Genomic DNA, 72,089 nt, shown 5'->3' with positions numbered 1-72,089 from the left:
ATAATTTTGAGGATGAGCTTGATAGGGATAACCATTCTCTAGATGAACCAAAAGAGGATGATGAGACTAGTGAGGCTCTTATTAAGGCCTTTAGTCCTCATAATGATCAGGCCTTAGAGGAGGAGATTCAACAGGTAGCACAAAGTAAATGCTTATCCCCAAGAGGGTTCCTAGATGACGATTTCCATTTCATGAAACAAGATGTTAAAACTGTCACTTCTGGCAGACCTAACACCAGGATCTTTTCCTCCAGATCTTTCGAATGATTTGTACAATCATTTGGAATGTGAGGGGGATCAACAACCAAGGGGTGTTGGAGAGGACAATGAAGCTCAAAAAGCTTCACCAACTATCTATTATCACTATTTTGGAACCTTTCTCTAATAGTGTGCATGTTCAAAGCATTAATGCTCAATTAAACATGAAAAATGCTGCTAGTAATTATAATGGTAAAATATGGGTTTTCTTGAGCAGTGATACTGACTGTAATATTCTTGATGAAGTTGAACAAGAAATCACTTGCAACATGAAACACAATGAATTACAATATTAATTTACTAGTACCTTTGTCTATGCTAAATGCAAAGATCACCTCAGAAAACCTCTTTGGGACAAAATGATTCAGCAAGCTACTTTGAATGATAACCTTGGTGTGTTGTTTATGATTTTAATGTTATAACTTTTGTGGAGGAAAACCTTTGAGGGGTGCCTTACAACATGAGGGAAAGTATGGGTTTTATTGTTGTCATTGAAGCCTGTGACCTGTTGGACAATGGCTTTAGTGGTCATAAATTCACTTGGTCCAACAAGAGAGATATTAATCACAGAATCTGGAAGAGGCGTGATATGGCTATGATAAATGATTCTTGGTTGGAAAAGATGCCTCAAACCACTACAACTCACTTGTAATCTACTGGGTCTGATCAATGTCCTCTTTTTATGCAAATGGTTTCACCATCTATTGATCACATCAAGTAATTCAAATTTCTAAATTGTTGGGTGGACAACCCTCAATTCATGGAAACAGTAAAAAGCTGCTGGGAGAAGTGGTAGGTAGAGGTATGTGGAAATTTCACCAAAAAATGAAAAGGTTGTCAAATACTCTTAGTGGTTGGTCTAAGAAAGAATTTAGTGATATTTTTCAAAAGTTTAGAATGTATGAGGAGCAGGTGCACAATTCTGAAGAAAACTATATCATTGACCAAAGTGACTCAAATAGAAGTATCCTCCATGAAATTAATAAGTTTCTCAAATTTAAAGACAGTATTTTGAAACAAAAAACACAGCTTCAATTGCTAAAGGAAAGTGATAGTAACTCTAAATACTTCCATTCTGTGATAAGGGGAATAAGAAGGAAGTTATTTATTCATAAATATGTCAATGAAAATGGAGACTCGATACAAGGTGATGACAACATTGCTTATGTGGCTTGTGAACACTTCAAAGATATAATTAATGGTGAAGAAAATCTTAATAATGAGCATACATTGGAATGTATTCCAAGGATGATTAGTCAAGACCAAAATACTCCGCTTACCAATATTCCTAGTATGGATGAACTTAAAGAGGTTGTTTTTTCTATGAATCCTAATTCTGCAGCTGGCTCGATGGTATGAATGTGTATTTCTTTCAAATGTGTTGGCATATAATCAAGAATGATCTAATGGGGGTTATACAGGCCATTTTTAAGTGGACAAATGATTCCTAAATACTTCTCTCATTCTTGAATCGTCCTTCTCCCTTAATTTAAAAATCCAAACAAGATGCCTGAGTATAGGCCTATAAGTTTGTTTAACTTTACTAGCAAGATCATATCTAAGCAAATGAGCAACAGACTTAGTCCTATCCTCCCTACCTTAATCTCTACTAACCAATCCGGGTTTGTTAAAGGTAGAAGTATTTTCAGAGAACATCATGCTAGCTTAGGAAATCATTCACCAAATAAAAAACCCAATATTGGTATCAATATCATCATTAAACTAAATATGGCAAAAGCTTATGATAGGGTTTCATGGTCATATATTTGCCTTGTTCTAAGAAAGATGGGGTTTGATGAGGTTTATATTGATATGGTGCGGAGAATTATGGCTAACAACTGGTACTCAATCATTGTTAATGGTAAGAGGTATGCTTTCTTTTACCCATGTAGAGGTCTCATGCACGGTGATCCTCTTTCCCTGCCCTATAAATTTTAAGTGTAGAGCTTTTTTCAAGATCTCTTAACAGGATTTACAACCATCCGGATTATCATGGATTCTTCATGGAACTGATAGGGCCTCAAGTGAATCATTTGAGTTTTGCTGATGACATAATTTTATTCACATCTGGAAAATGCAAGAATCTAAAAATCCTAATGGCTACTCTAAAGGAATATGAAGATACTTCTGGGCAACTCATCAATGGGGAAAAATCCACTCTATGCTACACTCTAATGCTTTCAATAACACTAGAGATAGAATTAAGAGGCTGACAAGTTTGAAACAAAAGAAGGTCCTATTAATTACCTAGGCTGCCTAGGAATATATATTTATTGGTTGGTAGGCCTAGGAATATATATTTCTGTGATCTTGTTAACAGTATTGTTTGCAGGATTAACGTTGGCAAAACAAAAAATTATGCTACGGAGGCAAGGCAATTCTTTCAAAACAAGTTCTACAGGCTCTCCCTATCCACCTTCTATCTTGAGAGATACCTCCAGCCACAGTACTTAGGCAAATCCAAGGGCTTATAGCTAACTTTTTTTGGGGATGGAAGAGTGATATAAAGAAGTATCACTGGGCTTCATGGAAAAATCTAAGCTACCTGTATGATAAAGGGTGGGATAGGAATGAGAAACATACAACATATCTGCAAATCCTTCCAATTCAAACAGTGGTGGATCTTCAGAACTAAACAAACTTTGTGGGGAGATTTTTTGAAGGCAAAATATTGTGAAAGATCAAACCCTGTAAGAAACAAATGGGATACTGGAGACTCATTGGCTTGAAATCATACGTTAATGAATAGACAACATGTTGAGCAGCACATCCATTGGAAACTTCAAGCTAGAAATTGTTCCTTTTGGTGGGATAATTGGCTTGGAAGTGGGCCACTGACTCATCACACCACCAATAGCAACAGATTTAACAACACAGTAGTGGCTGAATTCAGGGAAGAGGGGAAGTGGAGTTGGAGTAAACTGATAGAACAGGCCCCTGCAAATCAATTCTTAATCATTTTGGTTGTAGAGGTTTCTCCAAACCATCATTTTCCTGACAAAGCTGTTTGGAATCTCAATAACCATGGCAACTTCAGTTGTTCTTAATCATGGGAGGAAATCAGGAACAAAAATGCTAAGAACCAATTTAATTCAATGATATGGTATAAAAACATCCCCTTTAAATCATCTTTTCTTTTATGGAGAACCCTAAGAGGTAAGCTCCCTAATAATTAAAGGTTGACTAACATTTGCATTGAGCCATAACATTGTTTTAATTGTCTTGATAGAGCAGGTATGGACAACATATAACACACATTCAATCAGGACAATTTGCAGCCAAGGTTTTGAATTATATTGCAGGTAGTGTAGGCCTACAGCTGGACCACTCTTCACTGCAGTAGCTGCTAGAGCAATGGTGGACTGTCAAGTCCAAAAATGCAGCCCACAAGCTGATCCAATTTTCATTACTAAAATATGTTGAAGAACAAGTGTGCCTGCAAGTAAGGAGGTAAACCAACCAACATCATAAGGATGAAGTATCCACTCTACAAAGACAACTTCAAAATGCTAAACAGTGCATTTCCGAATCTCCAATGGCCTGCAAGGTGGTTTGATTTACTCCAAAAGAGTGAAAGGTGCATTCACGTCACAAAAGTGAAGATGGTAACATGGAATAAACAACCAGATAAATGGATTAAGACAAATACAAATGGAAGCGCATTCACCAACCCCGGCAAACTTGGGGCTGGAGGTATTCTAAGGGACAAAGAAGGCAAGCTGGTAATGGCCTTCACAACATCTCTTGGAGAGGGAACAAACAACAAAGCTTAAATTGAAGCTGCTATATTTGGTTTAACTTTGGCACTCGAACTTGGCTATATGAACTTTTTATTTAAACTTGATTCTCAATTGGTGGTCCATCGGATCTTACAGAAAGCAGCCCCACGGTGGAGTATCATCACTCAAATTTGAAGGTTGCAACACCTTATCACTAAAGCCAACAATTTCAAATGCATTCATGTATTTAGAGAAGAAAATTGTGTAGCAGATGCATTGTCAAAACACAGTAACAAGAATGCCACTCCTCAGGTATATTTGAACAGTCATCAACTACCTAAAGAAGCAAAGACCTACTATCAACTTGACTTATTGGAGATGCCTAACTTTAGAAGCAAGAAGACAAAGCATATTTTTGAGCCTCCTTGAGATTACTTCATCTTTTCAACTTAGCTATAATTATAAATAATAGCTTCTTTGAATAGGTTATTTTTAGTCTTCCTTTTGATTTGTAAAGGGAGAGTCTCCCTTATTATGCTTCCTAGATACTTTGTTATGAGAGGAGTCCTCTCCTTAGGTTCTTAGTTTTTTTGTTTCATCTTCTATTGCAAGGGGAGGAGTTGACCTTCTTTTGGAAAGTTGAATCTAAATCTTCGTAGGAATGGAGGTTAGTTTTGTGCCCCCCTCCTTATATTTTGTTTTTGTTATTTATGATAAGGTTTGGCGGTGCTTCTATGCCTCTACCCCTCCAAGGGTAATTCAACTAAAATAAAAGGTCCAAAAATATAATTTATGTCTAAAATATGAAAGCCCAAACATTAAAAGCTAAACCATATATTTTAAGCCTGATATCCTAAACAAAACCCTAAAACCTAAAAAAACCATATATAAACCCTACACCTAACCCAAACGCTAACACTAACTTTAACCCTAACCCTAAATCAAAATTGTTGACCCAGCACACAAAAGCCCAAAATATGAAAACCCAAACAATATAAATGAGACCATATATTTCATGTGTGCATATTTACAGAGAGGCTAACATTACAACAGACATATTATTCAAACATAGTTATAACCAGGACATTGTACAACATTATTATACCTATAATATATTACCACAGGCTGCAAAAGGAAGTAATATTTTGGAGAAAATTGGAGTACAAAACTTCAAAGGTAGGAAGATAAGGAAGATTAAACAACCTCCTTGACTGTTTCACATTATTAACATATAACATATATTATGTATTGTATAGATATAGATATGTTGTATCTTGTATGGTATATTTTGTTACAAGTAAAATAAGGAGGCTTAACAAAGGAAGGGAAAGATATAGACTTAGCAAAAGAAGGTGAAAACTACATAAAAGTTAGCAAATGAAGATGCCAAGGATCAGCAAAGGTGGATATTCACAAATCCAACAAATGTATATTCAACATTCTCATAGAATTTAGATTAGTATAGTTATGTGAATATGCCTTCTTTTATATGTGTAAAGTGAGAGTCTCCTAATTTATGTTTTCTTAGAAATTGCATAGTATTTTATAGATTATATCTCAATGTAAGCGGTTGAGTTAACTGAAATTAGTAGGTAAGTCAGCTTTATACTTACCATAGGACAGAAGGTAAGGTTTATGTCCCCCTTCTTTTAATTCTTTGATTTTATTATTGATAAATCATGGGGATGTTGCTCAGCCCCTGACCCACCACAAGGGTCGTCAAAAAAAACATTAAATACTAGACAATTAATTTTAAACAAAAAATCCAAAACCTAAAACCTATAAGAAACACCTAAACCCTAATTAAAATTCTATCCATAACACAAACCCTAACCCTCACCCCATCCTTAACCCTACACCTTTAACCCAAATCACAAACCCAAACCCCAAAATACCAAAACCCTAATATTAAATTGTAAACCATATATATTACAACTCAAATCCTTAACCCCAAACCCTAGAATCGAAAAAGTAGCCTAAACCCAAACCCTAAACCTACCCTAAACCCTAAACCCCATGCCCAAATACAAAAACACAGACATTAATCACTAATCCTTTGATATTAAGCCTCAAATACTAAAAATTAAGCCCAAAAACCTTAAATAAACAAAACTCTAACCCTAACCCTAACCCTAACCCTAACCTTAACCCTAAACCTAATCCAAAACCATAAACCCTAAGCCTAAAATACAAATCGCGCCTCATTTCCCCAATTTTTCTCTCTCTACAATTTTACTCTCTTCGCAGAACTCTTTCCAACGTATACTGTACACTCACCTACGCACGCTACTGCGCAGACGTGTGTTTCGTGGTAAGCCAAACACCGCCGTACCCAAGCCAACATAAGCGCCTTGACAATGGAAACAAACTCCATAGTAGTACGTTCCTTGATACATGTTAGAGCTCTTCGAAATCGCAGTTCAACAATGTGATGAACACTGTGTAGGAAGAAAAGCTTGACAAAGGAATTGAAAATATTTCCCAAGAAATTTCAGGGGGGAATCGACAAGAAATGATGTTGGCAATTAATTAATCACATCACGATCTACTACACACCCAAAAATCAGCTAATTCCACCTTTCTAATTGACCAGAATCGAAAGACAGAAGTTGAAGGAATAGCGACAGCGTCGCCTAAGTTGAAATCCCAAATTCGATCGACTTCCGGCATAATTCAAAAGAATTGACCACTGGGGTTTGTTCCCCCTGTGATGAGGTCCATCTCACCCAAATCTCATTTGAAATGGATGGTGGAATCGACGACGAGGAAAACTCCGGTGGCGTAAGAGATCGAATCGTCAGAATTTATGGAGTCGTGTCAAATGAGTCTGATTCTCAGGCTAAGAACATCCACCTAATGGCTATATCCAACAAATCAAAGGGAAAAACAACATTAAAAACAAATCAAAAACATTAAGTGAGCCTAATCCCAGATTACAACAGGAAAAACACGAAGGCAAAGGGGACACACCTGCTTTTGATCAAATGTCCATGTTAAACATCAATGTTGAGCCTTCCATGTCAATCAAAGTAAAAAAAATGGCAAATGAAAAAAAACACAACTAGAGGAAAAATCGATGGTGCAATAGGACAATAACAAAACCAATAGCAGGATACAAATGCAAACAGAAACTTCATCAAATGATACAAACTCTTCAAAATTTTCCTTTGGTAGAGTTGGTAATTCATCGTCTATAATTCCCTCGTTTATTGCAGGTACTGGGCAAAACAAACCTCAACAAGATGATCAAAGTGAGGAGAAATTTAATGGGCAGCTGCACAAACAAATACACACAAGCCAAAAATAGGACCAACCATCCAAAAAATTGCAGCATGGAGTAGAAGATCAAAGGAACTATGGAACCAGTAAAAAAGCCTCAGAACTGGTTCAAAGTATTGTTTGGAAGCATATTGATCAATCGAAAAAACACCAACAACAAAAAAGAAGGCAGCTCATCGAATTAGGCAGTTTTGGAGTATTACAACTGCTTCCCCAAAATATCAAATAACTACTCGAGGTACTATCCTAACTCTCAACCTAATAGACCTAACAAATAGGGTGTTAATGTGATTCAAACAATTTCTAGAGATCCCAATTCTCAACTGCAGTTCAGAATTCTAACAACAATGCTAAAAATGAAAAAAAAATCTGAGCCGGCACCATAAATTGTGGTACAATCCTTTACTTCAAGGTTGAGATACAATAAATCTAATAATGAAATCCCTATTGTCTTAAATGATCCTATACATACGACTAAGCAAGGGTTTCCAACAGTTATTCTTGAAGAGGATGACTATTATGTGAAATTGGCTGCGGATTGTAAATATACTCTTGTGGGGAAGTTTAAAAATACAATTCCTAAAATGAAATTGGTGAGAAAAAGTTTTATCTTACAAACTCAAGTAACATGAAGTGTAAAGATAACTCACTTCAATGCTAGACATGTGTATATCGATCATGATAATGCATTTCACTACCAAACAGTTTTGACGAAGCTTAGAATGAATTTTGAAGGCTAGTGAAGAGAATAAAAGCATGGACCCATGACTTTAGCCCGGAAGAGGAAATCCCCATTGTTCCTATTTGGGTGGCTATCCCTGGCCTACCATGGCATTGTTATAACAAATCTCGCTTAACGACTATTTTGGAATCTATTGGGAAGGTGTTATTTTTAGACTCACCCTCTTCCCAAAGAAAAAGAGGGAGTACCTTGACGGTAAATGTTAAAGTAGACATTACTAAAAATAGGCCCAATTATTTTTTGCTAGGATTCAAGAATTCTTATCCCAACAAAGGAAGGTGGTTAAAGGTGGAATATGAAGGCTTCACCTTATTTTTTGGCAGGCCTAGGAATGTCTATTTCTCTGACCTTGTTAATAAACTTGTTGGAAAGATTACAAGGTGGCAAACCAAACAACTTAGCTTTGGGGGCAAGGCAATTCTTACAAAACATGTGTTACAAACTCTTTCTATCCATCTACTTTCTGCAGTAACTCCACCTACTACTATTCTTAAGCAAATCCATAAGCTTATGGATGATTTTTTCTGGGGGTGGAATAGTGATAGGAAGAAATATCATTGGGCTTCTTGGAAGAACATAAGCTTTCCTTATGATGAGGGAGGACTAGGTATGAGAAATTTAAAAGATGTTTGCAAGGCATTCCAATTTAAACAATGGTGGATTTTCAGATTAAAGAAAACACTGGGGAGTGATTTCATGAATGCAAAATATTGGCAAAGGTCCAAACCAGTCAGCAAAAAAAGGGATACTAGGGTCTCATTAACTTGGAAAAACATGTTGATGAACAGGCCACAAGTTGAGAAACACATCCAATGGAAGCTGCAAGCTGGAAAGTTCTCATTTTTGTGGGATAATTAGCTATGCAGTGGACCATTAGTACCCCTTATTTCCAGCAGCAACAGGCTAAATAATTCCAAAGTTGCAGATTTTGGGGAAGAAGGGAGATGGAGTTGGAGCAGACTTTTGGAGCAGGCACTAGCAAATCAACTCTCCAACATCCTATCCACAGAACATTCACCCCTCCAGCACCTACTAGATCAGGCAGTGTGGAATCCCAACACCCATGGTGGCTTCAGTTGTTCATCCGCTTGGGAAGAGATTAGAGAAAAAACGGTTAAGAATCACTTCAACTATCTTCTAGGGCATAAGAACATTCCATTTAAATCTTCTTTTGTGTTATGGAGAGACCTTAGGGGTAAATTCCCTACTAATTATAAGCTTACTAATTTTGGCATTAAGCCATCAACTTGTGTTTGCTGTTTTGACAGGTCGGGAATGGATTCCATAGAGCATATCTTCAACACAGGAAAATTTGCAGCAGCAGTCTGGAGTTGTTTTGCTGCTACTGCAGGAATGCTGCTAGACTGCTCCTCCCTGCAGACCTTAATCCAGCAATGGTGGGCTGCCAGGCTAAGAAATGCAGCACACAAGACACTACTACAAGCCACACCTATATTCATTTGTTGGAACCTTTGGAAGAACAGATGTGCAGCCAAGTATGGAGGCAACAAAAACAACCTCAGCCGAGTAGAATATGAAATATACAAGGACAACTACATGTTTCTTAACACTGTCTTCCCTCAATTTAATTGGCCAGCAAAATGGACGGAATTACTCCGGATGAATGAGAGGTGTCTGCATGACATCAAGGTGAATATGGTGGCTTGAATAAAACTGGCAGACCAGTGGATTAAGGTGAACACTGATGGCAGTGCACTCTCCAATCGAGGTAGGCTGGGGGCTGGTGGCATTTTGAGAGACTAATCATGGAAGGGTTGTGATGGCTTTCAAAACACCAATTGGAGAAGGATATAATAATAAGGTTGAAATTGAGGCAACCATTTTTTGACTAAGTTGGGCAATTGAACTTGGATATAGAAACATCATTTTTGATCTTGATTCTCAACTAGTGGTGCATTGGATTTTAAAGAAGCCTACCCTCAATGGAACATCATCACACATCTGGGAAGAATACATTATCTCATCTCTCAAACTCAAAATTTAAATGCGTACATGTGTTTAGAGAAGCCAATTGTGTGGCAGATGAACTTTCCAAATTCAGCCACAAGACCAACATTCCTCAAATATACTTCAATAGGCAACAAGTCCCAAGGAAGCAATGTCATATTATCATCTTGATCTTTTGCAAATGCCGAAATTTAGAAGGAAGAAAACCAATAGAATTAAGAAACCTCCTTGAACCTTTTTATACCTTTTCAACTTTGCTATAATTAAAATTATCGCTACTTTGAATAGGTTAGTTAGTTATAGGCTTTCTTGTAAAGGGAGAGTCTCCCTAGTTTATGCTTTCTAGATGCTTCATATTGAGAGAAGTCCTCTCATTAATTACTTTGTATTTTGATTTTATCTTTAATTTTAAGGGGAAGAATTGACTTTATTTTTGGAAAGTTAACTCCGAACCATCTTATTTTGTTTTGTTAGTAACGATAAGGCCTTGGGGTGTCACTCAGCCTCTATCCCTCCCAAGGTTATTCAACTAAAAAAAAGCCCAAAATACAAAAACACAAACATTAAATACTAAACCATAGATTATAAACATCAAATACTAAACCAAAAACCCTACAACTTTTTTTATAAAAACTAAACCTTAACCATAAACTTAAATTCTAACCCTAACGCTGAACCATTAACCCAATATACCAAAACGCAATATTAATCAATAAACCATTGATTTAAAACCAAAAATCCAAAACCCTAAAACTGTAAACATTAAAAAAACTAAACCCTTACTCTAGCCATGTCCTTAACACGAACTGTAACGCTAGTCCTAAACCCAAAGCCCAAAATACCAAAACCGTAACATGAATAACTAAAACATAGCTATTACAACTCAAATCCTTAAACCCAAACCCTAAAACCAAATAAAAAATAAACCCTAAGCCAAGCCCAATTCCTAACCTTAACCCTACCGTAAACCCTAAACCCCAAGCCCAAAATACCAAAACCAAACATTAAGCAATTAACCATTGATATTAGACCTCAAATCCTAAACCCTAAACCTAAAAACCTAAAACAAACCAAAACTCTAACCCTAACCTTAACCTTAACCCTAACCCTAGACCAAATATTTTGAACCTCAAATGCTAAAACCTTAACCATAAAACCTAAAAAAAATACATCCTAACCCTAACCCTAATCCTGACCCTAACCTTAAACTGTAAACCCTTAAACCTAAGTCTGAAAAAAAACCCTAAGTACAAAACATGAAAACCCAAACATTAAACACTAAACATAGAATTTAAACCTTAAATCGTATACCACAAATACCAAAACCTAAAAAAAGCTAAACCCTTACCCAATACTTCACCCTAACCCTGACCGTAAACAATTTACTAGAAACGTTGAGCCCAAAATACCAGAACGCAAACATTAAACACTAAACCTTAGATTTGAAATAAAAAATTCTAAACACCAAACTTAAGCCTAAAATAATTTAAACACTTACCCTAAACTCGTCACTAACACAAACCACATTCCTAAACCCAAACACTAAACCCTAAAACTAAAGACCAAAATATAAAAATCCTTACATTAAACACTAAAGTATAGTTATTAAAACCTAAATCCATAACCCGAACACTAAAACCTAAAAAAACAAAATTTAACCATTATCATAACGTTAACCCTATGATAAACCCTAAATCCCAAGCCCTAAATACCAAAACAAAACATTATTAACTAAACCATTGATATTAAACCTCAAATACTAAACCCTAAACTTCAAGACCTAAAAAACCCCTAACTTTTACCTTAACCCAAACCCTAACCCTAAACCATAAACCATAAACCCTATGACAAATATACCAAAACCCAAAGATTAAATACAAATCCATACATTTTAAACCTCAAATGTTAAACTCTAAACCATAAAACCTACAAAAACAACACCCTTACCCTAATCCTTACACTAACCCTATCACTAAACCCCAAACTCTAAGTCTTAAAAAAAACCTAAGTCCAAATATGAAAACCCAAACATTAAGCACTAAACGATAGATTTTAAACCTCAAATCCTATACAACAAACCTTAAAACCTAAGAAAAAACCAAACACTTACCCCTACCCCTAACTTTAAGTGTAACCCTAAACCTAAACCTAAACCACAAATCCGAAACCCCAAGTCCAAAATACCAGAACACAAACATTAATATATAAACCATTGATTTTAAACCAAAAATTCTTAACCTCAAAACCTATAACCCAAAAAAACTAAACCCTAACCCTAATCCTATCCCTAACAGGAACGCTAACGCTAACTCTATCCTTAACCCTAATCCTTAACCCAAAACTCTAAATCTAAAGCACAATATAACAAAACATTAACATTGAACACTATATTATATATATATATATATATATATATATTACAACTTAAATCCTTAACCCCAAACCCTTAAACCTAAAAAAGAACTAAACCCTAACCCTTACCCGACCTTAAACCCTAAACCTCAAAACCTAAAACCTAAAAGAAAATACTAAACACTCACCCTAACAATGTCTCTAACATGACACGTAACCCTAACACTAAACCTTAAACCCAAAGCCCAAACTACAAAAACCTAATTGCGCCTTATAATATGGATTTTTTATCTCTCTACACTTTCTCTATCTTTGTAGGTGCTCTCTCTCCCAACGGCTAGAAACCCAGACACGCCATGTGCTGCGATGGTGCCTGGGCCACCGGTAGCCGTCAAATGGCCGTGAGACCAAACCCTAAAGAAGTTCCATGGAGAAGGCTCCTTACCCCAACATAACACTCTCCATAATCAATCTCAAAATGCCTTGAATTTCGAGGTCATAGATGTGATGAATTTTGTGAGTTTTGAAGGGGAGTTTAATAAAGATCGAGAAAATATTTCCCAAGGAATTTCTGGGTCGAATCGAGAATAACGGATTATGGAAATGAATTCCCCACATCAAGATCTATCACAGATCAAAAAATTAGAGAATTCCATTGTCCTACTCAGTCAAAATGAAGAGGCAACCTTTGGAGGAATCGCGACAGAATCGCCGAAGTCGCGTACTAAAATTTGATCAATTGGCAGTCAGATTCGAAAAGATTTGACAATTGGGGTTTGTTCCCCCAGTTATGAGGTACATCATACTCAAATTTTAGGCAAAATGGACAAGGGAATCGTCTGCGGGAGGAACTCCGGTGATGATAGAACTGAAATTGTCGGAACTTATGGAATCTCGTTGAAGGAGAATGATTCTCAGGGAAAGAATACTCATATTACAAATAATTCCAATAATCCTAATGGAGGAATCATCACAAACAACAAGCCAACTACTTCCAATGATCCTAAATCTACTACACATCATGATAAACATAAAAGTGAAGGAGAATCTTTAATTTCTGCTCGCAATGATGAACAAGCCATTAGTGTTGAAGTTCCTAGTTGATTGAAGCAGCAACATTGAGACAAAGAAGCGAATATCACCTGGGGCAGAATTCGAATCAGCAACTTGGCAACAGAAAGATACGCACAACAGTTTCATCAAATGAAACTCAAGCATCGACTTTTTCTTTTGGCATAGCATGTAATTCTTCCTATCTTACTCCTAATCTTAAATTAGGTGATTCGCAAAAGGCACATAACTAAGGTAAGGAAGATGGGAATGTGCAGTCTCAAAGATATGAACAACAAGGTAAAAAACATGATCACTCTAACAAGGAGGATCAGTAGAATGGAAAGGATCAAAGGAACACACAAAGAGGCAAACAAGTCTCAGAACGGGGCCAACAGAAGATTTACAACCAAAATGATCAACCTCGGAATAACCACAAGCAAGAGGGAAGCAATAAAGAGAATCAGATCAATCGAGAAAATTTGAAGTATCACAACATTTTCCAAAAATTTCCAGCAACTACTCGATGTATGAACCTAATGCTCAACCTGATAGAAATAACAAACAGGGTAGCCATGGTGCCCCTATTAATGTTAGGCAGCTAATAATGAATAGCAAATCAGCCCCCAATAGCAATGCCAAAAATGATAAAAACTCTGAGCCTGCTCCATACACTATTATACAGTTGTTTGCTGCCAGGTTGAGTTATAATCAGTCAAAAAATGAAATTCTTATTGTTTTTAATAATCTTGTCCATACTAGTAGACAAGGATTTCCTGCTCTGCTTTTTGATGAAACTGATTATTATGTGAAATTAGCGGAGATTTGTAAGTATAATCTAGTGGCTAAGTTCACGAATTCAATGCCTAGAATGGAGCTGATCATGAAAAGCTTCATTCTCAATACTCAACTTATGGGGGTGGGTGAAGATTTCACACTTCAACTCTAGGAAGGTTTACATTGACCTTGGACTCCAGATTTTACCCCTGAAGAGGAAACACCAATTGTTCCTATATGGGTGTCTGTGCCTGGCCTTCCTTGGCATTGCTACAAAAAGGCGTTGTTGTCAACTATTTTTGAATCTATGGGGAAGGTGCTATTCCTGGACTCACCAACCTCCCTAAGAACTAGAGGTAGCACCACTAGTGTGAAGGTCCAAATTGATCTCACTAAAGCAAGTCCATCTCATGTATGGTTGGGGTTCAAAAAATCAAATCCTAACAAAAGAAGATGGCTAAAGGTTGAGTATGAAGGAATTCCTAGTTACTGCTTTTACGGCAAGTATCAAGGTCACATGGATGAAGAATGCACAATCATGAGGAGAAATGAGGAGCTTAAAAAAAGAAGAAGAAGCTAGAAGTGGGAAAAAAACAATAAGGATCAAGGAAATTATAGGAATGGAGGAACTGAAAATGAAGAAGATCTAAACGAAGCAAAGACTCAGACGGCAGGCCAACAACAAAAGAAAAACACCTCAAAATAGAATGAACAAAGTTAGACAGTAGAGTTACAAGAAGAATAGTGTCAAACACAGAAGAAGAAACATCCACAAAATAAGAAACAAACTATCTCCAAAGTTGTTTGGATACCTACCTTGCCTCCGCAACAAAGAACCAATGACAACCACCAACAAGCACAGGGAACTGCAGGTATAACTAAACTTCCAATTCAAAATACATTTACTAACCTTGAAATGCAGAAACAACAAGAGATACAACACACTGGACAAGAAGAAGGCAGACTAACACCAGACTAGAATGACCGACCAAAAAATGGGAAAGTTATAGACTTAAATGAGAGCAACTACCTTAACACACATAAGGAACAAAACCAACCAGATACTACCAAAAACAAGTACAAAAGCACATGTATTGACTAAATGCTCCCAAGTCCTAAATCCCCCAATATTAGTAATGTTGTTGTTGGTTATTCATATAGGGGTGACAGGAGATAGCCTCTAACTTTAAGGATGGGGCTACCAAAGTGAGGAATTTGCCTCATGTTATGTATGAGGGGTTGGATATTGACAGTAGTACAGACCATAGAGACACTAATAGTACTAAGAAAAGACAACAACAAAGGGAACAACAACAAACTCAACAGTTGATACAGAACAGTAAAACCAACAAACAGACTGCAAAAAAAAATAAAGAGAAGCAGCAATCTGAAAAAAGAAATGATAAATATCAAAGGACACAAAGTGATACTCAAACTATGGACAGCACTCCTAAGAGTAAGAATAGTCCTAGCAAACAAAAAAGAGATGTTGCAAAAAAGAGGCAGAACAGGCAACAAGATAGGGACAGTGACCAGGAATAGGAAAAAAAGGGAAGAATCGTGTCACAAATTTGTAATGGTGGATGATAACCAAGGATTGGATATTCTTCCCTTACAAGCTTAGTATATGAGTCCTCCAACATCAGATCCTCCCGATAAGAAGAAACAAAAGACTAAGGTTAATATTGTGCATATTTTGGATGAATATGATATGGCTAATTCTGAAGATGAACTTGATGGGGATTTCAATCTCTAGAAGATCCTGATGATAATGATGAGAAAAGTGAGGCCCTTTTTAAGGCTTTTAGTCCTCATAAAGATCAGACCATAGAGAATGAGATCCTACAAGTAACTAAAAGTCAGTGTTTATCTCCAAGGGGATTTCAACATGACACATTCCACTTTAAAAAACAAGATACTAATAATGTCACTGCAAACGAACCTACTACAAAGTTCATTTTCTTGAGTTCTTCCCAATGATAAGTACAATCATATGGAATGTGAGAGGGATAAACACTCAAGGGGTGTTGGAGAGACTCAAAATTCTCAAAAAGCTTCACCATTTATCTGTTATTACCATTTTGAAACCTTTTGATGACAGTGTTAATGTTCAAAGCTTTAAAGTGCATTTAAACATAGAAAATGCTACATGTACTTTTAATGGTAGGATTTGAGTTTTCTGGAGAAGTGATATTGTATTCTTGATGAAGAAGAACAACAAATCACTTGTGACATGAAACACAATGAGCTAAAATACCAATTTACTAGTACATTTATATATGCAAAATGCAAAGATCATCTAAGGAGACCTCTTTGGGATAAAATACTTCATCATGCCTAAGTGAGTACCAAACCTTGGTGTGCAGTAGCAGATTACAATGTTATAACTGTTGTTGATGAAAAACTAGGAGGTTTACCATACAATATGAGGAAAGTATCGATTTGATTGCTGTCATTGAACGTTGTGGTCTTGTAAACATTGGATTCAGTGGACACAAATTCACTTGGTCAAATAAGAGGGGTATTAGCCACAGAATTTGGAAGAGACTTTATAGGGCCTTGGTTAATGATTTATGGTTAGAAAATATGCCTCAAATCACCATAACTCATTTGTAAGCTACGGGGTCAGATCATTGTCCTTTACTCATGGAAATGGTTTCCACAAAATCCTACCACATTAAGTATTTTAAATTCATTAATTGTTGGGTTGAGAATCCCAACTTCATGCTTATTATGAAAACTTGCGAGGATAGGTTTGTGGAGGGTAATGGTATGTGGAATTTCCACCAGAAAATGAAAAGGTTGTAAAATTCTCTTAGTGTTCGGTCAAGAAATGAATTTAGTGATATTTTTTGAATGGTTAGGATGTATGAGGAATAAGTGCACGAAGCTGAAGAAAAATACATCCTTGACCTAAGTGACTCTAATAGGAGTGCCCTCCATGAAGTCAATGCGCAATATATTAAATTCCTCAAGTTCGAGGATACTATCTTGAAACAGAAAACCCAGCCTTAATGGCATAAAGATGGTGACAGCAACTCCAGATATTTCAACTCTGTTATAAGGGGAAGAAGGAGGAATTTATTTGTTCACAAAATTGTCACTGAAAATGGGGATTGGATACTAGGTGAGGACAATATTGCTCAGGCCGCTTGTGAGCACTTCAAAACTATTTGCACAGGTGAAGATAAGCATATTAATAAACAAACCTTGGTTTGCATTAGAGGGATGATTAATCAAGATCAAAATACTTAGCTTACCAATATTCCTACTATGGAGGAGCTTAAGGAGGTAGTATTTTTTATGAATTCTAACTCTGCAGCTGGTCATGATTCTATGAATGGGTACTTCTTTGATAAGTGCTGGCACATTATCAAGAATTATTTTGTGGAGGTAGTTCATGCATTTTTCAGTGGCCATATGATTCCTAAGTACTTCTCCCTTTTATGTTGCTCCCTAAAGTGAACAATCCAAACAAGCTTACTGAGTTTAGTTTTATAAGACTGAGTAACTTCACTAGTAAGATTATATCTAAAATAGTAAGTAATAAACTTAGTCCTATCCTCCCTTCTTTAGTTTCAACTAATCCGTCCGAATTTGTGAAAGGGAGAAGTATTTTTGAAGATATTATGGTTGCTTAGGAAATCATTCACTAAATCATGCAACCCAACATTGGAATGTCATTATTAAGTTAGACATGGAAAAATCTTATGACAGGGTCTCATGGTCATATATATGCTTGATTCTAAGGAAAATGGGGTTTGATGAGGTGTTTATTGATATGGTTTGGATAATCATGGACACAATTGGTACTCAATCATTGTCAATGGCAACAGGTATGGGTTCTTAAACTCTACTAGAGGCCTCAAACAAGGTGATCCACTTTCCCTGACCATATTTATTTTAGGTGTTGAGGTTTTATCAAGATCTCGCAACAGGATTCATAATCACAAGAATTACCATGGTTTCTTTATGGAAAAGAGGGGGGGCCAAGTGAATCATTTGAGTTTTGCTGATTACATAATTCTTTTCACTTCATAAAGATACAAAACCTTAAAGCTTTTAGTGGCTACTTTAAAGGAGTATGAAGACACTTCTGGGCAACTCATCAATGGATATAAAAGCCATTTATTACTACATAATGTTTTCAATAGCACTAGGGATTGAATTAAGAGGTTGTCAAGTTTCAAACAAAAGAAGGGTCGTATCACTTATCTAGGTTGTCCTTTATTTGTTGGCAGGCCTAGAAATGTCTATTTTTCTCATCTTTTTAACAAGGTTGTTTATAGAATTACAGTTGGTAAACCAAACAACTTAGCTATTGAGGTAGGGCTGTACCCTCAAAACATGTCCTTCAGGCTTTACCTATACATACATCTTCTATCTGCAGTAACCCCTCCTATTACAATCATCACACATATCCAAATGATTATTGCATATTTTTTCTGGGGATGGAAAAGTGATAGGAATAAAAACCAATGGTCTTCATGAAAAAATATGAGCTACCCTTATGATGGGGGGGGGGGAGGGTTTGAGGAATCTACAATATGTTTGCAAGTCTTTTCAATTCAAGCAGTGGTGGATCTTCAGAACAAAACAAACTTTGTGGGGAGATTTCTTGAGCGCTAAATATTGTCAAAGATCAAACTTTGGTAAGCAAGAAATGCTACACTGGAGAGTCACTGACTTGGAAATGTATGTTAGTGATAGAGAACAAGTTGAGCAGCACATTCATTGGAACCTTCAAGCTAGAAATTGTTCATTTCGGTGGGACAATTGGCTTGGCATAGGTCCATTATCTCAATACACCACCGGCAGCAACAGGTTTAACAACTATACAGTTGTTGAATTTTGGGAAAATGGGGAATGGAATTGGAGAAAACTAATGGACTATGCACTAGCCAGCCAACTATCCAACATCCTGGTCATAGAAATATCTTACCAGCACCACTTTCCTGACAAAGCTATTTGGAAACTCAATAGTCATGGCAGCTTTAGCTGCTCTTCTGCCTGGGAAGAAATCAGAAACAAAAGCGCTAAGAACAACTTCGATTCTCTTTTATGGCATAAAATCATTCCGCTTAAGACTTCCTTTCTTTTATGGAGAACCCTAAGGGGTAAACTCCCTACTAATGAAAGTATATTTAACTTTTGCATTGAGACATCACATTGTTTTTGTTTGTTTCATTGAGCAGGCATGGACAACATTGAACACACCTTAAACTCAGAACAATTTACAGTCTAAGTGTCAAATTTTTTTGCAGGAAGTGCAGGGCTGCAGGCTGACCACTCAACCCTGCAGGCACTTGTCAGACAATGGTGGACAGTCAAACCAAGGAATGCAGGCCACCAACTGTTGCTGCAAGCCCCACCAATTTTCATATGCTGGAACTTATGGAAGAACAGGAGTGCATGAAAATATGGAGGCAAAGCAGCTAACGTTATCCGGGTGAAATATGCAGTCTATATAGACACATTTAAAGTGCTGAAAATAATTTTCCAAATGTTCAATTGCCTGCAAATTTGACAGGTTTAATCCAAATGAGTGAAAAGTGTATCCATGACATCAAAGTGTGCATGGTAACATAGATTAAACCCCCGGTCAATGGATTAAGATAAATAAAGATGGAAGCACACTCTTTAATCCTGGAAATCTTGGGGCTGGAGGTATCCTTAAAGACAAAGAAGAAAAGCTAGTGATGGCCTTCTCATCACCACTTGGAGAAGGAACAAACAAAAAGCTGAAATTGAAACTGCCGTTTTTGGGCTAACTTGGGAACTTGATCTAGGTTAATGAAATATATTACTTGAGATAGACTCTCAGTTGGTGGTTCACTAGATTTCAATGAAAGCAGCCCCACAATGGAGTATTACCACTAAACGTGGAAGGCTCCAACACCTTATCACTCAAGCTCAAAGCTTCAAATGCTCTCATTTTTTCAGAGAAGCAAATAGGGTAGCAGATGCACTTTCAAAACACAGAAACTCCTCATGTATACTGCAACAACAATAAATTACCTAAAGAAGCAAAGGCCTACTATAAACTTTACTTACTGAATTTGCCAAGCTTTAGAAGAAAGAAGACTAAGAAGATTTTTTATCCTCCTTGAGATTATTTATCTATTAAACTTAGCTATATTTCAAATTTTAGCTACTTTTAATAGGTTAGTTAGTTTATAGGGTTTCTTTTAAATGGAGAGTCACCCTAGTTTATATTTTCTAGATACTTTTTAAGGAGAGGAGTCCTCTCCTTAGGTTCTTAGTATTTTGATATCATCTTTTAATGTTAGGGAGGAGTTTACCTTCTATATGAAAGTTGATACAAAACAATCAGAGGATTGGATGTTAGGTTTATGCCCCCCTCCTTGTACTTTGTTTTTGTAATTAATGATAAAGCTTGGGGGTGTCGCTCAACCCATACCCCTCCAAGTGTTATTCAACCAAAAAAAATACCAAAACCCTAATATTAAACAATACAACATAGTTTTTACAACTCAATTCCTCCACCCGAAATCCTTAAATCTAAAAAATAACCTAAACCCTAACCCTAAACCTAAACATAATTCAAAGCCATAAACCTGAAACACTAAGTCCAAAATACAAAAACCCAAACATTAAATACTAAACAACATATTAAAAACCTCAAATACAAAACCACAAACCATAAAACATTAAAAAACCTAAACTCTAACGCTAAACCTAACCCTAACCCTAACCCTAAAACATTAACCTACAATACCAAGCCCAAAATACCAAAACCCACACATTAAACACTAAACCATTGATTTAAAACCAAAAATCCGAAACCCCAAAACCATAAACCTAACAATAACCTAAACCCCTACTCTAGCCATGTCCTTAACACGAAATATAACCCTAACCCTAACCTTAAAGCCTAAAATAGAAAAACCCCAACATTAAACACTAAATCATAGTTATTAAAACTCAAATCCTACACCCAAACCCTAATACCTAATAAACAATTAAACCCTAACCTCAATCTAATTCCTAACCTTAACCCTACCATATACCCTAAACCCCAAGCCCAAAATACTAAAACCAAACATTAAGCAATAAATCGTTGATATTAAACCTCAAATCCTAAACCGTAAACCCAAAAACCTAAAACAACCCAAAACCTAACCTTTACCTTAACCCAAAGTCTAACCCTAGATCATAAATTTTAAACCTCAAATGTTAAACCCTCAACCATAAAACCTAAAAAAACACATACACCCTAACCCTAACCCTATTCCTGACCCTAACCTTAAACTCTAAACCCTTAACCTAAGTTAAAAAAAAACCTAATTACAAAACACGGAAACCTAAATATTAAACACTAAACATAGATTTTAAACCTCGAATTCAAAACCACAAATACTAAAACCTACAAAAAAAACCTTAATTCTTACCCTATACTTAACACTAACCCTGACCCTAAACCATCAACCAGAAAAGCCAAGCCCAAAATACCAAAACCCAAAAATTAAACACTTAACCTTAGATTCAAAACAAAAAATCCTAAACCCCAAAACCAAAAGCATAAAAAAAATTAAGCCCTTACCCTATAATCGTCCCTAACACAAACCCTAACTCTAAATCCTAAACTTAAAGCTCAAAATACAAAAATCCTTACATTAAACACTAATGTGCAGTTATTAAAAGTTATGTCCTTAACCTCGAACCCTAAAACCTTAAAAAACAACCTAAACTTTAGCCCTTTCCCTAACGTTAACCCTACCATAAACCCTAAATCACAAGCCCTAAATACCAAAACCAAACAATATTAACTAAAACATTGATATTAAACTTCAAATCCTAAACCATAACCCCAAAAACCTAAAAAAAAACAAAATCCTATTTGTTACCTTAACCCAAACCCCAACCCTAAACCATACACCAGAAACCTTATGTCAAAAATACCAAAACCCAAACATTAAATACTAATCCATACATTTTAACCTCAAATGCTAAACCCAGAACCATAAATCATAAAAATAAAACCTACGCCCTAGCCTTATACTTACAATATCCCCATCTCTAAACCCTAAACTCTAAGTCCAAAAAAACCTAAGTCCAAATATGAAAACCCAAACATTAAGCACTCAATCCAAAACCCCAAGTCAAAAATAAAACCTAAGAAAAAACCTAAACCCAGACCCCTAACCCTAACCTTAACTATAATCCCAAACCTAAACACTCACTCAATCCAAAACCCCAAGTCAAAAATACAAAAACACAAACATTAATATATAAACCATTGATTTTAAACCAAAAATTCTGGACCCCAAAATTAAAACCTAAAAAACTAAAACCTAACCCTAATCCTATCTCTAACACAAATGCTAACCCTAACCCTATCATTAACCCTAATCCCTAACCCAAAACTCTAAATCTAAAGCATAAAATAACAAAACATTAACATTAAATATTATACCATATATATTATAACTTAAATCCTTAACCCAAACACTAAATATTAAAAAAATAAATAAACCCTAACCCTACTGCAAACACTAAACCCCATGCACAAAATACTAAAACCCATACATTAAACACTAAATCATTGATATTAAACCTCAAATCCTACACCACGAGCCCAAGAACCTAAAATAAACTAAAACTCTAACCCCTAACTCTAATCCTAATCCTAACATTAATCATAACCCTAATCCTAACCCATAAAATCCAAACCCTAAGCACAAAATACAAAAATCTAAACATTAATAACTAAACCATAGATTTTAAACCTCAAATGCTAAACCGTAAACCATAAACACTAAAAAAAACCTACACCCTAACCATAATCCTAACCCTTACCTTAAACCTAAACCATAAGTCAACAAAAAACCTATGTCTAAAATACAAAAGCCCAAACATTAAACACTAAATCATAAATTTTAAAACTCAAATCCTAAACAACAAACCCTAAAACCTAAAAAAACCTAAAAACTAACCCAAACTCTAACCCTATCCTCAACCCTAACCTTAAATCTAAACTATTAACCCAAAACACCATATCCAAAATACAAAAACCCATACATAAAGCACTAAACCATAGATTTTGAACCTCAAATCCTAAACCACAAGCTCTAAATAAAAAAAAAAGCTAAACCTAATCTGAACTCAAAGCCTAACCTTAACCTAAAATGCGAAGCCCAAAATACCAAAAACCAAACATTAAAAAGTAAACCATAGATTTAAAACCAAAAATCCTAAACCCCAAAACGTAAAACCTAAAAAAAACACTAAAGCCTTACACTAACATTGTTCATAACACGACACATAACCCTAACCCTAAACCTTAAACCCAAAGCCTAAACTACAAAACCACTAATATTAAACATTAAAAAGCATAGCTATTACAACTCAATTCCTCAACCCCAAATCCTACATCCTAAAAAATAATCTAAACCCTAACCTAACACTAACCCTACCATAAACCCTTAAAAACATCCCTAAAATACCAAAACAAACCATTAAGCACTAAACCATTGATACAAGACCTCAAATCCTAAATCCTAAACCCAAACCTAACCCTAACCCTAACCCAAAACCTAATTTAAAGCCATAAACCCGAAACACTAAGTCCAAAATACAAAAACCCAAACATTAAATACCAATCCATAGATTATAAACCTCAAATACTAAACCACAAACCCTAAAAACTTAAAACAAACTAAATCCTAACCCTAAACTTAACCCTAACCCTAACCCTAAACAATGAACCTGAATACCAAGCTTAAAATATCAAAACCCAAACATTAAAAACTAAACCATTAATTTAAAACAAAAAATCCAAAACGCCAAAACCCTAAACCTAAAAAAACCTACACCCTTACTCTAGTAATGTCCTTAACGCGAATTGTAACCCTAAACCGAAACTCAAAGCCCAATATACCAAAACCATAACATTAAACACTAAAACAAAGTTATTACAACTCAAATCATTAAATACAAACCCCAAAACCTAATAAGCAACTAAACCCTAACCCTAACCCAATTCCTAAACTAAACCCTACCATAAGCCCTAAACCCCAATCCCAAAATATCAAAACCAAACATTAAGCAATAAACCATTGATATTAGACCTCAAATCCTAAACCCTAAACCCAAAAACCTAAAACAACCCAAAACTCTAACCCTAACCCTAGACAAAAAATTTAAACCTCAAATGCTAAACCCCCAACCATAAAACCTAAAAAAAACATACACCCTAACCCTAACCCTAATCCTTACCCTTACCTTAAACTCTAAACCCTTAACCCTAAGTCCAAAAAAAAGCCTAAGTACAAAACACAAAAACCCGAACATTAAACACTAAAGATAAATTTTAAACCTTAAATCCTAAACCACAAATACTAAAACCTAAAAAATAGCTAAACCCTTACCCTATACATAACCCTAACCCTGACCCTAAGCCATTAACCAGAAATGCCAACCCCAAAATACAAAAACCCAACCATTAAAAACTAAACCATAGATATAAAACAAAAAATCATAAACCTCAAAACCTAAAGCAAAAAAAAAATAATTTAAACCCTTACGCTAAACCAGTCCCTAACACGAACCTAACCCTAACCCTAAACCCTAAGCCCTAAAACTAAAGCCTAAAATACAAAACTCCTTACATTAAACACTAAGTATAGTTATTAAAACTTAAATCCTTAACCCCTAACATAAAAACCTAAAAAAACAACCTAAACTTTACACTAAAACACTACCATAAACCCTAAATCCCATGACATTAATACCAAAACAAAACTTTAAAAAACCCTAACTGTTACCTTAACCTAAACCCTAAGCCTAAACCATAAACCATAAACCCTATGCAAAAAATATGAAAACCCAAACATTAAAGACTAATCCATACATTTAAAACCTCATATGCTTAACCCTGAACCATAAAACATAAAAAAAACTACACCCTAACCCTAATCCTTACACTATCCCGATCTCTAAACCCTAAAATCTAAATCCAAAAAAAAACCTAGATCCAAATATTAAAACCCAAACATTAAGCACTATACCATAGATTTTAAACCTTAAATCCTATACAACAAAGCATAAAACTAAGAAAAAACCTAAACCCTTACCCCTAACCCTAACCTTAACTATAACCCTAAAAATTAACCATAAATCTGAAACCCCAAGTCCAAAATACCAAAACACAAACATTAATATATAAATCATTAATTTTAAACCAAAAATTCTGAACCCCAAAACATATAACCCATAAAAACTAAACCCTAACCCTAATCCTATCCCTAACACAAACACTAACACTAATCCTATCCTTAACCCTAATCCCTAACCCAAAACTCATAATCTAAAACAAAAAATAACAAAACATTAACATTAAACATTATACCATATATATTACAACTTCAATCCTTAACCTCAAACCCTGAAGCCTAAGCGAAAACCTAAACCCTAACCCTAACCCTACCGTAAACCCTAAACCCCATCGCCAAAATACTAAAACCCAATCATTAAGCACTATTAAACATCAAATCCTAAAACAAACAAAGCCTCTAACCCCTAACCCTAATCCTAACCCTAACCTTAATCCTAACCCTAATCCTAAACCATAAACCCAATACCCTAAGTACAAAATACAAAAACTCAAACATTAAAAACTAAACAATAGATTTTAAACCTCAAATGCTAAACCGTAAACCATAAAACCAAAAAAAAACCTACACCCTAACCATTATCCTAACCCTTGCCTTAATCTTAAACCCTAAGTCCAAGAAAATAAACCTATGTCCAAAATGCAAAAGTTCAAACATTAAACACTAAATCATAAATTTTAAACCTCAAATCCTAAACCACAAACCCTAAAACCTAAAAAACACTAACCACTAACCCAAACTCTATCCCTAACCTTTACCGTTACCTAATATCTAAACCCTAACCCTTACCCAATTCCTAAACATTACCCTACTATAAACCGTAAACACCAATCCCAAAATACCAAAAACAAACATTAAGAAATAAACCATTGATATTACACCTCAAATCCTAAACCCTTAACCCAAAAACCTAAAACAACCCAAAACCCTAACCCTAGACAAAAAATTTTAAACCTTAAATGCTAAAACCTCAACCATAAAACCTAAAAAAACCATACACCCTAACCCTAACCCTTATCCTCTGACACTAACCTTAAACTCTAAACCCTTAACCCTAAGTCCAAAAAAAATTCTAACTACAAACACGAAAACCCAAATAATAAACACTAAACATAGATTTTAAACCTCAAATCGTAAACCAAAAATACTAAAACCTAAGAAAACGCTAAATCCTTAACCTATAGTTAACCCTAACCCTTACTATAAACAATGAACAAGAAATGACAAACCCAAAGTACCAAAACCCAAACATTAAATACTAAATCTTAGATTTAAAACATAAAATCCTAAACCCAAAAACCTAAAGCATAAAAAAAATTAAACCCTTACCCTAAAACGCGTCCCTAACACGAACCTAACCCTAACCCAAAACCCTAAGCCCTAAAACTAAAGCCCGAACTACATAAATCCTTACATTAAACACTAAAGTATAGTCATTAAATCTTAAATCATTAACCTCGAACCCTAAAACCTCAAAAACAACCTAAACTTTAACCCTTACCCTAAAGTTAACCCTACCATTAACCATAAATCACAAGCCCTTATTACCAAAATCAAACATTATTAACTAAACTATTGATATTAAACTTTAATCCTAACCCCTAAACCCAAAAATATAAAAAACCCAAAACCCTAACTATTACCTTAACCCAAACCCTAACCCTAAACCATTAACAAGAAACCCTATGCACAAAATATGAAAACCCAAACATTAAATGCTAATCTATACATTTTAAACCTCAAATGCTTCACCGTGAACCATAAAACCTAAAAAAACCTACACTGTAACCCTAATCCTTACAATATCCCCAATCTCTAAACCCTGAAATTTATGTCCAAAAAAAAACCTAAATCCAAATATGAAAACCCAATAATTAAGCACTAACCCATTGATTTTAATCCTATACAACAAACTTTAAAACCTAAGACAAAACCTAAACCCTGACCCCTAACCGTAACATTAAATGTAATCCTAAACATAAACAATAAATCTGAAACCCCAAGTCAAAAATACCAAAACACAAACATTAATATATAAACCATTGATTTTAACCCCTAAATTTTTAACCCTATACCTAAAACCCATAAAAACTAAACCCTAACCCTAATCATATCCCTAATACAAAAGATAACACTAACCCTATCCTTAACCCTAATCCCTAACCCAAAACTCTAAATCTAAAGCACAAAATAACAAACATTATCATTAAAATTAGACCTCAAATCCTAAACCCATAAACCAAAAACCTCAAAAGACCCAAAACCCTAACTCTTACCTTAACACTAACCCTAAAACAATCCATAATCCCAAAATACCAAAACCCTGAACTGTAGATTTTAAACCTGAAATGCTAAATCCTGAACCGTAAAACCTTAAATAGCCTTAACCCTAAACCTAATTGTAACCCTAACCCTTACCCAAAATCCCAAAATCCAGGTCCAAAAAAATACCCCAAAAAACCTAAGTCCAAAATATAAAAATCCAAACATTAAAAATTGAACCAATTAAACCTCAAATACTAAAACAAAAAGAATAAAATATAAAAAAACAAACCCTAAAAAGAACCCTAACCCTAAACCTAAACCATAAACAAGCCCAAAATACCAGCGAAACTAACCCGACCCAAAATTTTTCTCTCTCTAAGATAATCTCTCTCCCCTCTGTCTACAACGGCTAGCGAACAATCACACACACGCGGCACTGCGCAGGCGCTTGTAATATCGATGGCAGGTCAAACACCACCGGACCAAAGCCATTCGGAATGCCTTGACAAGGAAATAAATAAAATTGTAATACGTACTAAGATCAATCTCCAAAATCTTTGAAATCGCAGTTCAAAGTTGCGATGAACATTACGTCAGAAGAGGAGCTTAATAGAGAACAAGAAAATATTTCCCAAGGTTAATATTGGGGGGTATCAAGAAGAAGGGATGATGGCAATGAATACTTCGCATCTAGATCCACCATATATCCAAAAATCAGCGAATTCTAACGTCGTAATCATTCTAAATCGAGAGGCGTCTCTTGAAGAATCTGCCATTGCATCATTTGAGTCGCGTAGTCAAATTCAATCGCCTTCAAGCCAACTTTTTAAGGATTAGATCATTTGGTTTTGTTCCCCTAGTGATGACTCCTATCTTACTTGATTTTCAGGCGAAAGGGACGGTGGAATCACAGGCGAGGACAACTCCGGCGAAAATAGAAGTCAAAATGTCGGAATCATTAGAAGCTTGTCGAACAACACTATTTCTCAAGCTAAAGACACTCGTCTAATAGTACTCTCTGATCATCTGAAAGGAGGAATCAATATGAATAACAGTTCTTCTACAGCTGCCAATGGTTCTGTTGTCAAACCTCTGAAGGAAAAACATGATAGTAATGAAGAACACTCTGTTTCAGATCACATTAATATACAAGGCATCCCCCTAGTTGATTCTAAAACAAACGGGGCAACAACAACAGGAGAAGGGAGCAATTTCCATGTTAGGGAGAGGTCGATGGCACAAAAGTATACTAACATGAATAATGGGAGGCCACACACAACAACCTTATCAAATGATACACAACCTTCAATTTTATCCTTTGGTATTGAAGGTAGCTCATTGCATCTAACTTCTTATCTTGTTGCAAGTTATTCACATTACTCAAAAAGCGTGAATAACAAAGATAAGGAACCTGGCAATGGACAACTACAACAACAACAACAGTCAAGTATATAAGTTGAGGAAGCAAGCATCGAAATGCAGAACGGGAAGAATGGGCAACACAATGTCAAAGCAGTCAAAAAGGCTACTGAACAGGTTCAAGGAGGAGAAGGAAGGTAAAAAGAACATCCTAAGGACAACTACATTCAGGCTGGAGCTAATCCATCAAATCCAACCAACATATCACATAAGAACTACCAAAGCAATTTCCCAAAGATATCCAACAACTTCACAAGGTATGAGCCTAATTCTCAGACTGACAAAATTACTAAGCAAGGCAATAATGATGGTCAAGGAACTACTAGAAATAATCAACTGCAAGGTAAAAATTCTAGCAATAATTCTAAACTAGACAAAATCTCTAAGCCGGCTCCTTATACTGTTATGCAATCATTTGCTGCTAGATTAAGATATAATCAAGTTAAGAAATAAATCCCTAGAGTTTTGAATAATCATATACATACAACTAGGCAAGGATTTCCGGCTATGCTTCTTGAAGAGGATGATTATTATGTGAAGTTGGATGAGGTGTGTAAGTACACACTTGTGGGCAAATTCACTAATACAATGCCTAAAATTGAGTAAGTTAGGAAAAGCTTCATCCTCCAAACTCAGCCCACAGGGAGTGTGAAGATCACACAGTTCAATGCTAGGCATGTTTATATCGACCTTGACAATGAGTTTGACCACCTAACTGTTTGGACTATGCTTAGGATGATCATTGAAGGCCAAGTGATGAGGATACAAATATGGCCTCCAGACTTCACCCCTGAAGAGGAGACTCCCATTATCCCAATTTGGGTGGCTATCCCTGGTTTGCCTTGGAATTTCTATAACAAAGTGTGGTAAACAACTATTCTTTGGTCAATTGGGAAGGTATTATTCTTAGACTCACCTTCCTCTCAAAGAACTAGTGGCGCCACTCATAGAGTGTATGTTCGGGTGGATCTTACAAAAACTAGACCTTCCTATGTTTGGTTGGCTTTCAAAAATGCTAACCCCAATAAAAGAAAATGGTTGAATGTTTAATATGAGGGCATCCGCAACTACTACATGTACTGCAAGCACCAGGGGCATATGGAAGGTTAGTGCACAATTAAAAACAGGGATGAAGAAATCAGGAAAAGAAAGGAATTGGAAAATGGAAGGAAATTCAAGGAGGATCTAGAAAAAGGGGGCCAGTAAGGAAGAGATCAAACAAGCTGCTATACATAGTTATTCAAAGAATAATCAGGTAAACCAACAACAAAGAAGAAATATTCCTAATTCAAAAGACCAAGATCACCAAGAGGAAACATTAGAAGTAAACCCCAGTAAGTCTGCTGATCAGACAGACCAACCAAAAAATATGATTGCTAAGGAGTTCTTTCAACGGTTTTTCAAATATGATTTTATGTTAAAATCTCATCTTTCAATCGAGCTATGGGTTAATTGTTAATGTGATTTCAAAGCAATGTAATGATGAATATATGATTAATCTATGCTTTAAACATGATTTTCAATCCAGTTTCATGAAAAAACAATGATCTCCTTAACCTCTCAAATTATGATATGTTATGGATCTTGTGATATGGATTAGATTATGATTCAATTATTATTACATTAGAGATAATTGGTTAATCATAGTCTTATTTGGATGAATTGATTATGAATTATGGAGAATTGACCAATAATGATCATTATCTTGGAGATTTGGTATGTTGTTCTATTTCATGTCGTTAGTTTAGAATGTATATTGAATTGTGATGCTTAGTATAGTCCACTTATTGTGGCGGTGTTTATATTCTTCTATATCCTTATATGTGATGAGCGTGTCATTAAAGGAAATTTATAGGAGATGACTTGATATGATGATTTCATGTTTAGAATGTTGAAGGGTGTAGCCTTGATTCTAGTACCAAGTTCTAAGTGAATTGATGTTATGTGAAGTTAAATGTATAGTCGTCCACACTAGTTTCATGATCTAGTTGTGTGGATGATGTTGTATGTATGTGGATGATCATGTTAGAGTTAGGTGTGGTCAATATAGCTAATGATGATGAATACTTTTATACCATGACCCTTACCTATATGAACCCTACATCAATGTTTAATGAAAGTATGCTAGGTGTTTCTGTTCTAATATTGAACATGTTCTTGCCTCTTATGATGTAATGTGAATGTGTGTAGTCTATAGTAATTAATACTCTATATGTGCTTGATATGAGACTTGACGAATTGTGTACATGGGTAGTGATCTTTAGAGGGAGGCTTCCTCAATGTTATGTTGTAGCCATTATGTGATCATGTTGACCAATGTACACACAAACACTTCGTGAATGTCTATGAGTAGGGTAGATTCATGATGACTAAGGAAAGGATAGTTATCCTATGCATCATGACCTAATACTATACATGTAAGTATATGATTGATGGAGTTATGAACATGTGTGCCTAGAGGTTTTTATGTGAAGAAAGATCTCACATTGAAAAAGACTCCAGCCGGGTCGGGTCGGATACGACTCATTAATCACGCGACGGTTCCCCGATGACGGTCCATCGCGGTTGTGACAACCCGTCGTTGGTTCCGTCGTGTGTGCCCTAGTTTGAAAATAACATAAAGACATATGTGGTATGACGGAGGCATACGACGGTCCGTCGCAGGCGCAACGGTCCGTCGATGTATCCGTCATTGACTGCTGCAGAGTAATTTTCTGCAAAATTTCTTGGTGATGTGCCTACAAATTTAAAACCCCATTAGTAGAAAAATGCTACCATTACTAAAAAGACTATAAGTATTGGGTTGCCTCCCAAAAAGCACCTTATTTAATGTCGTGGCACGAATGGGGACCCTTGATTACTCAGACTTCATCAAGATGGTATGCCTCTATCACTTCATTCCCTGATGCATTATGCCCAAAATACAATTTTATTCTATCTCTATTCCTCTTAAACCGCACTCCCTCCTTGGCTTTTAACTCAACTGCTCCATGAGGGAATACTTGGGTAATCAAGTAAGGGCCAGTCCATTTGGACTTGAGCTTGCCCATAAGACAAGGCGACCCAGAACTGTCTACAAGCACCTAATCTCCAACCATAAACTCTTGTTTTGCATCTTTTTGTTCATTCTTCTTCTTCATCTTTTCTTTGTGGGATATGGCAGATACCGATTGGATCTCACCACTCTGCCTCATGGTCCTACAAATGTTGAAGGTCACTTCTTCATTATTCTACCGAAATGTCATATTCATATGTCCCTTCTCCATATCAACTAAGGCTCTACCTGTAGTAAGGAATGGCCTCCCAAGGATAATAGGCACTTCAAAATCGACCTCACAATCAAGAATAACAAAATCAGCCAAAAAGATGAATGACTCCACTTTTACTAGCACATCATGAAGTATCCCTATAGGCCGTTTCACTGTCTGATCAGCCATCAGTAGCCGCATCGTAGTGGGTTTTGGATCCCCCAAACCCAACTTCTGGTAAATTGAGCGGGACATGAGATTTATGCTTGCCCCCAGATCACATAATGCTTTCGCAAAATGTAATGACCCAACTTTACAAGGAATAGTGAACTCACCAGGATCTTCTTTCTTTTGTACGAGGGATTTGTAGCAAAGCACTACAAGCTGCAGTCTATCATCATCCTCGAAAGTGAGCGATCTTTTCTTGGTGACCAGATCTTTCATAAATTTTGCATAACCGGGCATTTGTTCTAGATCTTCTACCAAAGGGACATTGATAGAAAGTTTCTTCAACATTGTTATGAAACGCCGATATTTACCATTCTCGGTCTTTTTCACTAATCTCTGAGGGAAGGGTGGTGGTGGCCTAGGCATGGGAATTACCTTGATAGGTACTTCTGCATCTTTTCCATTACATTCCTCTACTTCACAACTACCCTTTACCACACTATCATTATCCTTTCTCACATTTTCCTCAGTAGATGGCATATGTGGGTCAATGGTTTGTTTACCACCCCGAGTAGTGATTGCCATACAATGCGCATCATTCTTTGGATTTTGGACAGTGTTGCTAGGAAGAGTGCCCGGTTGCCGTGTGTTCACTATCACATATAATTGGGCCATTTGCAATTCGATCTGTTTAATCGAAATTGCATGTGTATCAACTTTTTTTCCCAATGCTAACTAAATCACCCCTTAACTCTTTAATGTGCTCATCACTAGCATCGAACCTCCGAATCATTTTGTGCAACATATCCTCAACTCGCGCCATACTATCTCCACCATCACTAGGAGTGACTTCACCATTTTGAGGAGGGAACATAGGGCCCATTCCTGTCGTTTCTATTAGCATAGTTACCCCTGTTGAAGTTGTTGTCGTGGTTTTAGTTTCCATCTCGGACATAATGATCCTCACGATTGTAGTTACCATAGTTCCGACCTTGGTTCCCTTGACCTTTGTGCCAATTATCCTGATTTTAGCCTTGGGCGCTTGGTCGGAAACCCCCCGTCTGCTCATTTACTTCATAAGTGTCCTCTGCATAATAGCATTCAACATTAGGAGGTGGTGGTTTAGAAAATTAGTTGACAGCATTTATCTTTTTTGCACCCTAGTGACATGTTTTAGTACCAACCCAAGCTCGGTTCTCATCTAAGCCATTTCTTCACGAATCTCATCTGCGGCTGGGTTGTGAGTGGACTGCACTGCAAAGCTGTTTCTCCCTGTATAAGACTTCCTAGTACTCCAAGCTTTGTTATTCCGGGAGATTTTCTCTAATTTTTTAGCGATCTCAGCATAAGGACACTCCCCATAAGATCCACCTGCTATAGTTTCCAACACCACTTTATTGTTATCATCCTGTCCCCGATAGAAGTATTACTTCAGTGACTCATCATCTATATGGTGATTTGGAACACTTCTCAAGAATGAGGTGAATCTATCCCAAGAAATACTAACTGACTCTCCTGGTAGTGCCACAAAGTTGTTCACTCTATCTTTATGGTTTATTTTCCTGGAGACCGGATAGTAGCGTTCTATGAAGACATCCCTTAGTTGGTTCCAAGTGAAGATTTAGTTGTATGGGAGCTCAGTGAACCATATAGCAGCCTCTCCCGTCAGTGAGAGAGAAAACACTCTAAGACCTATTACATCTAAATCTAAATCAGACCTTCTTACACAGCTTTTACACAGTGCCCTTTCCTTAGCTATATGGGCATGTGGATCCTCAGAAGGTAGCCCGGAAAAAAAACCTCTGGCAGTGAGAATTTGCATCAAGATACTAGTTACCACAAAAGTGTGGCCTGTGGGTAGAGGAGGCAAAACCAGTGGCCCATCCGAGTCTACTATGTTAGCATCGCCTCTGTAGGATGCTTGGGGCAGTTGAACGAGATTTTATCCCCTCTGCTGGTGTTCAACCGGAGCATCGGGTAACATCTAACAATTACATCAACCGCAGCTGGGATGTTCTAGTTTGGATCATCATCATTTATTCCCATGTTTTGATTGATATTGCGCAGTGTACGCTCTAACTTGTGGTCGTAGGGAAACAAGGGTTCTCTTCCTCTCCGTGTATTTGGCATACAAGGAGGATAGTTCTGAAAAAAAATCAAAAATAATAAAACAATGTAAAATCAAGAAAATATCAACTAGACTATGGTAATAAGTTCAAGTTAATCTAAAAGCTACTTTCCCCGGCAACGGCGCCAAAATTTGATACGTTCAAACATACTTCTCAAATAAGAAGTATAGCGGTCGTGTCAAGTAAATAACCCTACTAGTGAGGCTAGGATCGTTCCCACGAGGAAAATAGTCTAGACTTAACTTCAACCTGTTATAACTATTGTTTGGTCAATGACTTCCTTGGAAAGTAAAAACAATAAAAGAGGGGATTCTATTTCTAAATGAATGAAAATAATTGACACAATTGAAAGAGACACTTAACAACTTTGAATGTTGGATTTTAATCAATGAATCAAATTAACTATGGTTTACGTGTTCCCCACAGGTTCATAACATGACAATTCTAACTATAACAATTCTTTCCTAGCATCTTGCATGCAAAGTGATAAGTTATGTATTTATAAATCCTTGGTCCAGCATCTAGAAAATCTCACTCCGCACCTTGGTCCGGCTACGTGTGTTGCTTTCCTAACCCTTATCTTTACATCATATTAAGCATCATATTCGATATTTGACTAAGTTATTACCTCGTACCAATCAAGTCTAGCCTATTAGATAGTATACACTAACTCTATGTTAATATTTCCTTTCCTATTATCTACCCCCTTGGTCCGGCAAGTAGCATTAAGGCGAGTTCTAACGTTGGCCATCCTTTCTAAAGACTTCTAAGCGAAATCTTCATCATAACAGTTTAAAAGACATTTACAATTCAAACATCGCATATAATAGACATTCAACATTCACCAAATAAGACTTTTAATTCCTTTAGACCCTCCACCAAATGTTACTATAAGACTCACTTGAATAAGGCATGGAGAGACCGCCCAAACACCCTCTTCAAGCACAACTAACTAATCCTTAAGGCTACCTTATATAATATCCTTTGCAATTAGACAATCTTTACTAAGAGAACATTATACCAATGTCATTTAAAAGACAAACAATCAATTAGAGGAATTTACATAATGGTCTTGGAGGACCTAGGGAACTCATCCTAGCATGTTCAAATCCTACTAGTGCAATATACAGACAGCATCCCATTACACTACCTCTACATTGTTGAACTTCTCCAATACTAGAATGCACATCCCATATGATGTGAATAGGCAGTATTCGTCATAGACCATATGAGTTAGGTATGGAGTCCTGTGTCACAAAGGACCCCTCAGCGTGAAATCTGTTCTACTTTCCAAAGGTAGAACTAGTAATCATCTCATGTTGGCACATGGTTAAGGGAGATAAAGGCCTTTTTTGAACTCTAGTCTCCTACTAAAGTAGAGCTACTACCACAAGAATATCCTCTTGGTGCTTTGACTTGTTTCTCATAGAGTAATTAATTTCCTAGTTGTATTAGAGAATGTACCATCATTTAGTCCTACCAACTCATTATACTTTTTCTTCTAAGGATGGGTCCACTAGGGCTGCCAACCAAGGTCTATTAGGATACTTCACTTGAATACTCTTGAAAGGTATCCTTAAGCCTACCGATCAAAAAATTATTATTAACCTTTTTTACATTATTCAAGATTTCAAATTCACTTAGGGTTCTAGACTCATCAAAAAAGGCACAATGGTTAGGTCAGCCGATTCAAGACATACTCTAGAATACCTCATATAATAATTCAAGATAGGGCACCAACTTAGGTCTATCAATTCTAGACATTCACTCTAGCAGTCATTCAATACCTTTAAAGTACCAAGTAGGGAAAACTAGTCTATCACACAAGATACTACATCATGCTATAAACACTCTCCATAGTCCTTCACATCATATATCATAAACTAGAGAAGCAATACATTCAATTATATCATCATAGCACTCATCAAATATCATCACATGAGTACCTTCACTCTACACCTTCACATATACCACATCATTATTATACTATAGTTCACTTAATAATGCCTGAAAGCTCATGTTCATAACATGTATAATATTTAAAAACCGTCACCATAAGTGGACCATGCAAATCAATGACAATTCAATATCAATTTTATTCTAAACAAAGGAATTAGGTCAACTCACCACCTTCCAATAGCCATAATCACCATTCCTTAGCCTTTCAAATATTTCCATATAACAAGAGATCTTTAATTAGAATAATAATTAATGCAGTACTGAAGTTGGATTAGGGCCCAAACGAGGTGATCTTTTTTGTTTTGCATTAGCCACCCTCAACTTAGGCTTAACTTTTTTGGATCAAAGTAAACATTTCTTTCATTTGGTCAACATCTTCTAGGATAGATATGGGATATTTCGAACATGGGCCTATGATCACTTCCTAGCTTCTAGAGTCGATTCACTTAGCAGGACTAACCAGACAATTTCTAGTTGGGCACCAACTGTTGAACACTCAAATATCCTTACACTCACTTGGCACATTGTTGTACTATCAAATTATCAGAATTTCCAGTTCATGTTTTAATTCAAGGTCATGCAGTTGGTGCTTTATTCATGTCATGTATTGAGACAACACAATCAACTTATCTGAAATTATACCTCCAAGCACAAAAATTTGACAAAGTATCATTTTTTATTGGCAATCATATTTCAGTCTTTCATGCTTCTAAACTTATACTAACTAATACATGCCATCCAAAAAAAATTTTGGTAGTCTCTTGAGGAAAAAGAACAAAGGCAAGAAAAACCTAAGAGAGGACCCTGAGATGGGCTAGTCAGACATTACCCTATAACACAAATTCAATTTACCTCACCATAAAGAAAAGAGTACAATTTCACCCAATAAAAAAAATCATAGTAATTAGGATGGTAGGTGAAGCAATCTTGTGGAGGTTGATTGCACCCTCAGATACTGGGATCATAGGAAGAATAGAACTCCCTCATCATGTCCTTCTTGTATTAGCCCGATTCTCGTGCCATCCAATCATATTTTTGGAGGTTGATTAGTCAGTGCACATCAGGCCCCGTATGTAGGATCCCTGTGAGGACTTGAATTCCTTAGTAACAACTCATTTAATCACCCCCTTCTCAGCAATCATCTTTGAGTCTCTATAGACTTTCTATTACCCTTCAACTCACCGCCTATTTGGTTCACTGATTATCGGAGGAGGTTCATCTATTTGAGTTGCAAGAGTAGCTTCCAAGCCAGTGGCCTCATCATACAAGGTTTTTCGTTCTTTATATCCTAATCTGGTACCCCCTAAAGGTTTGAATCGGATGAAGTGGGCATCTTGGACCCTGAAGACTATGGAAACGTGGAGCTTGAAGAAGGGGCTGACTCAAAGTAAGCCATTGAGCAACCCTTTGAGCAGGCGGCAGACCCATTTCGTTAGCCGATCAGTGTGCGCTCTTCATCAGACTATTAGAGAGAGAATAAGTCGGGATTCACCTTCTACGGGGGGCCCTTGTGGCTCGGGATGCTATCAGTAGTGTCTTTGTGCCCTGAGGAACTTTTTTGGGTCTCTCTTTCAATCGGTGTCTTCATCAATCAACCGATAAGAAAGGGGTGAACGACTTGGATTTTCCTTTTTTTTAGTAGATTACTTGTTTCTTTTGAGCCATGATACCTGCGGAGAAATAGTTAGTACCCAAAGTAAATTACGAATCACTCGAAAGAAATTGAAAATTGAGGTTTAATATCAATGTTTTGGTGTTTAATATTTTTAGGTTTTATTAGGTTTCAGGGTTTGTGGTTTAGGAATTGAGTTTTAAAATTTATGGTGTAGTATTTAATGTTTGCGTTTTCCTATATTGGACTTAGCATTTTTTTTGGACTTAGGGTTTAGGGTTTACAGTTAGGGCCAAGGATAGGATTAGGGTTAGAGTGTAGGTTTGTTTTTAAATTTTATAATTTAGGGTTGGGCAGTTGAGGTTTAAATTCTATGGTTAGTATTTAATGTTTGAGTTTGTATTTTTAAATTACTATATTGGGTTTATGGTTTAGAGTCAGGGTTATGGTTAGGGTTTTAAGGTTTTTTAGGTTTCTTGGTTTAGCTTTTGGATTTGAGTTGTAATATCTTTGGTTAAGTGTATAATAATAGGGTTTTGATATTTTTGGGCTTTCAGTTTAGGGTAAGGGTAAAGAATACGGTTAGGGTTAGGGTTCATGTTAGGGATAGGGTTAGGGTTGAGGTTTAGGGTTTTCTTTAGGTTTTAGGTTTTGGGGTTTAGGATTACTAGTTTAAAATCTATGATTTAATGTTTAATGATTGGGTTTTGGTTTTTTGGTTTTTTTTTAGTTTAATTACCCTTGGACGAGGTTAGGGGCTGAGTAACACCCCAAGCCTTAACATTAAAAAAAAGTCAAAATACAAGGAGGGGGGACATAAACGTAACCTCCTAACACAATGTGGTTCAAAGTAAATTTTACAAAATAGGAAGTCAACTTCTCCTCTTATAGAAAAGGCAAAACCGAAATTACTAAGCACCTAGAAGAGAAGAGTCCTCTCAATACATAGTATCTAGGAAAGATAAACAAGGGAGACTCTCCATTTATATTTTCCAAACAAATAATAAAGATATCCTATTCTAACCTATTCAAAGAAGCTATCATTTTGATCTATTGCTAAATTGAATAGACTACATTGTCTAGGGGGGTTCAATGATCTTTTTAGTTCCTTCTGAAACTTTGCATCTCATGAATATCCTGTTGGTAATACGCCCTAGCTTTTGGTGGCAACTGCTGATTGTAAAAAATAGTTGAGAAGCAGTGACTGTGTGGTTGAATTTTGATAGTGAATCAACCACAAAAAAGGCTTCCCTGAAAATGTGTTGACACTTGAGTTCTTGAGTTTAGATAATGAGGAATTTTAGTTTTTTCACATGTGTCATTATGGTCCAAAGTTTTGTCTTTTGTGCCAACCATTCTACTAGAAGTTGTGAATCTACCTCTAGTAGAATTTTCCTATAACCCAGCTTTAGCCCCCAAGTAAACCCGAAAATAGCAACTACGAGTTCAACTTGGTTATTTGTACCAATTCCAAGTGGAACAGAAAAAATGCCATCACCATTTTTCCATTTTGATCCCTTATGATTCCACATGCTCCAATCTTGCCAAGATTTTCAATCGCGCTGTCATCCATATTGATTTTTATCTTTTTTGTGGGGTTTTTTTCCATGCCACCAAGGTTACTTTTGTGTCATGACTGCAAACTTCCCCTAGTTGAATTAAACCTTTTTAAGTTGAAGGCCATTTAATTTGAGTAAAAGTTTCTACTAGTAGCCTGTATGTATCCTTATAAATGGCATATTTGACTTTACTGATGTTGGATGATGTTCCTCCAAATCTGCTTGCACACCTGTTCTTCCACCGGTTCCGACAAATGAAGATAGATGTGGCCTGTAGGAGAAGTTTATGTGCCCCATTTTTGTGTTTCATATTCCACCATTCTATGAGGAGGTGCTTTAGGGAGCTGTGATTCAGGGTGACTCCAGCTACTGCTGCCACGCTCTGCCATATATAATCTACAAACTGCCCATTGTTCTAAATGTGTTCTATTGTGTCCAATCCTTGCCTGTTAGAACAACAAAAATAGTTATGTGATTCTTCACAAAAGGTAATAAGTTTTTCATTAGTTGGGAGTTTTCCTTTCAAAGCTCTCCAAAAAGGAAAGATGTTGTGAAAGGAATACTGTTATGCCAAAGAAACGAATTGAACATGGTTTTTTGATTTTTTTTCTCCCTGATATCGTTCCATTCTGATGATTATGTAAATTTTCCATCACTGTTAAGTGTCCATATTGCTTGATCTGGAAGATGTTGCTGAGTAGGTATCTCTATAGTAAGGATGTTTGCTAGTTGGCAACTAGGAGATTGTTGTATTAATTTTTTTCCAATTCTATCTGCCATCACACCCTAAATTCGCATTGGTACTATTGTTGAACGTATTACTATTATTGGAAAAATTGAGCTAGATGACCATTACCATGCTAATTATCCCACCAAAAGAACAAGAACCTGAGTTGAGTTTCAATGGTATGTGTTTCTCCATCTTGTTCCTTATTTGTAGCATGTTTTTCCAAGTAATTCAGTCTCTTGTATCCCCCTTTTTAAAATTAGGATTAGACCACTGACAGTTTTTGGCTTTCATGAATTATCCCCATAATGTGTGTTTGGTCCTAAAGTTCCACCATTGTTTATATTGAAAATCCATGCACACATATTGAATATTCCTCATACCAACTCCCACTTCATCATAAGGGAAACTCGTGTTCTTCAAGGAAGCCCTATGATAACTTTCTATTGTCATTCTTCCTTCCCCTGAAGAAGTAAGCCATGAGCATTTGATTCTATTTAAGGACCATAGATGGTGGTGCTGTTGCTGAGAGAATATGTTTGGGGAGAGATTGTAGTGCATGTTTAATTAGAATTGTATTACCTGCATATATTAGCTGCTTAGTTTGCCACCCTGCAATCTTGCAAATTACTTTGTTTAACAAAGTCAGAAAAATAAATGATTCTTGGTCTACCCACAAAGAGTGGGCATCCTAGATAAGTTATGGGACCTTGTTTTTGTTTGAAACATGTAATTCGTTTACTTCTATCCCTTGTGGTGTTAAAGTTGTTTGAGTGAATCATGAAGTGGCTTTTGTCTCCATTAATCAGATGACCAGAAGCATCTTCATAATCTTTCAGGGTTTGCATAATGAGTTTTAGAGTCTTTGTACTTCCGAAAGAGAACAGAATGATATCATCTGCAAAAGCTTCAGTGATTCACCATTGGTCCCCTCTTTTCAATAAGGAAACCATGAAAGTCATGATTGTTGTTGAGTCTATTGAGATATCTTGACAGTACCACTGCTCCTAAAATAAATAGGGCAGGTGACAGAGGATATCGTTGTTTGAGCCCTCTTGTAGAGTTGAAGAAATCATATCCATTAATGATGATAGAGTACCAATTGTTAGCAATAATCTTTCATACCATATAAATGAACTTTTCATCGAATCCCATCTTCCTTAATACCAAATAAAGGTAGCCCAAGAAACTCTATCGTAAGCTTTTGCCATATCCAATTTAATAATGACATTACTCCCAATGTTAGGATTCCTCATTTGATGGATAATTTCTTGTGCCAACATAATGTTCTCTGAAATATTTCTCCCTTTAACAAAGCCTGATTGGTTAAGATAAATCAAACTAGGCAAAATAGGACTAAGTCTGTTGCTCACCAGTTTAGAAATGATCTTACTATTTAAATTGCTCGGACTTATAGGTCTATATTCTGTCAATTTGTTGGGATTACTAACCTTAGACAACAAAACAATGCAGGTTGGAGAGAAATATTTGGGGGATCATCTGACGACTGAAAAAGGCAAGAATGACTCCAAGAAGTTCTTTCCTTATGATATGCTAGCATTTTTTTAAAAAAAGTAACCATTTATTCTATCTAGACCAGCAATAGAAGTGGAGTTCATTTAGAAGACCACTTCTTTAAACTCCTCCATTATTGAAATGTTAATGAGCCTTGCATTTTGATCCTGACTTATCATCATTCGAATGCATTCTAAGTTATTCTCATTGATAATTTTTTCCTCACCACTGAAGATTTGTTGGAAATGATCGCTGAAAGCTTTTGCAATAATATCATCTCTTGTAGCCACTCCCTATCTTCATTGATAATTTTGTGAATAAAGAGCCTCCTTCTTCTACCTCTTATTAATGAACGAAAATAGTTGGAGTTCGCATCACCTTCTTTGAAGAAATGAAGTTGAGTTTATTGTTCCATCATAGAGTCCTCTAGATTTAGGAACTTAAAATAATTGGCATTGAGGACATGAAGTAGAGTTCTGTTTGATTCAGTTGGGTCCATTATAAGGTTCTCCTCGACCCTTCTTGACTTTTCTTAATATTCCTTAACTTGTAAATAAATATCCTCAAATTCTTACTTCGACCAAGTGCTCAAGGTGTTAGACAGTCTTTTGAGTTTTCGATAAAATTGCCACATAACATTACCTTCCATATCCCTCTCCTAACAAGACTTCACAATTTTCATAAAATTAGGACTACCAACCCAGCAATGAGAAATTTAAAATAATTGATATAATCAGTGTCCTTTGATATCATTTTTATAAGAAGAGGACAATGATGCGACCCTGTAGTTTGTAGCATTGATTCGGGCCAAATATCATTAACGAGATCACTGTCCAATCTTTGCCAAATTCTTTGGGCAATGCCTCTCTTGTTACACCAAGTAAATTTCAGTGCACTCAATCCTAAGTCTATAGGACCACAAGCTTCAATAATAGATATAAACTCAAAACTCTTTTTCATGTTATAAGGCACCCCCTTCCCCATTATTTCCTTTCTTGTAGTGACAAAATTAAAATCTACAACTGTGCACCATGGTTTATCATTACTATTATCTTGTTGAAGCAAGTTATCCTATAAAGGCCTTTGGAGGTGATCTTTGCATTTGGCATACACAAAAGTTAAAGTGAACTTGTTCTGAACTTCATTTCTATTTAAATTCACAGGGTATTTGTTGTTCATCCTCATAACTGATGACACAGTCAACATCCCCATTAAAAAAAACCAAATTTTACAATTGCAATCGCTAACAGCATTCTCCTAAGCCAATTGAATTTTCAAATTCTTAACATTAACACTATGAGAAAAGGCTTCGAATATTGTCATGATAGATAGATGGGCATTTTCCTGAGTATTTTGTATTCCAGCAGTGACAGTGGTGATATCTTGATTTTTGAAGTGAAATTTGCTTTGTTGAATCCCCTTTGGAGATAGTCCTTGATTCTGAGTTACCAGTTGGATCTTATCCTCAACAGTCTGATCATTTTGTGGGCCAAAAGCTCTAATTAATGCCTCAATGGTCTCATTATCATCCTGTTGATCATGTATTGATTAATTGTCTCCATCCAACTCATGCTCAGAATTATATAGATCATATTTATCAATAAGTGGGACAGTGTTAACTTGGCATTCCGGTTCTCTCTTGTCTGGAGGTTCTGACGAGGAGTCATGTACTGATCTTGTATTAGAGAAATATGCATGCCATGTTGATCGTTTACGATAATGAATTTTTTTTACATGATTCCTCTTCTCTTTCCTGTTCCATATTTCCCTCAATTTCCTGCACTTTACTCATCCTTCTTTTGGCAGCTTCCCTTTTTTGTTTACCGGGTTTATTCTTACTCATTGGAGTGTTTTCTTGTATACTTGTACTCAGATTGTTGCCCACTTTGTTTGCCTTAGACACTGAATTTTTCTAACTTGTGAGATATGTTTCCTTGCTTTTTGTCGCATTGTCTTGTGGTTGTTTGGATGGCTGTTGTTGGACCTGTTCTTGTTTAAATTGTTGTTGCTTTCTTTTACGAATTGATGGGGCCTTAAGTCTCCATTGAGGTCATTGTGTACCCCCTCATGCAAAAGATGAGTCAAATTCCCCCCTTTGATCACCCCTTCCTACAGGTTAGTACGACTCTCCTAACATTTCCCATCCATTCCTCCATCAGCTTCACCAGATAAATACTCAGACACATAAACATTATTAGAGTTAGGTTTTAGAGTTGTGATACCTGAGTTTCTGTTTCTGTCTTCCTTTTTGCAGTGTCATACCTTGCTTTCCTGTATTGTTTTCCATTGTATCTTTGTTTCTTGTTTTTGCATCCATATTCTCCCTGCTACTTGTTCCCTCTCCTATTGTATTGTGTTCTTCCTGCAGTTCCAAGTTAGTAAATAATATTTTGTTGTGAGTTATTAGTTATACCTGCCTGTTGGTTTTGTTTTACAGTTGAGGTAGGTTTCCATACTGTCTTTTTAGTTGCATACTCCTGTTATCTCATATTTTTCCTTCTTTGACTTTTCCAGTCGTCCTCTTTTTGTTGTGCTATTTGTTTCTGCTTGTTGATTTATTTACTGTATTGTTGTAGTTCTGTACTATCTTTTGGTTTGTCATGTCGGTCATCGTGTTCTTTTAGGTTTTGGTTCTCTTTGATTTTGTTTTTCTTCTCATTTTCTTTTTCCTTCCTCTATCTGTAATCCTCATCCCTCATTTTGGATTTACATTCATCGATGTCATGTCCCGGGTTTCTACATTGCACACAGTAAGGAGGAATATTTTGATACTCTACTGCCTACCACATGCTATTGTGTCATCGTCATTGTGCAACCCAATCCATACATGTCTAGGTCTAAGTTTAGTCAAATCGATTTGCATCATAACCTTGGACATTCCAACCGTTTACCTTTTAATCAATTCTGTATCAAGGTATAAAACCTTACCTACTAATTCCAATAAAGGAGTGAGGAATGGTTTTTTATAAACAATGCCAAGGTAATCCTGGTAGCAGAATCCATACAAGAACAATTGGTGTTTCCTCTTACGGGGTAAAATATGGTGTCCACGCTTGTATCCTCAGAATTTTAGCCTCAATTGTCATTCTTTGTTGTGTCCAAACAGTTTTGTAGTCTAGTTAATTCTGAAGGTCAATTAACACGTGTTTAGCATTATAGTAGGCAATGTTGACCCCTCCCCCAACTCAGTTGAGTTTGTTGAATAAAACTCTTCTTGATCAGCTCAAGCTTAGGCATAGTAGTACTAAACTTCCCAACCAGTGTAAATTTGCAATCTACAGGCAGCATGTGCATATAGTCATGCATGTCAAAAATTACATCAGGTTGGCCCTATTTAGTAGTTTGTCTGGGAGTAGTTTCAAACACGACGGTAGGACTTTGAGCAGTATAGATGTGCCTGAGTCTTGCAGCCAAGGTTTGGATGATTGTATATGGAGCTGGTTCAGGGGCATACTATTGTTTGTTAGCAGGAAGAGTCTTAGGATTGCTGGAGTCATTGGTTTTGGGGTTGGGAGCATTATAGTTGGAGTTATTATACTTACTTGCCAGGTTTTCCTCCCTTGTTTGCTCCTAGAATTTTTGTTGTTGGCCCTGTCTTCAATCACTTGCAGCTTTCTCAATTCCATTGGAGCACATGCCTGTATTGGATTTATCGACCCTGTGTATAGCCTTAAACATTAGGCTTGAACCCAAATGAGGAGTTTAATGAACTCTCCTCATTAATAACATCCTTTTCAAGAGATATTGCCTTGTTTTATTGAACCTTGGGAGCTAAACTTGCTTCCAAAATCTCATCTCTTATTGTTTCTCCGTTGAGGTGTTTCTCCAAGTTAGAATGTTCAGAATTTTCTATCGGATTATGTTTTTGAGCTAAACGATTAGAGATGTTAGTGAGATGGATTTCTTGCTCATTCTCAAGAGCTCTGTTAACCTCGCCGATATCAGTATTCCTTCGACTAACATTTGGACCACCTAACTTTCTATTGTCGGCGATTTGGGCTTCCATTTCACTAGAAATTGCTGTAAGATGGACATCTTCCCCCTGTGAGTTAACACCAGTAGGTAGGGCATCACGAATCATATGAAAAAATGCTCGATTTTGAGATTGACCTTCAGGCGTCTTTTTTGCGGTTTTCCCAAAAATTGCACCTTCATATTTTTCAAATGGCTCGATCGAATTCTGCAAAATTTGAGTATATTGTAGCTTTTGATGGGTAGAATCATTCCCTAAACCATTATAATCTTGATTCAATTTGGTAAAGTCTAGGGAAATAAGTTTTTAATTCCAATTTTCTTCACTACGAAAAGGCAAACTGTTAATCGCTCCTTTAGATTGCGAATTCCCAGAGTTACACAACAAATTAGAGGGCGATTCATGGGTGATTTAGTTCATCTTATCCAAGATCCCCTTTTGGGGCTGGTTCGGCAGTCTGGAAAATAGCGCAGGTGGCTCACGCGCCATTTTGGCCAGGCTAAACTAGCTATTAGGCATGTATCTTTTAGTTAATTTTAGGGAGCATTTGCCTTAGTGAGATAAGTTAGCGAGAGAGAAAAAATTAAAGAATTGGGGAAGCGATGGTATTTTGGGCTTGGGGTTTTGGGTTAATCGTTTAGGGTTAGGATTTAGGGTTACAGTTAGGGTTTAGTTTTATTTTAGGTTTTAGAGTTTTTGATTTTGGATTTGAGGTTTAAAATTTTTGGTTTAGTGTGTAATGTTTGGTTTTCGTATTTTGAACCTAGTTTTTTTTTTGAATTAGGATTTAGAGTTTAGGGTTTAAGGTTAGGGTGTAGTTTTGTTTTTAGGTTTTATGTTTTAGGGTTAAGCATTTGAGGTTTAAAATCTATTGTATAGTATTCAATATTTGAGTTTTAGGTTTTTGGACTTAGGTTTCAGATTTATGGTTTAGGGCTAGGCCTTTGGTTTAATTTAGGTTTTTGGGTTTAGGATTAGGATTTGAAGTTTAATATCAAATGATTTAGGGTTTAATGTGTGAGTTTTTGTATTTTGTGCTTTGGGTTTAGGGTGTATGGTTAGTGTTAAGGATTGTGTTTGGGTTAGGGTTCATGTTAGAGATTAGGGTTAGGGTGTAGGTTTTTTTTAGGTTTTGTGGTTCAGGGTTTAGCATTTGAGTTTTAATGTCTATGATTAGTATTTATTGTTTGGGTTTTGTTTTTTTTTTATTTTAATCACCCTTAGATGTGTAGGGGATGAGTAAAACCCCCAGACCATACCATTAAACAAAATCATTATACAAGGAGGGGGACATAAACCTAACCTCCATAACTATGATGGTTTGGAGTCAACTTTCCAAACGAAAATCTACTCCTCCCCATACAAAAGGATGATTCCAAAAATTCTAAGCACCTAGAAAGGAAACTCTCCCTTTACAAACACAAAAATAAACAAGACTAACAAAACTATTCAAATGAGCGATAATTTGAGTTATAGCTCAGTTGAAAAGCTAGCTGTATGTTCAAGGGAGCTCTTTAATTTTCTTGGTCGTCTTCCTTCGGAAGCTTGACATTTCCAGTAAATCTAGATGTTAGTAAGCTTTTGCTTCTTTAGGTATCTCTTGACTTTTATAGTATATTTGAGGTCTAGTGAGTTTGTGACTATGCTTAGACAAGGTATCCGCCACCCAATTTGCTTCTATGAAGATATGTGAACATTTGAATTCCTGAGTCTGGGAGATGAGTGATTTCAGTCTATCAAACTGAATACATATGCTCCATTGTGGAGTAGCTTTTTTTAGGATCCAGTTGACCGTTAACATGGAATCAAATTTAAGAATGATCTTCCTATACCCTAATTCTAGTGCCCAAGTCTTTCCAGATATGGTTGTACCTATTTCTGCTTGTTTGTCTATACCATTTCCAAGGGAGATGTATAAGTTAGGAGTTTGCCTACTTGATCTCTAAATATACCTCCTGCCCCAATTTTTCCAGGTTATGTAATGCACTTCCATCTGTGTTGATCTTGATCCATTGGTCAGGTTGTCTTGTCCAGACTATCTTTTGTACATTAATAACATGTTCACAACTTTCTACCAGCTGGAGGATTTTACTCCTAGTAGAAGGGTAATTAACCTGTGGAAAATAGAAGTCATTAGTATATAATTATCATTATAAGTTACATACCTTACTCTTATACCATAGGATATTTTGCCAGCATATTTACTAGCACACCTATATCTCCATTGGTTCGGCAGATGAGAATAGGAGTGGCCTGTAGGATGAGTTTATGAGCCTCATTTTTGTGTTTCATTATCTACCATTGTGCTATAAGTTGTTGTAATGAACTTTGATCAGATTTAACACAAACCATATTTGCAAAACTTCTCCAGACTTCAACTGTTAGATAACCATTGTTGAAAATGTGGTTGATGGTGTCTGTTCTTGACCTGTTGCTACAGCAAAAACAGTTAGCAGGAACAGTTCCAAAATTGTTTAGTTTTTCATTAGTAGGTAGCTTGCCATTTAAAGACCTCCAGAGGAGAAAAGAAGCTTTGAATGGTATTTGATTATGCCAGATGAGAAACTTAAATTGAGATTTAGGTCTTTTTTCTTTGATTTTATTCCAAGCTGAAGAACATCTAAACATGCCATTGGAATTGGCCTTCCAGTACGCCTGGTCTGGAGTTGTTGCTGTGTAATTGTTGTTGCTAGTATGTTGGCAGCTGACTTGGAGGAGCCTATCTAATCAACAAATGATAATTCCACTAGCCATCCACTCAGAAATCTGCTACTTTTCTATTATCAAACCTGTGACTGTTATTAGATAACTGACCAAGTTGGCTGGCCTTCACTTAAGCAATTGTCCCACCCTAAGGAACAGTTACCGGAGTTAAGTTTCCATTGAATGCGCTTCTCAATATTATTCCTGTTATGTAGCATATGCTTCCAGATCAAGGAATCACCAAAATCCCATTTTTTTGCAGATGGGATTGGACCTTTGACAAACACTTATCATTCAAATTCCTCATTCCCACCCCTTTTTATCAGTAGAGTATCTGAAGTTCTTCAAAGAAGCTCAATGATATTTCTTATTATCACTCTTCCATCCCCTGAAGAAGTATGCCATAAGCATTTGAATTTGCTCGAGTACTGTGGAGGGAGTAGTAATATCAGATAGTAAGTTAATTGGGAGAGCTTGAAGGACATGCTTAATCAACACAACTCTTCCACCATAGCTTAGCTACTTAGTTTACCACCCTGCAATCCTACAAAAAACTTTATTTACAAGGTTAGAAAAATAAGAGATCCTAGGTCTACCCACAAAAAGTGGGCATCCAAGATACATGATAGGTTTCAATTTTTGTTTAAAACCAGCGATCCTTTTAATTCTGTCCTTTGTTCTATCAAAAACATTCGGGTGATGAAATGACTTTTGTCACTATTGATCATTTGGCATGATGTATCCTCAAAATCCAAGAGAGTTTTCATGATAAGTAGGAGAGTTTTAGCTCTGCTTGAAGTAAACAGAAGGGTATGATCTGCAAAGCTCAAGTTGTTCACCTTGGGGGCCCTCCCTTCCATGAAAAACCATGGTAATAGGGGTGATTTGTAACCCATTTAAGGATCTAGAAAGCATCTCTACACCTAAAATAAATTGGGCAGGGGAAAGGGGTTCACCTTATTTAAGACTCCTAGTGGATTTGAAAAAAACCAAATCTTTTTCAATTGATAATGATAGAGTACGAGTTTTTAGCCATAACTCTCCACACAATGTCTATTAAGATCTCATTAAAAACCCATCTTTTTAAGACAGACATATATAAGCCCAAGATACTCTGTCATATGACTTTGCCATGTCCTTTATAATGACATTACTGCCTATATTAGGATTTTTCATCTGGTGGATGATTTTCTGAGACAACATGATGTTTAAGATATACTTCTACCCTTCAAAAAGCTAGACTACTTGAGTGAGATCAATTTAGGCAAAAGTATGGAGATTATTTTACTAATGAAGTTGCTCAGGCTAATAGGCTTGAACTCTTTCATTTTTTTGGGTTTACTCAACTTGGGTAGAATTACAATACAGGAATGTGAAAAATATTGGGGAATCTCCTGGCCACTGAAAAAAGCCTTAATCACTTCCATCAAGTCCTGATTGATGATGTGCCAACATTTTTGAAAAAAAATACCCATTCATACCATTCGGCTCTATTGCTGACATAGATCATGGAAAACACTACCTCTTTTAATTCCTCCATATTAGGATTGGAGATGAGTCTGTCTTTCTTGTTCTAATTTACCATTCTAGGGATGCATTCAATATTTTCCTCATTGATAGTGTTGTTCTCCCATATTAACATTTCTTGAAAATTTTCACAGGAAGCCTTACCAATGTTTTCATAACCCTTAACCCATTCCTTATATTCCTGAATTCTGTGAATGAACAACTTTCTCCTTGTACCGTTAATCAAAGAGTAGAAGAATTTAGATATTGTATCTATCTCATTGAACTATTGCAACTGAAATTTTTCTGTTCATAATTGAATCCTCCAATGTAAGAAATCTAATATAGTTAGCATAAAGTTCATGGAGTGCCTCCCTATTGGTATCATAGTTGTTTTGAATCAAGATTTCTTCAGCTTCCCTAACCTTAACTTCAAACTCTCTAAATTTTAGGAAAATGTTACCTAATTCCCTCTTTGACCAAGTACTCAGAGTGTTAGAAAGTCTTATCAATTTTTGGTGGAATCTCCACATAGTATTTCCTGCCACCTCCCTCTCCCAACAAGATTTCACAGTCTCCAAGAAGTTGAGGAATCTGAAATACTTGTGTGACCATCCTCTTTATTGATTATTTCCAATAATATAGGCACTAATCATAACAAGAAGAGGGTAGATGTTATGGTTGTTGGGGCATCTGATCCAACCAAGTATCATTGTTAAGGCCTCTGTCAAGTCTTTTCCAAATACTGTGGTTCATACCTCTATTATTTGACCAAGTGTATTTTTGACCACTAAATCCAATATCCATTAGCCCACAAGCTTTAATAATGGCAATGAAGTCCAAGTTTTTTCTAATATTGTGAGGAATTCCCCTAGTTTTTTCTCGGTAGAAGTTATTACATTGTAATGCACCACTGAACACCATGGTTTGTCCTCTCTCTCAGCTTGTTGGTGCATTTTATCCCATAGAGGCCTTCTTATATGTTCTTTTTATTTGGCATAGACAAAAATAATGGTGAATTGGTTTTGTAGCCCATTGTCATTAAAGTCACAAGTTATTTGCTGATCATCTTCATCTCTAAAATTACAGTCAATATCACCAGAAAAGCCAAATTTTTCCATTACAATTGGTTCTTGAAGTTCATCACATTACCATTATCTTCAAAGGGATCAAGAATAGCAATAATAGATAACTTGTGCATTTTCTTGACCATTTTGATTCTTTTCATAAATCCGTGAGTGTTAATCCCCCTCACATTCCATATGATTGTACTAATCATTAGGAAACTCTAGTTGAGAATAGTCATGTGTTTAGTCTACCAACTGTGAAAGTTTTGATATCCTAATTTTTTAAGTGTAATTTTTCATGTTTCAACCCTATTCGAAATAGACCTTGATTTTGAGTTACTTGTTGAATCTCCACTTAGAGGGACTGATAATTTTGAGGACTGAAAGCTCTTACCAGAGCTTCAATTGTCACATCATCATCATTAGGGTCCATTACAAAGTGATTATCCCTGTCCAGTTCATCTTCTGAGTTTACTACCTCATATTCATCAATAAGGGGGACAATATCGACTTGACATTATCATTGTTCTTTATCCGAAGGTTCCCTTAGAGCTGGTGTCAAATTTTTGTCCTTAACTGAGGGGCTATTCTGTCCCTGTTGATTATCCACCTTCACAGAAATATTTCTTGTTTCCTTCCTCCTATTCTGTTGGTTTTCTTGAGCTGCATCATGTTGCTCGTTTAATCTCATCTTATCTGCATCTCTTTTTTTTGCTTGCTTGGTTTGTTTTAGCTATTTGGGTTACTTTCTAAATTTCCATTGGTTACATTGTTGTCCATATCCTTTTCATTGTTACCCGTGTTTTGTGCACCTGACTTTAGTTTCCATGTTTTGTTTTCCCTTGTGTGCAACCTTATTACCTGTATTCGTAGTTCATCTCTGCTGAGCATTTGCTTGCATTTTCTATTTCCCTCTTTTTGTTGTTTTTTCTTGCTAGTCTGGTCTCTTAAGTCAGGGTTTTGGTCAGTACACTCCCTCTCATGCCTATCATGAGATAGTTTCCCCCTTTGGTCACCCCTTCCTACATATTTGTAGTGTTCTCTTGACATCCCCTTCCTTACCTCTTTCAGCTACATTCGTCATAATCTTGTTTAATTGGATTCAATTAGAGTTAGGGTTTTGAGCTATGATACCTGGATTGTGGTTCCACCCATCTCTTTGTCGAGCCGTCTGTTGCAGTTTTGGTCTGTTTCCCATTGTCACCATGTCCTGGCTTTCTTGAGTTCTGTTTACCACCTCGATTGCTTCCTCCTTAGTAGAAGTATCATCCACTTGCATAGTTAGGTTACAAAACGTATTAGTTTGATGATAAGTACTCATACCTGCCTCTTGAACTTGACCCTGTAGGTTATTCTTTGTTGCAACACTGGTAATTGTTGCAGGTCAAAACTGCTTTTTGTCCCACCTCCTCTTGGAATTTTTGGTTTTTCTTTCTTTGAGTGTGACATTCTTCCTCCTTTTGCTTAATTGGTTGTTTTTGCTTACCTTCTTCTTATAGCATTGTTGCAGCTGATCCTTACCCTTCATTGTTTTGTTCTACATTGTTTCATGTTCCTTTTTGTTTTTCTTTTCCTTGATTCTATTTTTCTTGTCATTTTCCCACTCCTTCCTTTGTCTGTACTCCTCATCTCTCATCCTTGCTTTAAATTCTTCTACCTCATGACCTTGATGTTTACAATATTCACAATAGGGGGGAATATTCTCATATTAAACTAGCTTCCATTTACCTATGGTATCATCATCATTATTTGGACAAATCCACACATGTCTAGGCCTAGTCTTGGTTAGATCAGTCTTCATTTTAACTTTATCCATCCTTTACCTTGATCTTTTTTATAGAAGTTGTATCCAAATGTAGAACATTGCCTTGAGTTTCAAATAAGGGGATGAGGAAAGGTTTTTTTAAAACAGTGGCGCGGTATTCTTGATTGAAGAATCCAAATAGGGAATATAGAAGTCTCTCCTTCAGTGGTAAAGAAAAGAACCCAAGCTTGAATCCTCCTGAAATTACCCTCTATGGTCATTCTATGTTGTGTCTATACATTATTGGAGTACAACTCATTTTGCAGGTCAATGAAAACATGTTTGGCATTGTAGTGAGCAATGTTAACCCCCCCCCCCCAATTAAGCTGAGTCTGCTGAATAAAGCTCTTTCTAATCAAGTGCACTTCAGGCATTGTACTGTTAATTTTCCCAACCAATGAATATTTTCAGTCTACCATAAGGGTATCCATACAATCATGCATATCATATATCACTGATGGTTGACCCTATTTGGTGGGTCTATTTAGGTTTGGTTTTTAGAACTATATTAGGACATTGAGCTTCACGTATTTGCCTCAATCTCGCAGCCATACTTTCAACCACTGTGTATGGGGGTCATTATGAGACCTGATTTTGGTTGTTAGCAGTCTGAACTTTACAACTTCTAGCCTCAATAAGTTTGGAGTTGGTAGCATTTTGGCTGTAGATTATAGCTGGGGGGGTTCATTTGTCAAAGTTACTAGATATTTTAGGAAACTCTCTATGAGAAGCATTAAGAAAAGCACCCTAACCACTTTTAGATTGCTGCAAAAGTCCCACCTTCTCATACACAAGAGTAGCATTGTCCCTGATTTCTATCTTTAAACATAATAGCTACACATGCCATGGTATGATTATGCACACAGCCAACACTAGTAATATTATTGAAATTATTATGATTAAAATTACTACTTACCTGCTTGTTGCACCTCATTGCTTTTTTTATTCGACGTATTTTGGTTTTCCTGTTCCTTGTTCAATGTTGCCTCCTCCAATTCCATTGTTTGCCCACCTGTTTGTGTTATTCCACCTTTGTGATAAATTTTACCCATCATGTTACCACCTGCTGCACCCTGAGATGGACTTTCCAAATGTATTACTTTCAATGTTGACATTCCATCTTTCATGGTTACATACCTCCCTTTCCCTCATGTTGAAATAATCTCCTTTGCATTTTGTTCATTCATTTAAGGTAACTTTTGTCATTGATGCATATGGTCTGCTCCCATAGTAGGTTGGTTATTATCCCCATTAGACGTCTGCTCTTTGAACCTTCCGCTATCTTTTTACTTTGACTTCCGTAATTGTCACCATAGATTCTAGTCTCCGTGAATATGACCATCCAATCCACTAGATATTGCGGTAAGGTGACATCTTCTCCCTGGGAAAAAAACTCAGTTGTTATTTCATGGCTATTCATTTGCTGGTTAGAATTTCTCATTTTAAGAGTATGTTGAAGCTCGTGTTGAGTATAATCATTTCCAATATATTGTAGTTCGATTTACTCTAATATACTCTGAGAAATACTTTCAAGTTCCACTTCCGTTATGCCTCGTGACTTCGCACTGTTCATCGGTTCTTTGAATTGTGAATTCTCTGAGTTATGTAATTAAACAAAGGGTGATTCATGAAGGGTTGTATTCTTATTCACCTAGCCCCCTTTTTGGGACTGTTCCAGCGGTCAGGTTGGTACAGTCAGTTGCTCATGCGCCTAGCCAACCAAGCTGAACTAGCCGTTGGAGCTGTAACGTTCTTTTTTGTGTAGCGAGTGTTTGGCTAAGAGATAGAAATTAGAGAGAGAACTAATTTGGGTTTATGTATTTAGGGCTTAAGGTTTTGGGTCTATGGTTTAAGGTTAGTTTTAGTTTTTTTATGGTTTTTGTGTTTAGGGTTTATGATTTGAGGTATAATATCAACGGTTTATTGTTTAATGTTTGGGTTTTTGTATTTTGGGCTTGGGGTTTAGGGTTTATGGTAGGGTTAGGGTTAGGGTTTATTTTAGGGTTAGGGTTTGTGATTAGGTAGTATTTTAGGTTTTAGGGTTTGGGATTAAATATTGTAGTTATAATATTTATGGTTTAGTGTTAAATTTTAGGTTTTTGGTACTTTGTGATTTGGGTTTAGGGTTTAGGGTTAGGGTTAGGGTTCGTTTAGAGATAGGGTTAGGGTTCATGGTTTTTTTTGTAGGTTTTAGGTTTTTAGTTTAAAATCTATAGTTTAGTGTTTAATGTTTAGGTTTTGATATTTTAGGCTTGGGGTTTTAGGTTAATGATTTAGGGTTTTGTTTAGGGTTAGGGTTAGGGTTTAGTTGTTTTTAGGTTGTCGAGTTTGTGGTTTAGGAATGGATGTTTAAAATCTATGGTTAGTGTTGAATATTTGTGTTCTTACATTTTGGACTTAGGGTTTATTTTTTGGATTAGGGTTTAGGATTTAGGGTTAAGGTTAGGTTTAGTGTTAGGGCGTAGGTTTTTTGTTAGATTTTATGGTTTAGTTTTTAGCATTTGAGGTTTATGATCTATGGTTTAGTACTTAATGTTTGGGTTTATGTATTTCAGGCTTATGGTTTAGGGTTAGGTTTTTTTTAAGTTTTTTGGATTCATAGTTTAGAATTTGAGGTTTAATATCAATGGTTTTGTGTTTACTGTTTTTTATATTTTTGACTTGGCGTCTAAGGTTTATGGTAGGGTTAGGGTTAGGGTTTAGGTAGTTTTTTCGATTAGGGTTTGTGTTAAGGATTTGAGTTGTAATATCTATGGTTTAGTGTTCAATGTAAGGGTTTTGTAACTTTGGGTTTTGGGTTTTGGGTTTTGGGTTATGGTTAAGGATAGGGTTAGGGTTATGGCTTGTGTCAAGGATAGGGTTAGGGTTAGGGTTTAAGGATTTTTTTAGGTTTTAGGATTTTTGGTTTTAAATATTTATTGTTTAATGTCTATGTTTTTATAACTTGGGCATGTGGTTTTGGTTTTATGATTTAGGGTTAGGGTTAGGGTTACTGTTTGGGATAGGGTTAAGTTTTAATTTTTTTTATGTTTTAGGGTTTGTGGTTTAGGCTTTAAGGTTTAAAATCTACAGTTTAGTGTTTAATATTGTGTTTTCTCATTGTGGGCATAGGGTTTTTTTGGGACATAGTGTTTAGAGAGTTTAGAGTTTAGGATTAGGGTTAGGGTTATGGTGTAGGTTTTTTTTAGTCAGTTTTTAGCATTTCAGGTTTAAGATGTGTGGTTTGGTATTTAAGGTATGAATTTTAGTATTTTGGGCTTAGGGTTTCAGGTTTAAGGTTTATTGTTAAGGTTAGGGTTAAAGGTTTATTGTTAAGGTTAGGGTTAAAGGTTTGGAGTTTGGGTTATTTTACGTTTTTGGATTTAGTGTTTAGGATTTGAGGTTTAATATCAACGTTTAGTGTTAAATGGGTTGGTGTTCGTATTTACGTCTTAGGGGTAGGGTTAATGTTAGAATGAGGGTACGGTTTAGGTTATATTTTAGGTTTTATAGTTTGGGGTTAAGGATTTCAGTTGTAATATAATGGATTAGTGTTTAATGTTAGGGTTTGGGTGGTTTGGGCTTTGGGATTAGGGTTAAGGTTAAGGATAGGTTAAGTGTTAGGGTTCGTGTTAGGATTAGGGTTAGGGTTAGAGTTTAGGTTTTTTTTTTGGTTTAAGGATTTGGGTTTTAGTTTTTTTGGTTTGAAATTAATAGTTTACTTTTTTATGTTTAGGGTTTGATATTTGGGCTTGGTTTTTTGGATTAAAGATTTAGGGTTAGGGTTAGGGTTGAGGTTAGAGTTAGGGTTAGAGTTTGGTTTTTTATGGTTTTAGGGTTTCAGGATTAGAATTTGAGGTTTAAAATCTATTGTTTAGTGTTTAATGTTTGGGTTTCCGCAATTTTGACTTATGTTTTTTTTAGGGACATAGGGTTTAGATAGTTGTTAGGGTTAGGATTAGGGTTAGGGTGTAGGTTTTTTTTACATTTTATGGTTTAATTTTTAGCATTTGAGATTTAACATCTATGGTTTAGTATTTAATGTTTGGGTTTTGGTATTTTGGTCTTAGGGTTTCTTGTTTATTATTTAGGGTTAGTTTAAGGTTAGGGTTGGGGTTGGGGTTAAGGTTTTGGCTTTTTTAGGTCTTTTAGGTTTTTGGGTTTAGGGTTTAGGATTTGAGGTTTACTATCAATGATTTTGTGTTTAATGTTTGGATTTTCGTATTTTTGTGTAGGGGTTTAGGGTTTATGGTAAGCTTAGGGTTAATGTTAGGGTTAGGGTTAGTGTACTTTGGGTTGTTTTTTAGGTTTTAAGGTTTGGGGTTAAGGATGAGTTGTAATATCTAAGGTTTAGTGTTTAATCTTAAGGTTTTGTTGTTTTGGATTTTCCTTTTTGGTTTAGGCTAGGGTTAAGGATGGGGTTTCTGTTAGGGTTCGTGTTAGTGATAGGGTTAGGGTTAGGGTTAGGGGTTCTTTTAGGTTTTAGGTTTTGGGGTTTAGGATTTTAGTTTAAAATCTATGGTTTAGTGTTAAATGTTTGGTTTATTGTATTTTAGGCTTGGGTTTTCGGGTTAATGGCTAAAGGTTACGGTTACGATTAATATTAGGTTTTGAGTTAGGGTTAGGGTTAGGGTTTAGTTTTTTTGTAGGATTTAGGGTTTTTGGTTTAGTATTTGAGGTTTAAAATCTAAAGTTTATTGTTTAATATTTTGATTTTTGTATTTTGAACTTAGAGTTTTATTTTTGTACTTGGGGTTAAGGGTGAAGGGTTTAGGGTTAGGTTAGGGTGTAGAATTTTCTTTAGATTGTATGGTTCAGGGATTATTATTTGAGGTTTAAAATATATGGCTTATTATTTAATGCTTGGGTTTTGGTATTTAGGTCTTAGGTTTTAAGGTTTATGATATAGGGTTAAGGTTCAGGTTTTGTTTAGGGATAGGGTTTTGGGTTTTTTTAGGTTTTTTGGTTTAGGGTTTAGGATTTGAGGTTTAATACCATTGGTTTAGCATTTAATGTTAGAGTTTTCGTATTTTGGGCTTGTGGTTTAGGGTTTATAGTAGGGCTAGGGTTAGGGTTAATGTTAGGGTTAAGGTTTAGGTTTATGTTGTTTTTTAGGTTTTAGGGTTTCGGGATAAGGATTTTAGTTGTAATATGTATGGTTTAGTATTTAATGTTAGGGTTTTGGTATTTTTGGCTTTTACTTTAGGGTTAAGTTTTTAGGGTTAGGGTTCTTATTAGGGATAGGGTTTAGGTTTTTTTTTAGGTTTTAGGTTTTGGGGTTTAGGATTTTTGTTTAAAATCTATGGTTTAGCGCTTAATCTGTGGGTTTTGGTATTTTGGCCTGGGGTTTCGTGTTAATATTTTAAGGTTAGCGTTAAGTTAGGGTTAGGATTAGGGTAAAGATTATTAGAGTTAGTTTTTAGGGTTTTTTAGGTCTTAGGGTTTGTGGTTTAAAATCTATGGTTTAGTTTCTAGCATTAGGGTTTTCGTATTTTGAACTTAGGGCATATTTATGAACTTAGAGTTTTGGGTTTATTGTTTAAGGTTCGGGTTAGTCTTAGGAATAGAATTAGGGTTAGGGTGTAGGTTTTTCTTATGTTTTATGGTTCAGGGTTTAGCATTTGAGGTTTAATATCAATGCTTTAGAATTAATTTTTGGGGTTTGGTATTTTGGGCTTAGGGTCTGGGGTTTAGGGTTTAGGGTAAGGGTTAAGGTTAGGGTTAGGGAACAAGTGCTTTAAAATGAAAGAAAGCAATGATTGCATGAGCCAATATTTTATGTGACTATATTATGAATTATGTTGTGGAAAATTTACACGCACATGCTTGTGCAAATCTTTTTCCAAAAAGATTTTTGGTGGTCGGGCCATGCCAATACAATGTGCAGGTATGGAATAATATAGTTCACTCTTTTCTCCAATGCAACGGGCACCAACTTAAGCATTTTCAAATACTCGGGTTGTGTATTGAAAGTTGTCAATTGACAGTTCCTAGCATCTATTAATTCATTCATACACATTCTTCTCTGCACTTTGCATCACAGAAGGAATGACTTTATGTTGAGGAATTAATAACTTGTACAATTGTGCCTTAGCTTAATTTTTCTACAAGTTAATTAGGCTAGAGTTACTGATAGTTATCTGTACTTAGTTGGTTAATTAATTTATAAGCTTGGTAATCTGGAACTCTGGGCTGAACTTTAGCTTAAATCCTCTGCCTTAACAGTGAATGATGTTGGCACTAACTAGAACTTCTTGGCATTGGCAAAGCTATCAACACCCCCATCTATGGTTGGGCACTGGTTGACAGTTCCAGTTGTCCATGTATGTCTTTCTCTGAATCTCATCAAAGGTTAGATGTTTTGGAACTCCTTCACCATTAGCTCCCTACATGATCAAGTTGAAAATCTTTAGAAATTCTCTCTAAGAGACAGGACATCCGCCATCAAAATAAAAAGGGACACACAACATAATACAGTTGAAAACTAAATGAACATGAAATACAGATAAAAAAAATAAACATTCCAAAAATGAGCAGCTTGAAGTTACTCTATGAAGAATCTAAGACATCAAGGTTTCTTTGAGCCAGATATAAAATTTTTGCTGCTATTTTACCTATTAGTTCCTAGAAGATAATATAATATCGTAGTGAAAATAAGGCATTGTTTCTATTCTTACTAGTGTGTTCTATATAAGAGTATAAACTTTTAAACTAGATGTATGCACAATTTTACAATATAAAGACATTATTTCTGAGCAATCTTTAAGATCAGCTTGAAAAGAGCAAGAAAACCAGGTTGCAACTGTTGTTTTTGGCAGAGACACCACCAACCTTAGTTGGTTGTATAACAGTAGCAACTACTAGTAGAGAGTCTATCGTTTTGTTTTGTTTCTCTGATCAGTTTTCTGCTTCTCTTTAATTCTGTTTATTAAAACTTAACAAGTGTGACAGTAGAACACACCAAGAAATTCTTCTTCAATAACTCTTCTCATATTTGTCAAGCCCGATAATGAATAACTTGTGTTCATCTTCAGTCCAAGATGTACCTTTTTTACTCTCAATTTCTTTATTCTTCTTATTTCATCCTGGAATATTCTGACAATCGCCTTCCAATTCAACCTGATAATCTGTGTAGCTCGGTAGATGAATCCGACACAAATAAATCTATATACATCATGAACAAGGTTATCGTAATGAGCCATAATATCGTCGACTATTTATTCGAGAACATGATGGGCGAGCAATTGCCACAGATTAGCAATGTTCTTTAGTAACAACACCAGGCCGTGTTTGAAGATCATGTCATCATCCCTCATCCATGCCTATATTCAATTATTCGGTGCAATTGAGTTGTAGATTGGCATTAGGTTTTAGGGTTTAGGGTTAGGATGTAGCTTTTTTTAGGTTTTAGGGTATGTGATTTAGGATTTGAGGTTTAAAATGTATGGTTTAGTGTTCAATGTTTGAGTGTTTGTAATCTAGACTTAGGGTTATTTATGGACATAGGGTTTAGGGTTACGGTTACGATTACAGATAGTATTAGGGTTAGGGTTTAGGTTTTTCTAGGTTTTATGGTTTATGGTTTGGCTTTTGAGGTTTAAAATCTATAGTTTAGTATTTAATTATTGGGTTTTTGTATATAGGGCTTGAAGTTTGAGGTTAATTGTTTAGGGATAAGGTTAGGGTTCAGGTTTGTGTTAGGGTTAGGGTTAGTGTTTAGATTTTTCTTTAGGTTTTAAGGTTTTTGGTTTAGGATTTGAGGCTTAAAATCTATTGTTTAGTGTTTAATGTTTGGATTTCATATTTTGCACTAATGTTTTTTTTACGTAGGGTTTAGGGTTTAGGGTAAGGGTAAGGGTAAGGGTAACGATAGAAGTTGTTTTTAGGTTTTATGGTTCAGGGCATATCATTTAAGGTTTAAAAACTATGGTTTAGTATTTAATGTTTGGATTTTTGTATTTTGGGCTGAGGTTTTTGTGTTTATGGTTAGGGTTACTATTATTGTTAGGGTTAGGGTTTTGTTTTTTTAGGCTTTTGGGTTTAGGGTTTTTTATTTAAGTTTTGATATCAATGGTGTAGTGTTTAATGTTTGGTTTTGGTATTTTGGTCTTGGTTTTTAGGGTTTATGGTAGAGTTAGGGTTAGATTTAGGGTTACGGTTAGGTTTAAGGTTAGGTTGTATTTTAAATTTGAGTGTTTGGTGTTAAGGATTTGGTATTTTTGGATTTGGGTTTAGGGTTTATGATTTAGAGTTCGGGTTATGGATATGGTTAGGGTTAGGGTTAAGGTTCATGTTATGGTTAGATTTTAGGGTTCTTTTATGTTTTAGGTTTTGGGGTTTCAGATTTTTTGTTTAAAATATATGGTCTAGTGTTCAATACTTGCATTTTTGTACTTTGTTCTTGGGGTTTTGAGTTAATGGTGTAAAGTTAGGTCAGGGTTAAGGATAGGGTTTGGGTTTGGATTAGGGTGTAGGTTATTTTTTTGTTTTAGGGTTTTTTGTTTAGGATTTTTTTTGGTAAACGACCCTTGTAGTGGGTCAGGGGCTGAGCAACACCCCCAAGCCTTATCATTTATTATAATCAAAATATACATGGAGGGGGACAAAAACCTTACCTCCTATCCTATGTTGGGTATATAGTTGATTTACCTACTAAGGTTCATCAACTTACCCGATTACATTGAGTTGTAATCTAATAAAACAAAGCACCTAGAGAGGACTCCTCTCATAATACAAAGTCTCTAAGAAAACATGAATTAGGGAGACTCTCCCTTTACAAGAGAAATTGTGAAAAAGATAACCTATTCAACTATCTATATCTAGATAAGTACTTGAACAACTTTTAGCCCTCCATGTCTTTCCTCCTTTGTTGACTTGTTGATTACTATGGTGGTTCTTTAATCCTCTTCAACTTTCTTCTTCTAAATGATTGCACTCCCATTTTCTCCAATATATAGCTTCCTCTAATTTCTCCAACTAATTGTATTTGAGTATAAAAATGTTGTATAATATCTTGTTTGTGGCTCCATTTTGCTAATAGATCAGCCGTCCCATTGGCTTCCCTAAAAACATGTTTACATTGGAAGTATTCCATCTTGTTGCTAAGTTCTTGAATTTGTTGAATCGTTTGTTGGCATCTCCATGGAATACCTATTGTATTATCTATCCATTTACTCAATAATTCTGAACGTACTTGAAATATTATATGTTTGTATCCATGCTGTTCACACCAAGTGAGTCCATATAAGGAAGCTTTGATCTCTGATATGTTGTTAGTTCCAAAACCAAAAGGAATAGCAAATGCGTAAATCAGCTTTCCCTGATGATCTCTTAAAATTACTCCTCCTCATATTTTATTTGGATTGTGTAGTGCACTGCCATCTGTGTTTAATTTGCATATACCTACCGTTGGCCTTTCCCAAATTACCTTGGTTACCTTAACTTGTTGTTGATAGTTATCAGCAAAACGGATCAACCTGTCCAAGTTAGGCTGCCATGGTATATTAGGAAATGCTACTATTATAACCTACATTATGTCTTTAAAAATAGCATACTTCAAACTTTGAATAGTTGACTGCTTGCCCCCATGTTTGACAGCACACCCATTTTCCCAAAAATTCCAACAAAGGAAGTTAGGTAAAATTTGATAAATCAATTTTTTGTACCTGATTCTGCACTGGCAGACTTCTCCAGTGTTGTAAGAGACTTCTAAGACTTGGATGTCCATGTTATGCTTCCAATCTTGCTACATGTATTTTCCAAATATATTTAGTAAAATTTCCTGTAATTAGTATATGGTTAATGTCATCTTTTCCTTTCCTATAACAACAATAACACTCAGATTCAGCTTTTCCAAATTTCGGCATGCTTTCATTAGTTGGTAGTTTACTCCTCAAAGCTCTCCAAATAAAGAAAGAGACTTTGAAAGGTATATTCTTGTGCCAAACACAATTATTTATAGGGTCAGTATCCTTCTTCTTCCTAATAGCTTCCCAAGCAGAATATATTGTACAAATCCCTTTTTCCTCAGGCATCAAATTTGCATAGTCTGAACTTCCTGCCTTGTATTCTATCATAGTATTAAGAATAGTAGGAACCAACAAAGGAGGCACATGTTTGCTAATCTTCCTTTCATTCCACTTACCAAACTCTAAGAAATCAGCTACTTTGTCATTGTTCAGACTAGAAATATTGTCACAGACTTTTGCCAGAGAACCATCACACAACCAGTTATCCTAGAAGAAACTGAAGTTTCTAGAATGAATAGTCCACTCAATATGATTCCCCACATCTTGTCTATTTCTAGAAAGGTATCTCCAAATCAAAGAATCCCCTGTATCGTATTTCTTAGAAATAATATTAGCTCTTTCACAGTACTTTGCTTTTAAAAATTTACTCCACAAAGACTGTTTAGTTCTGAAATCCCACCAATGTTTATATTGAAAGGAGATGCACACATCTTCTAACAGCCTTACTCCTATGCCTCCTTCATTAATAGGATATGCCAATGTTTCCTAAGATGCCCAATGATACTTCTTCCCTTCTTTATCACTGCCCCAGAAAAAATCAGCAATGACCTTTTTAATATTTCTGAGAATTGTCTTAGGTGGGGATATAGCTGCTAAAGTGTGAATAGGTATAGATTGTAACACATTTTTCAGAAGTATTATTTTGCCACCAAATTTTAGGATTTTAGATTGCCAGCCGGTAATCCTTTTGATAACTTTATCCACTAGATCAGAATAATAAATAATTCTTTGCCCCACAATATATAAAGGGCACCCTAAGTATATGATAAGGCTATTTTTCATACTGAAACCAGTTACATTCTTTATAATATCATGTATATCATGCCTAGTATTGGTAGTTACCATAAAGAAGCTTTTGTCCTTGTTTACCTGCTGATAAGACACTTTTTTATACCCATCAATAGTACTCATAATAAGTTGTAAGGAAGTTCTATAAGTAGAGGTAAAAATAATTATATCATCAGCAAAACTTAGATGATTAATTTGTGGCCTTCTATCATCCATTTGAAAACCTCTATATAACTGGTTTTGAAACAACAAATTCAGATGTCTTGATAAAACATCAGCACCTAAAATAAATGACAAGGGATCCCCTTGTTCAAGACCTCTTGTTGAATGACAAAAGCCATGCCTTTTACCATCGATGACTATGGAATACCAATTATTACTCATGATTCTCAAAATTCTATCAATGACTAATTCCCCAAAACCAAATTTTATCAAAACAATGAATGTATAAGACCAAGAAACTCTGTCATAAGCTTTTACCATATCCAACTTGATCACTACATTATTCCGTTCTTTAGTTAATTTGATACCACGAATAATTTCCTCAGCCAACATAATATTTTCTGATAGTCTCCTTCCCTTCACAAAACCAGATTGATTATCTGATATTAGCTTAGGTATAATAGGAGCCAATCTAATACTCATAATCTTGGAAATAATCTTGTTAGGAAAATTACTAAGACTAATAGGTCGAAAATCCTTGAGCTTATTTGGATGATCAACTTTAGAAAGCAGAATAAGACAAAAATGAGTCATGTATTTAGGCATATTATCACCATTAAAAAAAGCTTGTACTGCAGCAAGTAAATCATCTTTAATGATTTCAAAACAAATCTGATAAAACTTTCCCCCCAATACCATCAAAATCAGGAGCTGAGTTAGGATTCATATTCATTACTACTCTTCTCAATTCCTCCAAAGTAGGAATCCTTTCTAACTCATCATTTTATTCTGAAGCAACCATATTTGGAATACATTGTAACATATCCTCCCTTACTCTTTCTGATTTACTAGTGAACATACTTTGATAATACTCACAAGCTTCTTTTGCTATATTATCATCCCCTTGACTCCATTAACTATTGTCAGCCATGATTTTATGCATATACATCTTTTTCCTTCTTCCTCTCAATACTGCATGAAAGTATTTTCAATTAGCATCCCCTTCTTTTTAACAAATGAAGTTGAGTTTTTTGTTAAAGAATTGCATACTCCATCTTAAGATATCTAATATATTGTTCATTAACATCATGCAACTTTTCTCTGTTTTCCTTACTGTTATCTTGAAGACTCAATTCTTCAGCATTTTTAACGACCTCTTCATAATGCTTTACTTTTACAAAGGCATCTCCATACTCCTTCTTACACCAATTCCTTAATGTAGCTGTTAACCTTTTCATTTTTGTATGTAACTTCCACAAAGGATTACCAACAACCTTCCTTTTCCAACAATTTCCCACAGTTTGTAAGAAAGAATCATTATCAGTCCAATAGTTAAGGAACTTAAAATATCTGATCACTCATTTCCTTATTATCACTCATTTCCGTCAGTAAAGGACAGTGATTTGATCCTACTGATTGAAGATGAGTGATATTAGTCTTAGGCATCCTTTCCAACCACTTATCATTGGCCAAACCTCTGTCAAGCCTCTTCCGAATTCTAGCCCCATCTTTCCTATGAATACACCAAGTAAATTGTTGACCATTATACCCATATCCACTAATCCACAAGATTCAATAATGTTGATAAATTCAAAGATTCTATTTATATTGTAATCTCTACCACCCAACTTTTCTTGAGTAGAAGTAATCACATTAAAATCACGATTCATACACCAAGGTTGAACTGTTTCAGCCGGTTTTAACATGCTGTCCCATAAAGGTCTCCTTAAATAATCCTTGCATTTGGCGTACACATAGGCTATACTGAAAGTGTCACCGTAGTCTTAATGAATAACATCACAAGTAATATGCTGTTGATTCATATCAACCACGTTACACTTCACTTCACTAGACCAAAATAACCATATCTTATTATTACAATTACTATAACCATTGTCAATCAACAACTTCATTCTATAAGAGTCCAACTTAGATTGGTTAGCAAAATGTTCTAAAATAGCAATCATAGGCAAATTATTCATTTTCCTAAGATTTATCAATCTTTCAAGAGAACCAAAGATATTAATGCTCCTAGCATTTCAGCAAATAATTTTAATCATTATAAACCTCTACTCCTAGCTCTTGTATTTGGTTTACTAGTACTAGCATTTTTGTTATGTCTAGAAACTTTTCTCCCCCTTGGTGACAATCCTTGCTTCCCAGCAACTTCTCTAACCTCTTCTACATTAGAAGATTGAAGTGTAGGACCCTGTTAAAAATGGTGAGAAGTATTAATTTCCTCCCATGTGTCTAAACCTCCTTCTAAAGAATGACTATCTGCATCATACTCATCTTCAGAATCAGACTCCCCATATTCATCAAAATAGTCATCTTTTTGATGACTTCTAGAATCTTGCCCTGTTTCTATTTGCATCTTTTACTTTTTGCCTTTTTTAGTGTTTATCTGATGAATATTTTTTGTATTAGTTTTATCAAGAGGTTCTTTATCTTCATTTATAAAAAAAACCTTGTGCATGAACATTCTCTTTACCTTTAGATAAACTTTCCAGATTCTGTCTATTTTCCTCTTGACATTAACCATCCTCACCTCCAACAGCTACTCCAACAGATAAAATATATTAAAGTTGTATTAATTACAGAATCCATACCATGTCTGTTTACTGCAATTTGTGGGTTTCCATCATGTTCTGTCTTGCTAACCTGTTTCTCCATCATTTGTTGCCTACTAACTTGCTCCATATTAACATAGCTACCTTCAATATAAACATGTCCTTTATTTTTCTAATATTGTCTATTTATTTTTTCAATATTATGTTGCCTCTGATCTTGGGATTGCTTTACTTGTTCCTCCCTTTCATCTCCAATATTGGTAACTTCCTGCACATCTAAATCAATATAATTATTTTTTTTGTGGGAATAGAAACTTTACCTGTTTGATCCTGATGCTGCTGATGTACCCTCTCAAAATTTAATTTTACTTGTTGATTACTCCTCCTTTGAGTTTGCCATTCATCCTTCTGTATCTGCTGCTGGTTTGTTTGATTTTTGTTCCTTTGAGGATTGATATCAGCCTCCCTTCTTCTTGTTTCCATGTTCTTTGTAACCTGCATATCTTTATGAATATTCTGCAAATTGTGTTTCCTAGACTTATTTTTATCCATTTCTTTCCTCTTTTTACTTTCTTCATCTCTTTGTTTAATGATACAGTCAGCCTCTTTATGACCTTGTGTTTAGAATAAAAGCAATAATCAAGTATGCTATCATAATCAATTTTCTGCCATCTACCATCTATGATTTCCTCCCCCATGTAACCCATCCATATATGAGAAGGTCTATCTTTAGTAAAGTCAACTTGAACCTTAACTCGAGCCTGACTTCCCCTTGTTTTATTTATAGATGCAGAATCTAAATACAGAACTCTACCAATAGGAGATAATAAACTAGTAATGAACTCCTTATTATAATAAATCCATGGCAGTTCAGGAAGAGAAATCCAAATAGGCACTAAGGGAGTCTCTTGATCAGGTTTAAAAGTAGGTGACCAAGCCTTTATTCTCATAATCTGCCCTGCTATGGACATTCTTACTTTAGTCCAATCCATGTTGTAATCTAATTCATTATCAAGGTCAATATAAACATGTCGAGAATTAAAGTGAGCAATCTTAACACCCCCTGATAACTGAGTTTGAAGGATAATTTGTTTCCTAATTAATTCTACTCTAGGAATGGTATACACAAATTTACCAATGAGAGTGTATTCGCAAGTAGAGTAAAATCCTTAATAACCTCATCTTTCACATACAGAACAGTAGGCATACCCTGTTTTGTAGTAATCTCAGGGTCAGTTAATTTAATTCTAACTCCACTCTTTGCTTGATTATACCTTAGTCTATCAGCATATGTTTGAATAATAGTGTAAGGAGACGGTTCTAGAACTTAATCTTATTATTCGAACTCTTATGAACAGGTCAATCAAAATTACTTGAAATTTTTGGGAAATTAGCATGATACTCAAAATCTTGCTGTCTACCATCCTCATTATCATTATTGTAAAAACAAGTAGTGATATTACATGGTGCATTTTCTGATCTATTGTTGTGAAAACCAGATCTAGAAGCCTCACCAGCCTACTCGTTCACTGTTGAACTATCTCCTTCGATCCTTGAGTTCTTATTGTTGTATCTCTAATATTTGCAGGTCGTTGAGAATCAAGATTTGGATCTTGTTCCTTTTTCAAACTGCACATACAGAGTTGTTGTTGGGTAAATTGATTATATCAAATTATCCTCTGCGATTCTTGTTGTGGTTGATTGAATCGAGTTGTATGTTCTTGAATCCTCGCATCAGTTTCACCCTCTTTTCGCGAGTCAATATTTTCATCTCCCACAGCCTTCACAACTTGTTGATTATGCGCATCGATTACTAGAGATGAATCCCCAATACCAGAATCTTTTCAATTGTCCTCTGATTTTACTCGACTTAGAGTCAATTGTGCCGATTCCTTTTCTTGTGATGGGTATTAACTTTGAATCAATGTCGTCGTTTCCATTCCTTGTCACTTGCGTATTTTAAACCTCGCCTATTCATCGCCCAGCGGAATCTTTAATTCCTTATCACTAATCATTTTACCCTTGTCGAAGTTATGACGATCTTCATCCATGCCCGCCTCCACTGTAGCAATATGGATCGCCCCTTCCCTCAACTGCGAAAAGATGGATGATTCCTACGCCGTCACTTCTGGTATTGATGATTTAGTAGTAGGATTACTCCCCATCATCGATGGATCTAGAGGCCTAAAACTATCGTCAGAGGGTATTCCAGCCATCAAAACCTTCCAACAATCTCAACAATTAGCTGATCAACTATTTCATGAGTCGTTTTGTGAGCAACTCCTTGAGAGAATTCTAGAGAGAGAAAAAATTAGAAAATGAAATAGTGATTTGTTTAGGATTTGATGTTTAAAATCTATGGTTTAGTGTTTAATGTTAAGGGTTAGGGTTAGGATTAGGGTTAAGGTGAAGATTGTTTTAGGTTTTATGGTTCAGGGTTTAACATTTGAGGTTTAAAATATATGGTTTAGTATTAAATGTTTGGATTTTGGTATTTTGGGCTTGGGGTTTCATGTTAATTGTTTAGGGTTAGGATTAGTGTTAAGGTTAGGGTTAATGTTTGCGTTAGGGTTAGCGTTTGGTTTTTTTAGGTTTTAGGGTTTGTGGTTTAGGATTTGAGGTCTACAATTTATGGTTTAGTGTTTAATGTTTTGATTTTCATATTTTAGACTTTTATTTTTTTGGACTTAGGGTTCATGGTTTAGGGATTAGGGTTTAAGGTTAGAATTAGGGTTAGGATGTAGGTTTTTTTTTAGGTTTTTTGGTTCATGGTATATCACTTAAGCTTTAAAATCTACAGTTTAGTATTTAATAATTGGGATTTAGTATTTTGGGTTGAGGTTTTTGGGATTATGGTTTAGGGTTACAGTTATTATTAGGGTAAGGGTTTTCAATTTAAGGATTAATATCAGTGATTTAGTGTTTAATATTTAGTTTTTGTTATTATAGGTTGTTTAGGGTTTATTGTAGGGTTAGGGTTAGGGTTAATTTTAGGGTTAGGGTAAGGGTTTAGGTTGTTTTTTATGTTTTAGGTTTTGGGGTTAAGGATTTGAGTTGTAATATCTATGTTTTGTTATTTACTGTTAGGGTTTTAGTATTTTGGGCTTTGGGTTTAGGGTTTATGGTTTATGCTTTACGCTTCGGGGTTTAGGATTTTTGGTTTAAAATCTATGATATAGTGTTTAATGTTTGAGTTTTTGTACTTTGGGTTTGGGATTTCGAGTTAATGGTTTAGGGTTAGGGTTAAGATTAAGGTTAGGGTTCAGGTTTGGGTTAGGGTTAGTGATTAGTATTTTTTTTAGGTTTTAAGGTTTTTGGTTTAGGGTTTGTTGTTAAAATCTATGGTTTAGTGTTTAATATTTGGGTTTTCATAATTTGGAGTTATGTTTTTTTCTTTTACTTATTTTTTTACTAAACACATACATTATGGCTAGAAAAATTTAACAATATTCTATTCTTTAACCATTTCACAAACAATTTCATCTTGAGGAAAAAGACTAAATATCAATCTTTAATATCCTGGATTCACTAACTAAAATCAATTGTCAACTAAAAGGTACAATAAATTTACAAGTTCAAGCATTGATTACTGGTGGTTAGATTATGTACATGTATGATTGTTCTTTTTCTTGTGGCCTGCTACATTGTGAAGTTGAAATTTTTACTACCACTTTCGTTTTGAAAATTACTTTGGGGAGGGACTGGGTTGGTATCCACTACAATTGGTATATCATGGACGTTGGACTTTTTTTGTCCTTTCTTCATAGCATGTTGTCTGATGAAGTATTTTTATCATTACTAGCCACTTGCATTGGCGTCCTTGATACAATTACGTTTCTTGAAATGCTTCTCCAATCACCCATCTCGTAACTTTCCAGCCCGATAATGAATAACGTGTGTTAATCTTCAGTCTAAGGTGTACCCTTTTTCCTCTTAATTTCTTTATTCTTCCCATTAGATCCTTGAATAGTCTTATAATCGCCTTAAAATTCAACCTGATCATTTGTATAGCTCAGTAGATCAATCCGACCCGAATCAATTCATATACATCGTGAACAAGGTCATTGTGATGATCCATGATGTTGTCAACTATTTATTCAAGAATATATTGGCGATTAATTGCCAATGATCAGCAATGCTCTTAGGGTATAACACAAGACCATGATTGAAGAGCATGTCGTCATCCCTTGTCCATGTCGATATTGAAGTGATCAGAGCCATTGAGTTGCCGATTGGGATTAGGTTTTAGGGTTAGGATTACGGCTAGGATGTTGTTTTTTTAGGTTTTAGAGTTTTTAGTTTATCATTTGAGGTTTAAAATCTATGGTTTACTGTTTAAAGTTTGAGATTTCATAATCTGTAATTAGGGTTATTTTTGTACATAGGATTTACGGTTTAGGGTTTTAGGGTTAGAGTTAGGGTTAGGGTTAGGATTAGGGTTAAGGTGTAGGTTTTGTAAGGTTTTATGCTTCAGGGTTTAGCATTTGAGGTTTGAAATCTATAGTTTAGTAGGTTTTTCTATTTTGGTCTTTGGGTTTGAGGTTAATGTTTTAGGGTTAGGGTTAGAGTTAGGGTTAAGGTTAGGGTTAAGGTTTGGGTTTGGGTTAAGGTTAGTGTGTAGGTTTTTTTTTTATGTTTTAAGGTTTGTGGTTTAGGACAAATGTTTGTTTTGGACTTAGGTTTTATGGTTTATGGTTTAGGGTTAGGGTTAAGGTTATGATAGAGGTTGTTTTTCAAGTTTTATGGTTCTGGGTTTAACATTTAAGGTTTAAAATCTATGGTTTAGTATTTAAGGTTTGGATTTTAGTATTTTAGGTTGATGTTTTTGTGTTTATGGTTTAGGGTTACTTTTAGGGTTAGGTTTAGGGTTTTGGGTGTTTTTTGACTTTTGAGTTTAGGATTTTGTATTTGAGATTTAATATCAATGGTTTAGTGTTTAATGTTTGGTTTTTAGCATTTTGAGCTTTTCGTTTTGCGTTTATGGTAGGGTTATGGTTAGGGTTAATATTAGGGTTACAGTTACGGATAGGTTGTTTTTACAAATTTAGGGTTTGGTTTTAAGGATTTGAGTTGTATTATCTATGGTTTAGTGTTTAATGTTAGGATTTTGTATTTAGTGATTTGGGTTTAGGGGTAGGGTTATGGTTAATGTTTAGGGTTCTTGTAGGTTTTAGGTTTTGGGATTTAGGATTTTTGGTTTAAAATATTTGGTCTTGTGTTCAATGTTGGCATTTTGTATTTTGTGCTTGGGGTTTTGAGTTAATGGTTTAGGGTTATGATTTAGGTTAAGGATCGGGTTTGGGTTTGGGTTAGGATTTAGGTTATTTCTATAATTTAGGATTTCTGGTTTAGGATTTGATGTTTAAAATCTATGGTTTTGTGTTTAATGTTTGAATTTTTGTAATTTGGACTTAGTTTTTTTTTGGACTTAGGGTTTACGATTAAGGGATTAGGGTATGGGTTAGGGTTAGGGTTAGGTTTAGGATTAGGTTTAGGGTGTAGGTTGTTTTAGGTTTTATGGTTTAGGGTTAAGCATTTGAGTTTTAAAATCTATGGTTTGGTATTTCATGTTTGGGTTTTGGTATTTTGGGATTGGGGTTTCAATTTAATTTTTTTGGATTAGGATTA

General features: G+C 35.6%; 1 pseudogene; it reads right to left on the bottom strand.

Annotated features, from left to right (window-relative positions):
- Positions 1–43,281: 43,281 nt before the first annotated feature.
- LOC101244603 (transcription factor SRM1-like) lies at positions 43,282–70,682 on the bottom strand (annotated as a pseudogene).
- Positions 70,683–72,089: the final 1,407 nt, after the last annotated feature.

This window comes from Solanum lycopersicum, chromosome 8 (assembly GCF_036512215.1).
Source record: "Solanum lycopersicum chromosome 8, SLM_r2.1".
Lineage (NCBI taxonomy): Eukaryota > Viridiplantae > Streptophyta > Magnoliopsida > Solanales > Solanaceae > Solanum > Solanum lycopersicum.
Note: the sequence above shows the minus strand (reverse complement) of the source record. Positions and strands in the feature narration are given on the sequence as shown.